Source organism: Balaenoptera borealis, assembly GCF_965194805.1.
Source record: "Balaenoptera borealis genome assembly, chromosome: 9".
NCBI classification, from domain to species: Eukaryota; Metazoa; Chordata; class Mammalia; order Artiodactyla; family Balaenopteridae; genus Balaenoptera; species Balaenoptera borealis.
The window spans coordinates 73,232,981-73,305,069 of record NC_138873.1 but is presented as its reverse complement, the minus strand read 5'-3'; positions in this window follow the sequence as shown (position 1 = coordinate 73,305,069).

Genomic DNA, 72,089 nt, shown 5'->3' with positions numbered 1-72,089 from the left:
CCTTTTAGATGAGCATAGTTTGTTTTCTAAGCCTGTGAGTGTCTTTCTCTTTGGAAATATGTTCATCTGTGTCAGTTATTAGGTAATGCCATAAGTGATAATATAGGCTATAGGTCTTTTGCTTTCCGACCTACTTCATGTTTTGTGATTATCTCCAGGCTCATCTACGGTGCCCCAAAGAGTAGTGCTTCAAAGTTTTCCAAGGCTAATATTCCATTGTGTACATGGACCACTTCTTCTTGGTGCATTCCTCTGTTGATGGACATTTTCGTTGCTTCCAAGTGTTGCCTATGGTAAATATTGCTGGAGTGCAGGATTGCCAGCCTGTGATTTTTGATTTTCATTTTCTCAGGTGATAGACCCAGCAGTGGTTATGATTGATTGACTGGTATGGTAGCTCAACGTTTACCTTTTCAAGGCACCTCAATTGTGCTTTCATTTGTGGCTCTTACCACGTCCCCCTTAGAATCGAGGGTACGCATTGCTCCACAATCACGTCAGCATTTATTTTTTGCAGCATTTTTGTTGATGGCCATTCTGACTGGTGTGAGCTGATAGGTTTTTGTAATTTGGGTTTACATGTCTGTAAAAATTCCTACAATTCATCATTTTTCCACGCCTTTTTGTTTTCTGTTAAAAGAAAAAAGAAAAAAAGTGTGAGTATAATATACCTCTTCAAATTTTCTTTTTGGAAGGTTGCACTCTAGAATTCTTTGGTTGATTTTCGACCTCAGTATTTTTTGGAGGGCAGGTGTCATTTACAGAACTGCAATTGGTGAATATTTAGTGACCTTTTGCAGTGGGTTTAAAACTGCTGTTGTGGGAAACGGCCACAAGGATGCAGCATTTCTCCATTCCCAAATCTGGGTACTAGGGCAGCACAGCCGTTCTGGAAGTCCTTTGCCGAGGTTGTAAATTTGAATGGAATGTGCCAGGAAAACCCCCCATAAGTTTATGTCTCATTACTCCTAGTTCGTTGTTTTAATTTTTTCAATTGGGGTAATGGTTAGAATGTTGCTTGTCCAAGGTGTACATCTACATATTCTATATACCTATTTATGTAGAGATCCTCTTCCCGTGTAAATTATTACAGAGTGTTCCCTAAACCTTCCTTGCTATATGGTCGGTCTTTTTGATATATGTATATAATATGTATTTGTATACATATGGTAACGCTAATCTTCATTTATCCATTCCCCCCACCTTTCCTTTTAGATAAGCATAGTTTTTTTTAATAAGTCTGTGATTGACTTTCTCTGTGGAATTATGTTCATTTGTGTCAGTTATTAGATAACGCCTATAAGTGATATCATAGGATATAGGACTTTTGCTTTCCGACTTACCTCATGTTCTGTGATTATCTCCAAGATCATCTATGGTGCCTCAAAGAGCAGTGTTTCATTGTTTTCCATGGCTACTATTCATTGTGTACATGGACCACTTCTTCTTTATCCTTTCATCTGTTGATGGACATTTTGGTTGCTTCACTGTCTTGCCTATTGTGAATAAGGCTGCAGTGCAACTTTTGCAGCCCGGGTCTTCATTCTGGTCTTCTCAGGTGAGAGGCCCATTGGTGCGCCTGCTGGATTGAATGGTACCTCAATTTTTCGTTTTCAACGCAGCTCCTTTCTGTTCTCATTATTAGCGTTTAACCCTTTTACATCTCACCAGCAGCTAGAGGGTACACAGTTCTCTAAAACCCCTTCAGCATTTATTGTTTGTAGACTTTTTGCCAATGGTCAGTCGACTGGTGTGAGTTGAAAACATTTTGTAGATTAGATTGCATGAGTCTAATACTTCCTGAGGTGGAGCGTTTATCCATTTTCCTTTCTTTAAAAAGAGAGTGAGTAAAACTTACCTCTTCATACTATCTTCTTGAAAATTTTGCCTGTTTTGAATTTTTTGTATCCATTCCCTACCTCAGCACAATTTTGAGGGCAGGTGTCTTTACAGCTCTGAGTCCTTGTGAATGGTAAGTGACCATTAGCTGTGGGTTAAAAGCTGCTCTTGTGGGAATCGGCCACAAGGCGGCAGCATTTCTCCTTTACCAAATCTGGTTACTAGGGCAACAGAGCCTTACTGGAAGTGGTGTTCTAGGTGGTAAATTAGAATGGAACGTGCGAGGAAAAAGCCCTTTAAGTTTATGTCTCATTACCTCTTGTTGGTATTTTGAACTTAATTTTTATTTTTTATCACAGCAAACTTGATTACAATGTTTTGTTTGTTCTAGTTGTGCAAGATGTGGTTCTTTCACACATATGCATATATCTATTCTTCTTCGGATCCTTTTCCCATGTAGGTTATGACACAATGTTGAGTAGTCTTCTCTTGGTATTGCGTAGGTCTTTGGTGATTATATATTTCACATGTGTTTGTATCTCTCTGTTAACCTCAATATGGTAATGTATCCAATCCTCACACCTTTCCATTTGGTGAACCATAAGTTTTTTTAATGAATCTATGATAGTGTTTCTCTGTGGAAATATCTTTGTATCATTTTTTAGGTAACACCTCTATGTGATATGATAGGATATGTGTCTTTCGCTTTCTCACTTACTCCAAGTTGACTGATTACTTCTCGACTCATCTATGGTGCTGCAAATGGCATTGTTTCATTTTTTCACTAGCTCCTATTCCATCTGTACAGGTAGGAGCTCTTGTTTTTCCACCCATCTTTCATTGGACTTTTTGGTTACTTCCATAGCTTGGCTATTGTAATACTATGCAATGCAGATTTACGTACCTGTCTCCTTCCAGTTCTGTCTTCTTAGTTTATAGGTCCAGGAATAGGTCTGCTGGATCATATGGTAGCTCAAAGTTTACCTTTTAAAGGCACCTCTATTCTCTTCTCCTTAGTGGCTGTTTCTAGGTTACGTGCCACTTAAAGTAGAGCGTATGCATTTCTTCCCAGCACCTTCAGCATTTATTCTTTGTAGTTTTTGCTGATGGTTATTCTTAGTGGTGTGAGCTGATACCTCTTTGTGGTTGAATTTGCATGCGTCTCATAATGCGTTGAAATTGAGCTTTAAGACATGTCCTTTTTATTTTCCCAGCTGTGATTAGAGCTTATTTCTTCAAAGTGTTTTCTTAAAGTATGTGTCACCATTTGAAGTATTTTGGCCATTATCTCCCTCAAGACATTTTGAGGGCAGGTTTCATTTACAGCCCTGCAGTACTTGTTCATATGAAGTGACCATTAGCTCAGGCTTTAAACCTGCTTTTGCAGGTAAAGGCCAGACGGTGGCAGCCTTTCTACGTTCCCCACTCTGGTAACTAGGGAAACAGTCCTTTTGGCCAGTGGTGGTCCTGGGTTATAAATTAGCATGGAATGTGCCCCGATAAACCCACAAAAGCTGATGTATCCTTACTTTTGTTTGTTTTTTAAATTTAATTTTTATTTTTATTGGAGTAATATTCCATTGTGTACATGGAGCTCATCTTTTTTGTGCATTCCTCTGGTGATGCACATATTCATTGCTTCCAAATATTGGCTATGGTAAATGTTGCTGGAGTGCAGGATTGCCAACTCCTGTCTTTTTGATCCTCATCTTCTCAGGTGATAGCCCCAGCAGTGGGCATGGAAAAATGCTCAACATCTTGAATTAAAAAAGACATGCTAATCCAATCTACAAAAACTTTTACCTCACAACAGTCAGACTGATCATCACCAAAAAATCTACAAACGATAAATGCTGAACGGGTATTAGAGAACTGTGTTCCCTCTAGCAGCTGATTGGATGTAAACTGGTAACAGTCAGTAGTGAGAACATAATAGAGGTGAGTTTAAAGCTAAACACTGAGCTACTATATGGTATGGAAAGCCCACTGCTGGCACTATCACCTTAAAAGACCAGAATCAAAAAGACACAGGCTGGCAATCCTGCACTTCAGCAATGTTTACCATAGCCAACATTTGGAAGCAATGAAAATGTCCATCAACCGAGGAATGCACAAAGTAGAAGTGGTCCGCGTACACAGTGGAAAATTACTCCAATAAAAAATAAAAATTAAATGTAAAAATCCAACAAAAGTAAGGAGACATCAGCTTGTGTGGGTTTGTCCGGGCACACTCCACTCTAATTTATAACCGAGAAACAGCACAGGCCGCAAGGGCTTTTCCCTAGTTACCAGGGTGGGGAACATAGAAAGGCTGCCGCCCTCTGGCAGTTACCTGCAAAAGCAGTTTTAAAGCCTGTGCTAATGGTCATTTCATAGGAACAAGTACTGCAGGACTGTAAATGAAACCTGCCCTCAAAATGTCTTCAGGGAGTTAACGGCCAAAACATTTCAAAAGGTGACACGTACGTTAAGAGAACACTTTGAAGAACTAAGGGGTAATCACTGCTTGAAAAATAAAAAGGACATGCCTTAAAGCTCAATTTCAACGGATTATGAGGCACATGCGAATTCAACCAGAAAGAGGTATCAGCTCACACTTGTCAGAATAACCATGAGCAAGAAAACTACAAACAATAAATGCTGAAGGTGTTGTGGAGAAATGCATACCCTCAACTTCAAGGGGGACGTAAGTTGGAAAGGGCCACGAATGAGAACAGAATGGAGGTGCCTTAAAAAGGTAAACATTGAGCTACCATATGATCCAGCAGGCCCACTCCTCCACCTATAATCTAAGAAGAGAGAATTGGAAAGACACAGGCTGGCAAATCTGCATTGCCCAGTATTACAATAGCCAAGATATGGACGTAACCAAAAAGACCACCAACAGATGGGTGGGCAAAGAAGAACTCCTCCATGTACAGATGGAATATTCGCTAGTGAAAAAAATGAAACAATGCCATTTGCAGCACCATAGATGAGTCTAGACGTAATCACGCCCCATGTAGTAAGTGAGAAAGCAAAAGGCACATATCCTATCATATCACTTTCAGGAGTTACTTAAAAATTGATACCAATGAAGATATTTCCACAGAGAAAGGCAATCACAGATTCATTAAAAACCTTATGGTTCACCAAATAGAAAGGGATGAGGATTGGATACATTACCATATTGGGGTTAACAGAGATATACAAACCATGTGAAATATATAACCACCAAAGACGTACGGAAGACCAGGAGAAGACTGTTCAACATTGTGTCATAACCTACATTGGCAAAGGATGCGAGGAAGAATAGATACACGTATATGTGTGAAAGATCCATATCTTGCACACCTAGAACAAACAAACCATTGTAATCAAATTTGCTGGGATAAAAAATAAAAAGTAAATTACAAATATGAACAAGAAGTAATGAGACATAAAGTTAAAGGGCTTTTTCCTGGCACATTCCATTCTAATATACAACCTAGAACACCACTTCCATTAAGGCTCTGTTTCCCTAGTAACCAAATTTGGTAAAGGAGAAATGCTGCCACCTTGTGGCCGTATCTTGCAAGAGCAGCTTCAAAGTCACAGCTAATGGTCACTTAACATTCACAAGGACTCAGGGCTGTAAAGGACACTTGCCCTAAATATTTGTGCTGAAGTAGGGAATGGACAAAAAATTCAAAACAGGCAAATGTTTCAAGAAGAGATTAGGAAGAGTTAAGTTTTACTCACACTCTTTTTAAAAAAAAGGAAAATGGATAAAAGCTCAACCTCAGGGAGTGTTAGACGCATGCAATCTAATCTACAAAAAGTTTCAACTTACACCAGTCGACTGACCATCAGCAAAATGTCTACAAACAATAAATGCTGAAGGGGTTTTAGAGAACTGTGTACCCTCTGCCTGCTGCTGAGACGTAAAGGGGTAACAGCCAATAATGAGAACAGAAAGGAGCTGTGTTTAAAAGTAAAAATGGAGGTACTATTCAATCCAGCAGGCGCACCATTGGACCTCACACCTGAGAAGACAAGAATCGAGAAGACACAGGCCGCAAAAGCTGCAGTGCAGCCTTATTCACAATAGCCAAGACAGTGAAGCAATCAAAATGTCCAACAACAGGTAAATGGATAAAGAAGAAGTGGTCCATGTACACAATGGAATATGAGCCATGGAAGACAATGAACCATTGCTCTTTGAGGCACCACAAATGAGTCTGGAGATAATCACGAAAGATGAGGTAAGTTGGAAAGCAAAAGACCTGTGTTCTATGATAGCACTTATAGGCGTTATCTAATAACTGACACATATGAACATATTTCCACAGAGAAAGACACTCACAGATTTAGAAAACAAACTATGCTCATCTAAAGCGACAGGTGGGGGGAATGGATAAATTAAGATTAGTGTTACTATATGTATACAAACACATATGATATACATATCTCAAAAAGACCAACCATATAGCAAGGGAAGTCTGCGGAACACTCTGTAACATTTTACATGGGAAGAGGATCTGTACTTGAATAGACATATATAATGTACAAATGAACCAGATTGTGTACACCTAGGACAAACAATATTCTAAGCTTTACCCCAATTAAAACACTTTTAAACACCAAGAAGAAATAATGACACATAAACTTATGGGGGTTTCTCCACGCACATTCCAATGGAATTTACAACCTAGGAACACGACTTCCAGAAAGGCTCTGCTGCCCTACTACCCAGATTTGGGAATGGAGAAATGCTGCCTCCTTGAGGCCACTTCCCACAACAGCAGCTTTAAACCCATTGCTAAAGGTCACTAAATATTCACCAAACTTGCAGTTCGGGAAATGACACCTGCTCTCTAAAAAAACGCTGGGGTGGAAAATCGACCAAATAATTCAAAAGAGGGCAACCTTCAAAGAAGACAATTTCAAGAGTTATATTGTACTGCCAATTGTTTCCTTTTTTTAACGGAAAAGAAAACGGTGGAGAAAAATGATGAGTTTTACGAATTTTCAAAGACATGCAAACCCAAATTACAAAAACCTATCAGCTCACAGCAGCCAGAAGGGCCATTAGCATAAATGCTGTAAACAATAAATGCTGAAGCGATTGTGGAGAAATGCGTACCCTCGATTCTAAGGGGCACGTGGTAAGAGCCACTAATGAAAACACAAAGAGGGTGCTTTGAAAAGGGAAACACGGTGCTACCAGTCAATCAATCACACCCACTGCTGGGCCTATCTCCTGAGAAAATGAGAATCAAAAAGTCACAGGCTGGCAATCCTGCACTCCAACAATATTTACCATAGCCAACACTTGGAAGCAATGAAAATGTCCATCAACCGAGGAATGCACAAAGAAGAAGTGGTCCACGTACACAGTGGAAAATTACTCCAATAAAAAATAAAAATTAAATTTAAAACTCCAACAACAGTAAGGAGACATCAGCTTGTGTGGGTTTGTCCGGGCACACTCCACTCTAATTTATAAGCGAGAAACACCACAGGCCGCAAGGGCTTTTCCCTAGTTACCAGGGTGGGGAACATAGAAAGGCTGCCGCCCTCTGGCAGTTACCTGCAAAAGCAGTTTTAAAGCCTGTGCTAATGGTCATTTCATAGGAACAAGTACTGCAGAACTGTAAATGAAACCTGCCCTCAAAATGTCTTCAGGGAGGTAATGGCCAAAACATTTCAAAAGGTGACACGTACATTAAGAGAACACTTTGAAGAACTAAGGGGTAATCACTGCTTGAAAAATAAAAAGGACATGCCTTAAAGCTCAATTTCAACGGATTATGAGGCACATGCGAATTCAACCACAAAGAGGTATCAGCTCACACTTGTCAGAATAACCATGAGCAAGAAAACTACAAACAATAAATGCTGAAGGTGTTGTGGAGAAATGCATACCCTCAACTTCAAGGGGGACGTAAGTTGGAAAGGGCCACGAATGAGAACAGAATGGAGGTGCCTTAAAAAGGTAAACATTGAGCTACCATATGATCCAGCAGGCCCACTCCTCCACCTGTAATCTAAGAAGAGAGAATTGGAAAGACACAGGCTGGCAAATCTGCATTGCCCAGTATTACAGTAGCCAAGATATGGAAGTAACCAAAAAGACCACCAACAAATGGGTGGGCAAAGAACAACTCCTCCATGTACAGATGGAATATTGGCTAGTGAAAAAAATGAAACAATGCCATTTGCAGCACCATAGATGAGTCTAGACGTAATCACGCCACGTGTAGCAAGTGAGAAAGCAAAAGGCACATATCCTATCATATCACTTTCAGGAGTTACTTAAAAATTGATACCAATGAAGATATTTCCACAGAGAAAGGCAATCACAGATTCATTAAAAACCTTATGGTTCACCAAATAGAAAGGGATGAGGATTGGATACATTGCCATATTGGGGTTAACAGAGATATACAAACCATGTGAAATATATAACCCCCAAAGACGTACGGAAGACCAGGAGAAGACTGCTCAACATTGTGTCATAACCTACATTGGCAAAGGATGCGAGGAAGAATAGATACACGTATATGTGTGAAAGATCCATATCTTGCACACCTAGAACAAACAAACCATTGTAATCAAATTTGCTGGGATAAAAAATAAAAAGTAAATTACAAATATGAACAAGAAGTAATGAGACATAAAGTTAAAGGGCTTTTTCCTGGCACATTCCATTCTAATATACAACCTAGAACACCACTTCCATTAAGGCTCTGTTTCCCTAGTAACCAAATTTGGTAAAGGAGAAATGCTGCCACCTTGTGGCCGTATCTTGCAAGAGCAGCTTCAAAGTCACAGCTAATGGTCACTTAACATTCACAAGGACTCAGGGCTGTAAAGGACACTTGCCCTAAATATTTGTGCTGAAGTAGGGAATGGACAAAAAATTCAAAACAGGCAAATGTTTCAAGAAGAGATTATGAAGAGTTAAGTTTTACTCACACTCTTTTTTAAAAAAAGGAAAATGGATAAAAGCTCAACCTCAGGGAGTGTTAGACGCATGCAATCTAATCTACAAAAAGTTTCAACTTACACCAGTCGAATGACCATCAGCAAAAAGTCTACAAACAATAAATGCTGAAGGGGTTTTAGAGAACTGTGTACCCTCTGCCTGCTGGTTAGACGTAAAGGGGTAACAGCCAATAATGAGAACAGGAAGGAGCTGTGTTTAAAAGTAAAAATGGAGGTACTATTCAATCCAGCAGGCGCACCATTGGACCTCTCACCTGAGAAGACAAGAATCGAGAAGACACAGGCTGCAAAAGCTGCAGTGCAGCCTTATTCACCATAGCCAAGACAGTGAAGCAATCAAAATGTCCAACAACAGGTAAATGGATAAAGAAGAAGTGGTCCATGTACACAATGGAATATTAGCCATGGAAGACAATGAACCATTGCTCTTTGAGGCACCACAAATGAGTCTGGAGATAATCACGAAAGATGAGGTAAGTTGGAAAGCAAAAGACCTGTGTTCTATGATAGCACTTATAGGCGTTATCTAATAACTGACACATATGAACATATTTCCACAGAGAAAGACACTCACAGATTTAGAAAACAAACTATGCTCATCTAAAACGACAGGTGGGGGGAATGGATAAATTAAGATTAGTGTTACTATATGTATACAAACACATATGATATACATATCTCAAAAAGACCAACCATATAGCAAGGGAAGTCTGCGGAACCCTCTGTAACATTTTACATGGGAAGAGGATCTGTACTTGAATAGACATATATAATGTACAAACGAACCAGATTGTGTACACCTAGGACAAACAATATTCTAAGCTTTACCCCAATTAAAACACTTTTAAAAACCAAGAAGAAATAATGACACATAAACTTATGAGGGTTTCTCCACGCACATTCCAATGGAATTTACAACCTAGGAACACGACTTCCAGAAAGGCTCTGCTGCCCTACTACCCAGATTTGGGAATGGAGAAATGCTGCCTCCTTGAGGCCACTTCCCACAACAGCAGCTTTAAACCCATTGCTAAAGGTCACTAAATATTCACCAAACTTGCAGTTCGGGAAATGACACCTGCTCTCTAAAAAAACGCTGGGGTGGAAAATCGACCAAATAATTCAAAAGAGGGCAACCTTCAAAGAAGACAATTTCAAGAGTTATATTGTACTGCCAATTGTTTCCTTTTTTTAACGGAAAAGAAAACGGTGGAGAAAAATGATGAGTTTTACGAATTTTCAAAGACATGCAAACCCAAATTACAAAAACCTATCAGCTCACAGCAGCCAGAAGGGCCATTAGCATAAATGCTGTAAACAATAAATGCTGAAGCGATTGTGGAGAAATGCGTACCCTCGATTCTAAGGGGCACGTGGTAAGAGCCACTAATGAAAACACAAAGAGGGTGCTTTGAAAAGGGAAACACGGTGCTACCAGTCAATCAATCACACCCACTGCTGGGCCTATCTCCTGAGAAAATGAGAATCAAAAAGTCACAGGCTGGCAATCCTGCACTCCAACAATATTTACCATAGCCAACACTTGGAAGCAATGAAAATGTCCATCAACCGAGGAATGCACAAAGAAGAAGTGGTCCACGTACACAGTGGAAAATTACTCCAATAAAAAATAAAAATTAAATTTAAAAATCCAACAACAGTAAGGAGACATCAGCTTGTGTGGGTTTGTCCGGGCACACTCCACTCTAATTTATAAACGAGAAACACCACAGGCCGCAAGGGCTTTTCCCTAGTTACCAGGGTGGGAAACATAGAAAGGCTGCCGCCCTCTGGCAGTTACCTGCAAAAGCATTTTTAAAGCCTGTGCTAATGGTCATTTCATAGGAACAAGTACTGCAGAACTGTAAATGAAACCTGCCCTCAAAATGTCTTCAGGGAGGTAATGGCCAAAACATTTCAAAAGGTGACACGTACGTTAAGAGAACACTTTGAAGAACTAAGGGGTAATCACTGCTTGAAAAATAAAAAGGACATGCCTTAAAGCTCAATTTCAACGGATTATGAGGCACATGCGGATTCAACCACAAAGAGGTATCAGCTCACACTTGTCAGAATAACCATGAGCAAGAAAACTACAAACAATAAATGCTGAAGGTGTTGTGGAGAAATGCATACCCTCAACTTCAAGGGGGACGTAAGTTGGAAAGGGCCACGAATGAGAACAGAATGGAGGTGCCTTAAAAAGGTCAACATTGAGCTACCATATGATCCAGCAGGCCCACTCCTCCACCTGTAATCTAAGAAGAGAGAATTGGAAAGACACAGGCTGGCAAATCTGCATTGCCCAGTATTACAGTAGCCAAGATATGGAAGTAACCAAAAAGACCACCAACAGATGGGTGGGCAAAGAAGAACTCCTCCATGTACAGATGGAATATTCGCTAGTGAAAAAAATGAAACAATGCCATTTGCAGCACCATAGATGAGTCTAGACGTAATCACGCCACGTGTAGCAAGTGAGAAAGCAAAAGGCACATATCCTATCATATCACTTTCAGGAGTTACTTAAAAATTGATACCAATGAAGATATTTCCACAGAGAAAGGCAATCACAGATTCATTAAAAACCTTATGGTTCACCAAATAGAAAGGGATGAGGATTGGATACATTGCCATATTGGGGTTAACAGAGATATACAAACCATGTGAAATATATAACCACCAAAGACGTACGGAAGACCAGGAGAAGACTGTTCAACATTGTGTCATAACCTACATTGGCAAAGGATGCGAGGAAGAATAGATACACGTATATGTGTGAAAGATCCATATCTTGCACACCTAGAACAAACAAACCATTGTAATCAAATTTGCTGGGATAAAAAATAAAAAGTAAATTACAAATATGAACAAGAAGTAATGAGACATAAAGTTAAAGGGCTTTTTCCTGGCACATTCCATTCTAATATACAACCTAGAACACCACTTCCATTAAGGCTCTGTTTCCCTAGTAACCAAATTTGGTAAAGGAGAAATGCTGCCACCTTGTGGCCGTATCTTGCAAGAGCAGCTTCAAAGTCACAGCTAATGGTCACTTAACATTCACAAGGACTCAGGGCTGTAAAGGACACTTGCCCTAAATATTTGTGCTGAAGTAGGGAATGGACAAAAAATTCAAAACAGGCAAATGTTTCAAGAAGAGATTAGGAAGAGTTAAGTTTAACTCACACTCTTTTTTAAAAAAAGGAAAATGGATAAAAGCTCAACCTCAGGGAGTGTTAGACGCATGCAATCTAATCTACAAAAAGTTTCAACTTACACCAGTAGACTGACCATCAGCAAAAAGTCTACAAACAATAAATGCTGAAGGGGTTTTAGAGAACTGTGTACCCTCTGCCTGCTGGTGAGACGTAAAGGGGTAACAGCCAATAATGAGAACAGGAAGGAGCTGTGTTTAAAAGTAAAAATGGAGGTACTATTCAATCCAGCAGGCGCACCATTGGACCTCTCACCTGAGAAGACAAGAATCGAGAAGACACAGGCTGCAAAAGCTGCAGTGCAGCCTTATTCACCATAGCCAAGACAGTGAAGCAATCAAAATGTCCAACAACAGGTAAATGGATAAAGAAGAAGTGGTCCATGTACACAATGGAATATTAGCCATGGAAGACAATGAACCATTGCTCTTTGAGGCACCACAAATGAGTCTGGAGATAATCACAAAAGATGAGGTAAGTTGGAAAGCAAAAGACCTGTGTTCTATGATAGCACTTATAGGCGTTATCTAATAACTGACACATATGAACATATTTCCACAGAGAAAGACACTCACAGATTTAGAAAACAAACTATGCTCATCTAAAACGACAGGTGGGGGGAATGGATAAATTAAGATTAGTGTTACTATATGTATACAAACACATATGATATACATATCTCAAAAAGACCAACCATATAGCAAGGGAAGTCTGCGGAACACTCTGTAACATTTTACATGGGAAGAGGATCTGTCCTTGAATAGACATATATAATGTACAAACGAACCAGATTGTGTACACCTAGGACAAACAATATTCTAAGCTTTACCCCAATTAAAACACTTTTAAAAACCAAGAAGAAATAATGACACATAAACTTATGGGGGTTTCTCCACGCACATTCCAATGGAATTTACAACCTAGGAACACGACTTCCAGAAAGGCTCTGCTGCCCTACTACCCAGATTTGGGAATGGAGAAATGCTGCCTCCTTGAGGCCACTTCCCACAACAGCAGCTTTAAACCCATTGCTAAAGGTCACTAAATATTCACCAAACTTGCAGTTCGGGAAATGACACCTGCTCTCTAAAAAAACGCTGGGGTGGAAAATCAACCAAATAATTCAAAAGAGGGCAACCTTCAAAGAAGACAATTTCAAGAGTTATATTGTACTGCCAATTGTTTCCTTTTTTTAACGGAAAAGAAAACGGCGGAGAAAAATGATGAGTTTTACGAATTTTCAAAGACATGCAAACCCAAATTACAAAAACCTATCAGCTCACAGCAGCCAGAAGGGCCATTAGCATAAATGCTGTAAACAATAAATGCTGAAGGACTGTGGAGAAATGCGTACCCTCGATTCTAAGGGGCACGTGGTAAGAGCCACTAATGAAAACACAAAGAGGGTGCTTTGAAAAGGGAAACACGGTGCTACCAGTCAATCAATCACACCCACTGCTGGGCCTATCTCCTGAGAAAATGAGAATCAAAAAGTCACAGGCTGGCAATCCTGCACTCCAACAATATTTACCATAGCCAACACTTGGAAGCAATGAAAATGTCCATCAACCGAGGAATGCACAAAGAAGAAGTGGTCCACGTACACAGTGGAAAATTACTCCAATAAAAAATAAAAATTAAATTTAAAACTCCAACAACAGTAAGGAGACATCAGCTTGTGTGGGTTTGTCCGGGCACACTCCACTCTAATTTATAACCGAGAAACACCACAGGCCGCAAGGGCTTTTCCCTAGGTACGAGGGTGGGGAACATAGAAAGGCTGCCGCCCTCTGGCAGTTACCTGCAAAAGCAGTTTTAAAGCCTGTGCTAATGGTCATTTCATAGGAATAAGTACTGCAGAACTGTAAATGAAACCTGCCCTCAAAATGTCTTCAGGGAGGTAATGGCCAAAACATTTCAAAAGGTGACACGTACGTTAAGAGAACACTTTGAAGAACTAAGGGGTAATCACTGCTTGAAAAATAAAAAGGACATGCCTTAAAGCTCAATTTCAACGGATTATGAGGCACATGCGAATTCAACCAGAAAGAGGTATCAGCTCACACTTGTCAGAATAACCATGAGCAAGAAAACTACAAACAATAAATGCTGAAGGTGTTGTGGAGAAATGCATACCCTCAACTTCAAGGGGGACGTAAGTTGGAAAGGGCCACGAATGAGAACAGAATGGAGGTGCCTTAAAAAAGTAAACATTGAGCTACCATATGATCCAGCAGGCCCACTCCTCCACCTGTAATCTAAGAAGAGAGAATTGGAAAGACACAGGCTGGCAAATCTGCATTGCCCACTATTACAATAGCCAAGATATGGACGTAACCAAAAAGACCACCAACAGATGGGTGGGCAAAGAAGAACTCCTCCATGTACAGATGGAATATTCGCTAGTGAAAAAAATGAAACAATGCCATTTGCAGCACCATAGATGAGTCTAGACGTAATCACGCCACGTGTAGCAAGTGAGAAAGCAAAAGGCACATATCCTATCATATCACTTTCAGGAGTTACTTAAAAATTGATACCAATGAAGATATTTCCACAGAGAAAGGCAATCACAGATTCATTAAAAACCTTATGGTTCACCAAATAGAAAGGGATGAGGATTGGATACATTACCATATTGGGGTTAACAGAGATATACAAACCATGTGAAATATATAACCACCAAAGACGTACGGAAGACCAGGAGAAGACTGCTCAACATTGTGTCATAACCTATATTGGCAAAGGATGCGAGGAAGAATAGATACACGTATATGTGTGAAAGAACCACATCTTGCACACCTAGAACAAACAAACCATTATAATCAAATTTGCTGGGATAAAAAATAAAAAGTAAATTACAAATATGAACAAGAAGTAATGAGACATAAAGTTAAAGGGCTTTTTCCTGGCACATTCCATTCTAATATACAACTTAGAACACCACTTCCATTAAGGCTCTGTTTCCCTAGTAACCAAATTTGGTAAAGGAGAAATGCTGCCACCTTGTGGCCGTATCCTGCAAGAGCAGCTTCAAAGTCACAGCTAATGGTCACTTAACATTCACAAGGACTCAGGGCTGTAAAGGACACTTGCCCTAAATATTTGTGCTGAAGTAGGGAATGGACAAAATATTCAAAACAGGCAAATGTTTCAAGAAGAGATTATGAAGACTTAAGTTTTACTCACACTCTTTTTAAAAAAAAGGAAAATGGATAAAAGCTCAACCTCAGGGAGTGTTAGACGCATGCAATCTAATCTACAAAAAGTTTCAACTTACACCAGTCGACTGATCATCAGCAAAATGTCTACAAACAATAAATGCTGAAGGGGTTTTAGAGAACTGTGTACCCTCTGATTGCTGCTGAGACGTAAAGGGGTAACAGCCAATAATGAGAACAGAAAGGAGCTGTGTTTAAAAGTAAAAATGGAGGTACTATTCAATCCAGCAGGCGCACCATTGGACCTCACACCTGAGAAGACAAGAATCGAGAAGACACAGGCCGCAAAAGCTGCAGTGCAGCCTTATTCAAAATAGCCAAGACAGTGAAGCAATCAAAATGTCCAACAACAGGTAAATGGATAAAGAAGTGGTCCATGTACACAATGGAATATTAGCCATGGAAGACAATGAACCATTGCTCTTTGAGGCACCACAAATGAGTCTGGAGATAATCACAAAAGATGAGGTAAGTTGGAAAGCAAAAGACCTGTGTTCTATGATAGCACTTATAGGCGTTATCTAATAACTGACACATATGAACATATTTCCACAGAGAAAGACACTCACAGATTTAGAAAACAAACTATGCTCATCTAAAGCGACAGGTGGGGGGAATGGATAAATTAAGATTAGTGTTACTATATGTATACAAACACATATGATATACATATCTCAAAAAGACCAACCATATAGCAAGGGAAGTCTGCAGAACCCTCTGTAACATTTTACATGGGAAGAGGATCTGTACTTGAATAGACATATATAATGTACAAACGAACCAGATTGTGTACACCTAGGACAAACAATATTCTAAGCTTTACCCCAATTAAAACACTTTTAAAAACCAAGAAGAAATAATGACACATAAACTTATGGGGGTTTCTCCACGCACATTCCAATGGAATTTACAACCTAGGAACACGACTTCCAGAAAGGCTCTGCTGCCCTACTACCCAGATTTGGGAATGGAGAAATGCTGCCTCCTTGAGGCCACTTCCCACAACAGCAGCTTTAAACCCATTGCTAAAGGTCACTAAATATTCACCAAACTTGCAGTTCGGGAAATGACACCTGCTCTCTAAAAAAACGCTGGGGTGGAAAATCGACCAAATAATTCAAAAGAGGGCAACCTTCAAAGAAGACAATTTCAAGAGTTATATTGTACTGCCAATTGTTTCCTTTTTTTAATGGAAAAGAAAACGGCGGAGAGAAATGATGAGTTTTACGAATTTTCAAAGACATGCAAACCCAAATTACAAAAACCTATCAGCTCACAGCAGCCAGAAGGGCCATTAGCATAAATGCTGTAAACAATAAATGCTGAAGCGATTGTGGAGAAATGCGTACCCTCGATTCTAAGGGGCACGTGGTAAGAGCCACTAATGAAAACACAAAGAGGGTGCTTTGACAAGGGAAACACGGTGCTACCAGTCAATCAATCACACCCACTGCTGGGCCTATCTCCTGAGAAAATGAGAATCAAAAAGTCACAGGCTGGCAATCCTGCACTCCAACAATATTTACCATAGCCAACACTTGGAAGCAATGAAAATGTCCATCAACCGAGGAATGCACAAAGAAGAAGTGGTCCACGTACACAGTGGAAAATTACTCCAATAAAAAATAAAAATTAAATTTAAAAATCCAACAACAGTAAGGAGACATCAGCTTGTGTGGGTTTGTCCGGGCACACTCCACTCTAATTTATAAACGAGAAACACCACAGGCCGCAAGGGCTTTTCCCTAGTTACCAGGGTGGGAAACATAGAAAGGCTGCCGCCCTCTGGCAGTTACCTGCAAAAGCATTTTTAAAGCCTGTGCTAATGGTCATTTCATAGGAACAAGTACTGCAGAACTGTAAATGAAACCTGCCCTCAAAATGTCTTCAGGGAGGTAATGGCCAAAACATTTCAAAAGGTGACACGTACGTTAAGAGAACACTTTGAAGAACTAAGGGGTAATCACTGCTTGAAAAATAAAAAGGACATGCCTTAAAGCTCAATTTCAACGGATTATGAGGCACATGCGGATTCAACCACAAAGAGGTATCAGCTCACACTTGTCAGAATAACCATGAGCAAGAAAACTACAAACAATAAATGCTGAAGGTGTTGTGGAGAAATGCATACCCTCAACTTCAAGGGGGACGTAAGTTGGAAAGGGCCACGAATGAGAACAGAATGGAGGTGCCTTAAAAAGGTCAACATTGAGCTACCATATGATCCAGCAGGCCCACTCCTCCACCTGTAATCTAAGAAGAGAGAATTGGAAAGACACAGGCTGGCAAATCTGCATTGCCCAGTATTACAGTAGCCAAGATATGGAAGTAACCAAAAAGACCACCAACAGATGGGTGGGCAAAGAAGAACTCCTCCATGTACAGATGGAATATTCGCTAGTGAAAAAAATGAAACAATGCCATTTGCAGCACCATAGATGAGTCTAGACGTAATCACGCCACGTGTAGCAAGTGAGAAAGCAAAAGGCACATATCCTATCATATCACTTTCAGGAGTTACTTAAAAATTGATACCAATGAAGATATTTCCACAGAGAAAGGCAATCACAGATTCATTAAAAACCTTATGGTTCACCAAATAGAAAGGGATGAGGATTGGATACATTGCCATATTGGGGTTAACAGAGATATACAAACCATGTGAAATATATAACCACCAAAGACGTACGGAAGACCAGGAGAAGACTGTTCAACATTGTGTCATAACCTACATTGGCAAAGGATGCGAGGAAGAATAGATACACGTATATGTGTGAAAGATCCATATCTTGCACACCTAGAACAAACAAACCATTGTAATCAAATTTGCTGGGATAAAAAATAAAAAGTAAATTACAAATATGAACAAGAAGTAATGAGACATAAAGTTAAAGGGCTTTTTCCTGGCACATTCCATTCTAATATACAACCTAGAACACCACTTCCATTAAGGCTCTGTTTCCCTAGTAACCAAATTTGGTAAAGGAGAAATGCTGCCACCTTGTGGCCGTATCTTGCAAGAGCAGCTTCAAAGTCACAGCTAATGGTCACTTAACATTCACAAGGACTCAGGGCTGTAAAGGACACTTGCCCTAAATATTTGTGCTGAAGTAGGGAATGGACAAAAAATTCAAAACAGGCAAATGTTTCAAGAAGAGATTAGGAAGAGTTAAGTTTAACTCACACTCTTTTTTAAAAAAAGGAAAATGGATAAAAGCTCAACCTCAGGGAGTGTTAGACGCATGCAATCTAATCTACAAAAAGTTTCAACTTACACCAGTAGACTGACCATCAGCAAAAAGTCTACAAACAATAAATGCTGAAGGGGTTTTAGAGAACTGTGTACCCTCTGCCTGCTGGTGAGACGTAAAGGGGTAACAGCCAATAATGAGAACAGGAAGGAGCTGTGTTTAAAAGTAAAAATGGAGGTACTATTCAATCCAGCAGGCGCACCATTGGACCTCTCACCTGAGAAGACAAGAATCGAGAAGACACAGGCTGCAAAAGCTGCAGTGCAGCCTTATTCACCATAGCCAAGACAGTGAAGCAATCAAAATGTCCAACAACAGGTAAATGGATAAAGAAGAAGTGGTCCATGTACACAATGGAATATTAGCCATGGAAGACAATGAACCATTGCTCTTTGAGGCACCACAAATGAGTCTGGAGATAATCACAAAAGATGAGGTAAGTTGGAAAGCAAAAGACCTGTGTTCTATGATAGCACTTATAGGCGTTATCTAATAACTGACACATATGAACATATTTCCACAGAGAAAGACACTCACAGATTTAGAAAACAAACTATGCTCATCTAAAACGACAGGTGGGGGGAATGGATAAATTAAGATTAGTGTTACTATATGTATACAAACACATATGATATACATATCTCAAAAAGACCAACCATATAGCAAGGGAAGTCTGCGGAACACTCTGTAACATTTTACATGGGAAGAGGATCTGTCCTTGAATAGACATATATAATGTACAAACGAACCAGATTGTGTACACCTAGGACAAACAATATTCTAAGCTTTACCCCAATTAAAACACTTTTAAAAACCAAGAAGAAATAATGACACATAAACTTATGGGGGTTTCTCCACGCACATTCCAATGGAATTTACAACCTAGGAACACGACTTCCAGAAAGGCTCTGCTGCCCTACTACCCAGATTTGGGAATGGAGAAATGCTGCCTCCTTGAGGCCACTTCCCACAACAGCAGCTTTAAACCCATTGCTAAAGGTCACTAAATATTCACCAAACTTGCAGTTCGGGAAATGACACCTGCTCTCTAAAAAAACGCTGGGGTGGAAAATCAACCAAATAATTCAAAAGAGGGCAACCTTCAAAGAAGACAATTTCAAGAGTTATATTGTACTGCCAATTGTTTCCTTTTTTTAACGGAAAAGAAAACGGCGGAGAAAAATGATGAGTTTTACGAATTTTCAAAGACATGCAAACCCAAATTACAAAAACCTATCAGCTCACAGCAGCCAGAAGGGCCATTAGCATAAATGCTGTAAACAATAAATGCTGAAGGATTGTGGAGAAATGCGTACCCTCGATTCTAAGGGGCACGTGGTAAGAGCCACTAATGAAAACACAAAGAGGGTGCTTTGAAAAGGGAAACACGGTGCTACCAGTCAATCAATCACACCCACTGCTGGGCCTATCTCCTGAGAAAATGAGAATCAAAAAGTCACAGGCTGGCAATCCTGCACTCCAACAATATTTACCATAGCCAACACTTGGAAGCAATGAAAATGTCCATCAACCGAGGAATGCACAAAGAAGAAGTGGTCCACGTACACAGTGGAAAATTACTCCAATAAAAAATAAAAATTAAATTTAAAACTCCAACAACAGTAAGGAGACATCAGCTTGTGTGGGTTTGTCCGGGCACACTCCACTCTAATTTATAACCGAGAAACACCACAGGCCGCAAGGGCTTTTCCCTAGGTACGAGGGTGGGGAACATAGAAAGGCTGCCGCCCTCTGGCAGTTACCTGCAAAAGCAGTTTTAAAGCCTGTGCTAATGGTCATTTCATAGGAATAAGTACTGCAGAACTGTAAATGAAACCTGCCCTCAAAATGTCTTCAGGGAGGTAATGGCCAAAACATTTCAAAAGGTGACACGTACGTTAAGAGAACACTTTGAAGAACTAAGGGGTAATCACTGCTTGAAAAATAAAAAGGACATGCCTTAAAGCTCAATTTCAACGGATTATGAGGCACATGCGAATTCAACCAGAAAGAGGTATCAGCTCACACTTGTCAGAATAACCATGAGCAAGAAAACTACAAACAATAAATGCTGAAGGTGTTGTGGAGAAATGCATACCCTCAACTTCAAGGGGGACGTAAGTTGGAAAGGGCCACGAATGAGAACAGAATGGAGGTGCCTTAAAAAAGTAAACATTGAGCTACCATATGATCCAGCAGGCCCACTCCTCCACCTGTAATCTAAGAAGAGAGAATTGGAAAGACACAGGCTGGCAAATCTGCATTGCCCACTATTACAATAGCCAAGATATGGACGTAACCAAAAAGACCACCAACAGATGGGTGGGCAAAGAACAACTCCTCCATGTACAGATGGAATATTCGCTAGTGAAAAAAATGAAACAATGCCATTTGCAGCACCATAGATGAGTCTAGACGTAATCACGCCACGTGTAGCAAGTGAGAAAGCAAAAGGCACATATCCTATCATATCACTTTCAGGAGTTACTTAAAAATTGATACCAATGAAGATATTTCCACAGAGAAAGGCAATCACAGATTCATTAAAAACCTTATGGTTCACCAAATAGAAAGGGATGAGGATTGGATACATTACCATATTGGGGTTAACAGAGATATACAAACCATGTGAAATATATAACCACCAAAGACGTACGGAAGACCAGGAGAAGACTGCTCAACATTGTGTCATAACCTACATTGGCAAAGGATGCGAGGAAGAATAGATACACGTATATGTGTGAAAGAACCACATCTTGCACACCTAGAACAAACAAACCATTATAATCAAATTTGCTGGGATAAAAAATAAAAAGTAAATTACAAATATGAACAAGAAGTAATGAGACATAAAGTTAAAGGGCTTTTTCCTGGCACATTCCATTCTAATATACAACTTAGAACACCACTTCCATTAAGGCTCTGTTTCCCTAGTAACCAAATTTGGTAAAGGAGAAATGCTGCCACCTTGTGGCCGTATCCTGCAAGAGCAGCTTCAAAGTCACAGCTAATGGTCACTTAACATTCACAAGGACTCAGGGCTGTAAAGGACACTTGCCCTAAATATTTGTGCTGAAGTAGGGAATGGACAAAATATTCAAAACAGGCAAATGTTTCAAGAAGAGATTATGAAGAGTTAAGGTTTACTCACACTCTTTGTAAAAAAAAGGAAAATGGATAAAAGCTCAACCTCAGGGAGTGTTAGACGCATGCAATCTAATCTACAAAAAGTTTCAACTTACACCAGTCGACTGATCATCAGCAAAATGTCTACAAACAATAAATGCTGAAGGGGTTTTAGAGAACTGTGTACCCTCTGCCTGCTGCTGAGACGTAAAGGGGTAACAGCCAATAATGAGAACAGAAAGGAGCTGTGTTTAAAAGTAAAAATGGAGGTACTATTCAATCCAGCAGGCGCACCATTGGACCTCACACCTGAGAAGACAAGAATCGAGAAGACACAGGCCGCAAAAGCTGCAGTGCAGCCTTATTCAAAATAGCCAAGACAGTGAAGCAATCAAAATGTCCAACAACAGGTAAATGGATAGAGAAGTGGTCCATGTACACAATGGAATATTAGCCATGGAAGACAATGAACCATTGCTCTTTGAGGCACCACAAATGAGTCTGGAGATAATCACAAAAGATGAGGTAAGTTGGAAAGCAAAAGACCTGTGTTCTATGATAGCACTTATAGGCGTTATCTAATAACTGACACATATGAACATATTTCCACAGAGAAAGACACTCACAGATTTAGAAAACAAACTATGCTCATCTAAAGCGACAGGTGGGGGGAATGGATAAATTAAGATTAGTGTTACTATATGTATACAAACACATATGATATACATATCTCAAAAAGACCAACCATATAGCAAGGGAAGTCTGCAGAACCCTCTGTAACATTTTACATGGGAAGAGGATCTGTACTTGAATAGACATATATAATGTACAAATGAACCAGATTGTGTACACCTAGGACAAACAATATTCTAAGCTTTACCCCAATTAAAACACTTTTAAAAACCAAGAAGAAATAATGACACATAAACTTATGGGGGTTTCTCCACGCACATTCCAATGGAATTTACAACCTAGGAACACGACTTCCAGAAAGGCTCTGCTGCCCTACTACCCAGATTTGGGAATGGAGAAATGCTGCCTCCTTGAGGCCACTTCCCACAACAGCAGCTTTAAACCCATTGCTAAAGGTCACTAAATATTCACCAAACTTGCAGTTCGGGAAATGACACCTGCTCTCTAAAAAAACGCTGGGGTGGAAAATCGACCAAATAATTCAAAAGAGGGCAACCTTCAAAGAAGACAATTTCAAGAGTTATATTGTACTGCCAATTGTTTCCTTTTTTTAATGGAAAAGAAAACGGCGGAGAGAAATGATGAGTTTTACGAATTTTCAAAGACATGCAAACCCAAATTACAAAAACCTATCAGCTCACAGCAGCCAGAAGGGCCATTAGCATAAATGCTGTAAACAATAAATGCTGAAGCGATTGTGGAGAAATGCGTACCCTCGATTCTAAGGGGCACGTGGTAAGAGCCACTAATGAAAACACAAAGAGGGTGCTTTGAAAAGGGAAACACGGTGCTACCAGTCAATCAATCACACCCACTGCTGGGCCTATCTCCTGAGAAAATGAGAATCAAAAAGTCACAGGCTGGCAATCCTGCACTCCAACAATATTTACCATAGCCAACACTTGGAAGCAATGAAAATGTCCATCAACCGAGGAATGCACAAAGAAGAAGTGGTCCACGTACACAGTGGAAAATTACTCCAATAAAAAATAAAAATTAAATTTAAAAATCCAACAAAAGTAAGGAGACATCAGCTTGTGTGGGTTTGTCCGGGCACACTCCACTCTAATTTATAACCGAGAAACACCACAGGCCGCAAGGGCTTTTCCCTAGTTACCAGGGTGGGGAACATAGAAAGGCTGCCGCCCTCTGGCAGTTACCTGCAAAAGCAGTTTTAAAGCCTGTGCTAATGGTCATTTCATAGGAACAAGTACTGCAGAACTGTAAATGAAACCTGCCCTCAAAATGTCTTCAGGGAGGTAATGGCCAAAACATTTCAAAAGGTGACACGTACGTTAAGAGAACACTTTGAAGAACTAAGGGGTAATCACTGCTTGAAAAATAAAAAGGACATGCCTTAAAGCTCAATTTCAACGGATTATGAGGCACATGCGAATTCAACCACAAAGAGGTATCAGCTCACACTTGTCAGAATAACCATGAGCAAGAAAACTACAAACAATAAATGCTGAAGGTGTTGTGGAGAAATGCATACCCTCAACTTCAAGGGGGACGTAAGTTGGAAAGGGCCACGAATGAGAACAGAATGGAGGTGCCTTAAAAAGGTCAACATTGAGCTACCATATGATCCAGCAGGCCCACTCCTCCACCTGTAATCTAAGAAGAGAGAATTGGAAAGACACAGGCTGGCAAATCTGCATTGCCCAGTATTACAGTAGCCAAGATATGGAAGTAACCAAAAAGACCACCAACAGATGGGTGGGCAAAGAAGAACTCCTCCATGTACAGATGGAATATTCGCTAGTGAAAAAAATGAAACAATGCCATTTGCAGCACCATGGATGAGTCTAGACGTAATCACGCCACGTGTAGCAAGTGAGAAAGCAAAAGGCACATATCCTATCATATCACTTTCAGGAGTTACTTAAAAATTGATACCAATGAAGATATTTCCACAGAGAAAGGCAATCACAGATTCATTAAAAACCTTATGGTTCACCAAATAGAAAGGGACGAGGATTGGATACATTGCCATATTGGGGTTAACAGAGATATACAAACCATGTGAAATATATAACCACCAAAGACGTACGGAAGACCAGGAGAAGACTGCTCAACATTGTGTCATAACCTACATTGGCAAAGGATGCGAGGAAGAATAGATACACGTATATGTGTGAAAGATCCATATCTTGCACACCTAGAACAAACAAACCATTGTAATCAAATTTGCTGGGATAAAAAATAAAAAGTAAATTACAAATATGAACAAGAAGTAATGAGACATAAAGTTAAAGGGCTTTTTCCTGGCACATTCCATTCTAATATACAACCTAGAACACCACTTCCATTAAGGCTCTGTTTCCCTAGTAACCAAATTTGGTAAAGGAGAAATGCTGCCACCTTGTGGCCGTATCTTGCAAGAGCAGCTTCAAAGTCACAGCTAATGGTCACTTAACATTCACAAGGACTCAGGGCTGTAAAGGACACTTGCCCTAAATATTTGTGCTGAAGTAGGGAATGGACAAAAAATTCAAAACAGGCAAATGTTTCAAGAAGAGATTAGGAAGAGTTAAGTTTTACTCACACTCTTTTTAAAAAAAAGGAAAATGGATAAAAGCTCAACCTCAGGGAGTGTTAGACGCATGCAATCTAATCTACAAAAAGTTTCAACTTACACCAGTCGACTGACCATCAGCAAAAAGTCTACAAACAATAAATGCTGAAGGGGTTTTAGAGAACTGTGTACCCTCTGCCTGCTGGTGAGACGTAAAGGGGTAACAGCCAATAATGAGAACAGGAAGGAGCTGTGTTTAAAAGTAAAAATGGAGGTACTATTCAATCCAGCAGGCGCACCATTGGACCTCTCACCTGAGAAGACAAGAATCGAGAAGACACAGGCCGCAAAAGCTGCAGTGCAGCCTTATTCACCATAGCCAAGACAGTGAAGCAATCAAAATGTCCAACAACAGGTAAATGGATAAAGAAGAAGTGGTCCATGTACACAATGGAATATTAGCCATGGAAGACAATGAACCATTGCTCTTTGAGGCACCACAAATGAGTCTGGAGATAATCACAAAAGATGAGGTAAGTTGGAAAGCAAAAGACCTGTGTTCTATGATAGCACTTATAGGCGTTATCTAATAACTGACACATATGAACATATTTCCACAGAGAAAGACACTCACAGATTTAGAAAACAAACTATGCTCATCTAAAGCGACAGGTGGGGGGAATGGATAAATTAAGATTAGTGTTACTATATGTATACAAACACATATGATATACATATCTCAAAAAGACCAACCATATAGCAAGGGAAGTCTGCGGAACCCTCTGTAACATTTTACATGGGAAGAGGATCTGTCCTTGAATAGACATATATAATGTACAAATGAACCAGATTGTGTACACCTAGGACAAACAATATTCTAAGCTTTACCCCAATTAAAACACTTTTAAAAACCAAGAAGAAATAATGACACATAAACTTATGGGGGTTTCTCCACGCACATTCCAATGGAATTTACAACCTAGGAACACGACTTCCAGAAAGGCTCTGCTGCCCCACTACCCAGATTTGGGAATGGAGAAATGCTGCCTCCTTGAGGCCACTTCCCACAACAGCAGCTTTAAACCCATTGCTAAAGGTCACTAAATATTCACCAAACTTGCAGTTCGGGAAATGACACCTGCTCTCTAAAAAAACGCTGGGGTGGAAAATCGACCAAATAATTCAAAAGAGGGCAACCTTCAAAGAAGACAATTTCAAGAGTTATATTGTACTGCCAATTGTTTCCTTTTTTTAACGGAAAAGAAAACGGCGGAGAAAAATGATGAGTTTTACGAATTTTCAAAGACATGCAAACCCAAATTACAAAAACCTATCAGCTCACAGCAGCCAGAAGGGCCATTAGCATCAATGCTGTAAACAATAAATGCTGAAGCGATTGTGGAGAAATGCGTACCCTCGATTCTAAGGGGGACGTGGTAAGAGCCACTAATGAAAACACAAAGAAGGTGCTTTGAAAAGGGAAACACGGTGCTACCAGTCAATCAATCACACCCACTGCTGGGCCTATCACCTGAGAAAATGAGAATCAAGAATTCACAGGCCGGCAATCCTGCACTCCAACAATATTTACCATAGCCAACACTTGGAAGCAATGAAAATGTCCATCAACCGAGGAATGCACAAAGAAGAAGGGGTCCACGTACACAGTGGAAAATTACTCCAATAAAAAATAAAAATTAAATTTAAATATCCAAAAAAAGTAGGGAGACATCAGCTTGTGTGGGTTTGTCCGGGCACACTTCACTCTAATTTATAACCGAGAAACACCACAGGCCGCAAGGGCTTTTCCCTAGTTACCAGGGTGGGGAACATAGAAAGGCTGCCGCCCTCTGGCAGTTACCTGCAAAAGCAGTTTTAAAGCCTGTGCTAATGGTCATTTCATAGGAACAAGTACTGCAGAACTGTAAATGAAACCTGCCCTCAAAATGTCTTCAGGGAGGTAACGGCCAAAACATTTCAAAAGGTGACATGTACTTTAAGAGAACACTTTGAAGAACTAAGGGGTAATCACTGCTTGAAAAATAAAAAGGATATGCCTTAAAGCTCAATTTCAACGGATTATGAGGCACATGCGAATTCAACCACAAAGAGGTATCAGCTCACACTTGTCAGAATAACCATGAGCAAGAAAACTACAAACAATAAATGCTGAAGGTGTTGTGGAGAAATGCATACCCTCAACTTCAAGGGGGATGTAAGCTGGAAAAGGCCACGAATGAGAACAGAATGGAGGTGCCTTAAAAAGGTAAACATTGAGCTACCATATGATCCAGCAGGCCCACTCCTCCACCTGTAATCTAAGAAGAGAGAATTGGAAAGACACAGGCAGGCAAATCTGCATTGCCCAGTATTACAATAGCCAAGATATGGAAGTAACCAAAAAGTCCACCAACAGATGGGTGGGTAAAGAAGAACTCCTCATTGTACAGATGGAATATTCGCTAGTGAAAAAAATGAAACAATGCCATTTGCAGCACCATAGATGAGTCTAGACGTAATCACGCCCCGTGTAGTAAGTGAGAAAGCAAAAGGCACATATCCTATCATATCACTTTCAGGAGTTACCTAAAAATTGATACCAATGAAGATATTTCCACAGAGAAAGGCAATCACAGATTCATTAAAAACCTTATGGTTCACCAAATAGAAAGGGATGAGGATTGGATACATTACCATATTGGGGTTAACAGAGATATACAAACCATGTGAAATATATAACCACCAAAGACGTACGGAAGACCAGGAGAAGACTGCTCAACATTGTGTCATAACCTATATTGGCAAAGGATGCGAGGAAGAATAGATACACGTATATGTGTGAAAGAACCACATCTTGCACACCTAGACCAAACAAACCATTGTAATCAAATTTGTTGGGATAAAAGATAAAAAGTAAATTACAAATATGAACAAGAAGTAATGAGACATAAAGTTAAAGGGCTTTTTCCTGGCACATTCCATTCTAATATACAACCTAGAACACCACTTCCATTAAGGCTCTGTTTCCCTAGTAACCAAATTTGGTAAAGGAGAAATGCTGCCACCTTGTGGCCGTATCCTGCAAGAGCAGCTTTAAAGTCACAGCTAATGGTCACTTAACATTCACAAGGACTCAGGGCTGTAAAGGACACTTGCCCTAAATATTTGTGCTGAAGTAGGGAATGGACAAAAAATTCAAAACAGGCAAATGTTTCAAGAAGAGATTAGGAAGAGTTAAGTTTTACTCACACTCTTTTTAAAAAAAAGGAAAATGGATAAAAGCTCAACCTCAGGGAGTGTTAGACGCATGCAATCTAATCTACGAAAAGTTTCAACTTACACCAGTCGACTGACCATCAACAAAATGTCTACAAACAATAAATGCTGAAGGGGTTTTAGAGAACTGTGTACCCTCTGCCTGCTGGTGAGACGTAAAGGGGTAACAGCCAATAATGAGAACAGAAAGGAGCTGTGTATAAAAGTAAAAATGGGGGTACTATTCAATCCAGCAGGCGCACCAATGGACCTCTCACCTGAGAAGACAAGAATCGAGAAGACACAGGCCGCAAAAGCTGCAGTGCAGCCTTATTCACAATAGCCAAGACAGTGAAGCAATCAAAATGTCCAACAACAGGTAAATGGATAAAGAAGAAGTGGTCCATGTACACAATGGAATATGAGCCATGGAAGACAATGAACCATTGCTCTTTGAGGCACCACAAATGAGTCTGGAGATAATCACGAAAGATGAGGTAAGTTGGAAAGCAAAAGACCTGTGTTCTATGATAGCACTTATAGGCGTTATCTAATAACTGACACAAATGAACATATTTCCACAGAGAAAGACACTCACAGATTTAAAAAACAAACTATGCTCATCTAAAGCGACAGGTGGGGGGAATGGATAAATTAAGATTAGTGTTACTATATGTATACAAACACATATTATATACATATCTCAAAAAGACCAACCATATAGCAAGGGAAGTCTGCGGAACCCTCTGTAACATTTTACATGGGAAGAGGATCTGTACTTGAATAGACATACATAATGTACAAACGAACCAGATTGTGTACACCTAGGACAAACAATATTCTAAGCTTTACCCCAATTAAAACACTTTTAAAAACCAAGAAGAAATAATGACACATAAACTTATGGGGGTTTCTCCATGCACATTCCAATGGAATTTACAACCTAGGAACACGACTTCCAGAAAGGCTCTGCTGCCCTACTCCCCAGATTTGGGAATGGAGAAATGCTGCCTCCTTGAGGCCACTTCCCACAACAGCAGCTTTAAACCCATTGCTAAAGGTCACTAAATATTCACCAAACTTGCAGTTCGGGAAATGACACCTGCTCTCTAAAAAAACGCTGGGGTGGAAAATCGACCAAATAATTCAAAAGAGGGCAACCTTCAAAGAAGACAATTTCAAGAGTTATATTGTACTGCCAATTGTTTCCTTTTTTTAACGGAAAAGAAAACGGCGGAGAGAAATGATGAGTTTTACGAATTTTCAAAGACATGCAAACCCAAATTACAAAAACCTATCAGCTCACAGCAGCCAGAAGGGCCATTAGCATAAATGCTGTAAACAATAAATGCTGAAGCGATTGTGGAGAAATGCGTACCCTCGATTCTAAGGGGCACGTGGTAAGAGCCACTAATGAAAACACAAAGAGGGTGCTTTGAAAAGGGAAACACGGTGCTACCAGTCAATCAATCACACCCACTGCTGGGCCTATCTCCTGAGAAAATGAGAATCAAAAAGTCACAGGCTGGCAATCCTGCACTCCAACAATATTTACCATAGCCAACACTTGGAAGCAATGAAAATGTCCATCAACCGAGGAATGCACAAAGAAGAAGTGGTCCACGTACACAGTGGAAAATTACTCCAATAAAAAATAAAAATTAAATTTAAAAATCCAACAACAGTAAGGAGACATCAGCTTGTGTGGGTTTGTCCGGGCACACTCCACTCTAATTTATAACCGAGAAACACCACAGGCCGCAAGGGCTTTTCCCTAGTTACCAGGGTGGGGAACATAGAAAGGCTGCCGCCCTCTGGCAGTTACCTGCAAAAGCAGTTTTAAAGCCTGTGCTAATGGTCATTTCATAGGAACAAGTACTGCAGAACTGTAAATGAAACCTGCCCTCAAAATGTCTTCAGGGAGGTAACGGCCAAAACATTTCAAAAGGTGACACGTACTTTAAGAGAACACTTTGAAGAACTAAGGGGTAATCACTGCTTGAAAAATAAAAAGGACATGCCTTAAAGCTCAATTTCAACGGATTATGAGGCACATGCGAATTCAACCACAAAGAGGTATCAGCTCACACTTGTCAGAATAACCATGAGCAAGAAAACTACAAACAATAAATGCTGAAGGTGTTGTGGAGAAATGCATACCCTCAACTTCAAGGGGGACGTAAGTTGGAAAGGGCCACGAATGAGAACAGAATGGAGGTGCCTTAAAAAGGTCAACATTGAGCTACCATATGATCCAGCAGGCCCACTCCTCCACCTGTAATCTAAGAAGAGAGAATTGGAAAGACACAGGCTGGCAAATCTGCATTGCCCAGTATTACAGTAGCCAAGATATGGAAGTAACCAAAAAGACCACCAACAGATGGGTGGGCAAAGAAGAACTCCTCCATGTACAGATGGAATATTCGCTAGTGAAAAAAATGAAACAATGCCATTTGCAGCACCATAGATGAGTCTAGACGTAATCACGCCACGTGTACTAAGTGAGAAAGCAAAAGGCACATATCCAATCATATCACTTTCAGGAGTTACTTAAAAATTGATACCAATGAAGATATTTCCACAGAGAAAGGCAATCACAGATTCATTAAACAACTTATGGTTCACCAAATAGAAAGGGATGAGGATTGGATACATTGCCATATTGGGGTTAACAGAGATATACAAACCATGTGAAATATATAACCACCAAAGACGTACGGAAGACCAGGAGAAGACTGCTCAACATTGTGTCATAACCTACATTGGCAAAGGATGCGAGGAAGAATAGATACACGTATATGTGTGAAAGATCCATATCTTGCACACCTAGAACAAACAAACCATTGTAATCAAATTTGCTGGGAAAAAAATAAAAAGTAAATTACAAATATGAACAAGAAGTAATGAGACATAAAGTTAAAGGGCTTTTTCCTGGCACATTCCATTCTAATATACAACCTAGAACACCACTTCCATTAAGGCTCTGTTTCCCTAGTAACCAAATTTGGTAAAGGAGAAATGCTGCCACCTTGTGGCCGTATCCTGCAAGAGCAGCTTTAAAGTCACAGCCAACGGTCACTTAACATTCACAAGGACTCAGGGCTGTAAAGGACACTTGCCCTAAATATTTGTGCTGAAGTAGGGAATGGACAAAAAATTCAAAACAGGCAAATGTTTCAAGAAGAGATTAGGAAGAGTTAAGTTTTACTCACACTCTTTTTAAAAAAAAGGAAAATGGATAAAAGCTCAACCTCAGGGAGTGTTAGACGCATGCAATCTAATCTACAAAAAGTTTCAACTTACACCAGTCGACTGACCATCAGCAAAATGTCTACAAACAATAAATGCTGAAGGGGTTTTAGAGAACTGTGTACCCTCTGCCTGCTGGTGAGACGTAAAGGGGTAACAGCCAATAATGAGAACAGAAAGGAGCTGTGTTTAAAAGTAAAAATGGAGGTACTATTCAATCCAGCAGGCGCACCATTGGACCTCTCACCTGAGAAGACAAGAATCGAGAAGACACAGGCCGCAAAAGCTGCAGTGCAGCCTTATTCACAATAGCCAAGACAGTGAAGCAATCAAAATGTCCAACAACAGGTAAATGGATAAAGAAGAAGTGGTCCATGTACACAATGGAATATGAGCCATGGAAGACAATGAACCATTGCTCTTTGAGGCACCACAAATGAGTCTGGAGATAATCACGAAAGATGAGGTAAGTTGGAAAGCAAAAGACCTGTGTTCTATGATAGCACTTATAGGCGTTATCTAATAACTGACACAAATGAACATATTTCCACAGAGAAAGACACTCACAGACTTAGAAAACAAACTATGCTCATCTAAAACGACAGGTGGGGGGAATGGATAAATTAAGATTAGTGTTACTATATGTATACAAACACATATGATATACATATCTCAAAAAGACCAACCATATAGCAAGGGAAGTCTGCGGAACCCTCTGTAACATTTTACATGGGAAGAGGATCTGTACTTGAATAGACATATATAATGTACAAACGAACCAGATTGTGTACACCTAGGACAAACAATATTCTAAGCTTTACCCCAATTAAAACACTTTTAAAAACCAAGAAGAAATAATGACACATAAACTTGTGGGGGTATCGCCACGCACATTCCAATGGAATTTACAACCTAGGAACACGACTTCCAGAAAGGCTCTGCTGCCCTACTACCCAGATTTGGGAATGGAGAAATGCTGTCTCCTAGAGGCCACTTCCCACAACAGCAGCTTTAAACCCATTGCTAAAGGTCACTAAATATTCACCAAACTTGCAGTTCGGGAAATGACACCTGCTCTCTAAAAAAACGCTGGGGTGGAAAATCGACCAAATAATTCAAAAGAGGGCAACCTTCAAAGAAGACAATTTCAAGAGTTATATTGTACTGCCAATTGTTTCCTTTTTTTAACGGAAAAGAAAACGGCGGAGAAAAATGATGAGTTTTACGAATGTTCAAAGACATGCAAACCCAAATTACAAAAACCTATCAGCTCACAGCAGCCAGAAGGGCCATTAGCATAAATGCTGTAAACAATAAATGCTGAAGCGATTGTGGAGAAATGCGTACCCTGGACTCTAAGGGGGACGTGGTAAGAGCCACTAATGAAAACACAAAGAGGGTGCTTTGAAAAGGGAAACACGGTGCTACCAGTCAATCAATCACACCCACTGCTGGGCCTATCACCTGAGAAAATGAGAATCAAAAAGTCACAGGCTGGCAATCCTGCACTCCAACAATATTTACCATAGCCAACACTTGGAAGCAATGAAAATGTCCATCAACCGAGGAATGCACAAAGAAGAAGTGGTCCACGTACACAGTGGAAAATTACTCCAATAAAAAATAAAAATTAAATTTAAAAATCCAACGAAAGTAAGGAGACATCAGCTTGTGTGGGTTTGTCCGGGCACACTCCACTCTAATTTATAACCGAGAAACACCACAGGCCGCAAGGGCTTTTCCCTAGTTACCAGGGTGGGGAACATAGAAAGGCTGCCGCCCTCTGGCAGTTACCTGCAAAAGCAGTTTTAAAGCCTGTGCTAATGGTCATTTCATAGGAACAAGTACTGCAGAACTGTAAATGAAACCTGCCCTCAAAATGTCTTCAGGGAGGTAACGGCCAAAACATTTCAAAAGGTGACACGTACTTTAAGAGAACACTTTGAAGAACTAAGGGGTAATCACTGCTTGAAAAATAAAAAGGACATGCCTTAAAGCTCAATTTCAACGGATTATGAGGCACATGCGAATTCAACCACAAAGAGGTATCAGCTCACACTTGTCAGAATAACCATGAGCAAGAAAACTACAAACAATAAATGCTGAAGGTGTTGTGGAGAAATGCATACCCTCAACTTCAAGGGGGACATAAGTTGGAAAGGGCCACGAATGAGAACAGAATGGAGGTGCCTTAAAAAGGTCAACATTGAGCTACCATATGATCCAGCAGGCCCACTCCTCCACCTGTAATCTAAGAAGAGAGCATTGGAAAGACACAGGCAGGCAAATCTGCATTGCCCAGTATTACAATAGCCAAGATATGGAAGTAACCAAAAAGACCACCAACAGATGGGTGGGCAAAGAAGAACTCCTCCATGTACAGATGGAATATTCGCTAGTGAAAAAAATGAAACAATGCCATTTGCAGCACCATAGATGAGTCTAGACGTAATCACGCCACGTGTACTAAGTGAGAAAGCAAAAGGCACATATCCTATCATATCACTTTCAGGAGTTACTTAAAAATTGATACCAATGAAGATATTTCCACAGAGAAAGGCAATCACAGATTCATTAAAAAACTTATGGTTCACCAAATAGAAAGGGATGAGGATTGGATACATTGCCATATTGGGGTTAAGAGAGATATACAAACCATGTGAAATATATAACCACCAAAGACGTACGGAAGACCAGGAGAAGACTACTCAACATTGTGTCATAACCTACATTGGCAAAGGATGCGAGGAAGAATAGATACACGTATATGTGTGAAAGAACCACATCTTGCACACCTAGAACAAACAAACCATTGTAATCAAATTTGCTGGGATAAAAAATAAAAAGTAAATTACAAATATGAACACGAAGTAATGAGACATAAAGTTAAAGGGCTTTTTCCTGGCACATTCCATTCTAATATACAACCTAGAACACCACTTCCATTAAGGCTCTGTTTCCCTAGTAACCAAATTTGGTAAAGGAGAAATGCTGCCACCTTGTGGCCGTATCCTGCAAGAGCAGCTTTAAAGTCACAGCCAACGGTCACTTAACATTCACAAGGACTCAGGGCTGTAAAGGACACTTGCCCTAAATATTTGTGCTGAAGTAGGGAATGGGCAAAAAATTCAAAATAGGCAAATGTTTCAAGAAGAGATTAGGAAGAGTTAAGTTTTACTCACACTCTTTTTAAAAAAAGGAAAATGGATAAAAGCTCAACCTCAGGGAGTGTTAGACGCATGCAATCTAATCTACAAAAAGTTTCAACTTACACCAGTCGACTGACCATCAGCAAAAAGTCTACAAACAATAAATGCTGAAGGGGTTTTAGAGAACTGTGTACCCTCTGCCTGCTGGTGAGACGTAAAGGGGTAACAGCCAATAATGAGAACAGAAAGGAGCTGTGTTTAAAAGTAAAAATGGAGGTACTATTCAATCCAGCAGGCGCACCATTGGACCTCTCACCTGAGAAGACAAGAATCGAGAAGACACAGGCCGCAAAAGCTGCAGTGCAGCCTTATTCACAATAGCCAAGACAGTGAAGCAATCAAAATGTCCAACAACAGGTAAATGGATAAAGAAGAAGTGGTCCATGTACACAATGGAATATGAGCCATGGAAGACAATGAACCATTGCTCTTTGAGGCACCACAAATGAGTCTGGAGATAATCACGAAAGATGAGGTAAGTTGGAAAGCAAAAGACCTGTGTTCTATGATAGCACTTATAGGCGTTATCTAATAACTGACACAAATGAACATATTTCCACAGAGAAAGACACTCACAGACTTAGAAAACAAACTATGCTCATCTAAAACGACAGGTGGGGGGAATGGATAAATTAAGATTAGTGTTACTATATGTATACAAACACATATGATATACATATCTCAAAAAGACCAACCATATAGCAAGGGAAGTCTGCGGAACCCTCTGTAACATTTTACATGGGAAGAGGATCTGTACTTGAATAGACATATATAATGTACAAACGAACCAGATTGTGTACACCTAGGACAAACAATATTCTAAGCTTTACCCCAATTAAAACACTTTTAAAAACCAAGAAGAAATAATGACACATAAACTTGTGGGGGTTTCTCCACGCACATTCCAATGGAATTTACAACCTAGGAACACGACTTCCAGAAAGGCTCTGCTGCCCTACTACCCAGATTTGGGAATGGAGAAATGCTGCCTCCTAGAGGCCACTTCCCACAACAGCAGCTTTAAACCCATTGCTAAAGGTCACTAAATATTCACCAAACTTGCAGTTCGGGAAATGACACCTGCTCTCTAAAAAAACGCTGGGGTGGAAAATCGACCAAATAATTCAAAAGAGGGCAACATTCCAAGAAGACAATTTCAAGAGTTATATTGTACTGCCAATTGTTTCCTTTTTTTAACGGAAAAGAAAACGGCGGAGAAAAATGATGAGTTTTACGAATGTTCAAAGACATGCAAACCCAAATTACAAAAACCTATCAGCTCACAGCAGCCAGAAGGGCCATTAGCATCAATGCTGTAAACAATAAATGCTGAAGCGATTGTGGAGAAATGCGTACCCTCGATTCTAAGGGGGACGTGGTAAGAGCCACTAATGAAAACACAAAGAAGGTGCTTTGAAAAGGGAAACACGGTGCTACCAGTCAATCAATCACACCCACTGCTGGGCCTATCACCTGAGAAAATGAGAATCAAAAAGTCACAGGCTGGCAATCCTGCACTCCAACAATATTTACCATAGCCAACACTTGGAAGCAATGAAAATGTCCATCAACCGAGGAATGCACAAAGAAGAAGTGGTCCACGTACACAGTGGAAAATTACTCCAATAAAAAATAAAAATTAAATTTAAAAATCCAACGAAAGTAAGGAGACATCAGCTTGTGTGGGTTTGTCCGGGCACACTCCACTCTAATTTATAACCGAGAAACACCACAGGCCGCAAGGGCTTTTCCCTAGTTACCAGGGTGGGGAACATAGAAAGGCTGCCGCCCTCTGGCAGTTACCTGCAAAAGCAGTTTTAAAGCCTGTGCTAATGGTCATTTCATAGGAACAAGTACTGCAGAACTGTAAATGAAACCTGCCCTCAAAATGTCTTCAGGGAGGTAACGGCCAAAACATTTCAAAAGGTGACACGTACGTTAAGAGAACACTTTGAAGAACTAAGGGTTAATCACTGCTTGAAAAATAAAAAGGACATGCCTTAAAGCTCAATTTCAACGGATTATGAGGCACATGCGGATTCAACCACAAAGAGGTATCAGCTCACACTTGTCAGAATAACCATGAGCAAGAAAACTACAAACAATAAATGCTGAAGGTGTTGTGGAGAAATGCATACCCTCAACTTCAAGGGGGACATAAGTTGGAAAGGGCCACGAATGAGAACAGAATGGAGGTGCCTTAAAAAGGTCAACATTGAGCTACCATATGATCCAGCAGGCCCACTCCTCCACCTGTAATCTAAGAAGAGAGCATTGGAAAGACACAGGCAGGCAAATCTGCATTGCCCAGTATTACAATAGCCAAGATATGGAAGTAACCAAAAAGACCACCAACAGATGGGTGGGCAAAGAAGAACTCCTCCATGTACAGATGGAATATTCGCTAGTGAAAAAAATGAAACAATGCCATTTGCAGCACCATAGATGAGTCTAGACGTAATCACGCCACATGTAGTAAGTGAGAAAGCAAAAGGCACATATCCTATCATATCACTTTTAGGAGTTACTTAAAAATTGATACCAATGAAGATATTTCCACAGAGAAAGGCAATCACAGATTCATTAAAAAACTTATGGTTCACCAAATAGAAAGGGATGAGGATTGGATACATTGCCATATTGGGGTTAAGAGAGATATACAAACCATGTGAAATATATAACCACCAAAGACGTACGGAAGACCAGGAGAAGACTACTCAACATTGTGTCATAACCTACATTGGCAAAGGATGCGAGGAAGAATAGATACATGTATATGTGTGAAAGAACCACATCTTGCACACCTAGAACAAACAAACCATTGTAATCAAATTTGCTGGGATAAAAAATAAAAAGTAAATTACAAATATGAACAAGAAGTAATGAGACATAAAGTTAAAGGGCTTTTTCCTGGCACATTCCATTCTAATATACAACCTAGAACACCACTTCCATTAAGGCTCTGTTTCCCTAGTAACCAAATTTGGTAAAGGAGAAATGCTGCCACCTTGTGGCCGTATCCTGCAAGAGCAGCTTTAAAGTCACAGCCAACGGTCACTTAACATTCACAAGGACTCAGGGCTGTAAAGGACACTTGCCCTAAATATTTGTGCTGAAGTAGGGAATGGGCAAAAAATTCAAAACAGGCAAATGTTTCAAGAAGAGATTAGGAAGAGTTAAGTTTTACTCACACTCTTTTTAAAAAAAAAGAAAATGGATAAAAGCTCAACCTCAGGGAGTGTTAGACGCATGCAATCTAATCTACAAAAAGTTTCAACTTACACCAGTCGACTGACCATCAGCAAAAAGTCTACAAACAATAAATGCTGAAGGGGTTTTAGAGAACTGTGTACCCTCTGCCTGCTGGTGAGACGTAAAGGGGTAACAGCCAATAATGAGAACAGAAAGGAGCTGTGTTTAAAAGTAAAAATGGAGGTACTATTCAATCCAGCAGGCGCACCATTGGACCTCTCACCTGAGAAGACAAGAATCGAGAAGACACAGGCCGCAAAAGCTGCAGTGCAGCCTTATTCACAATAGCCAAGACAGTGAAGCAATCAAAATGTCCAACAACAGGTAAATGGATAAAGAAGAAGTGGTCCATGTACACAATGGAATATGAGCCATGGAAGACAATGAACCATTGCTCTTTGAGGCACCACAAATGAGTCTGGAGATAATCACGAAAGATGAGGTAAGTTGGAAAGCAAAAGACCTGTGTTCTATGATAGCACTTATAGGCGTTATCTAATAACTGACACAAATGAACATATTTCCACAGAGAAAGACACTCACAGACTTAGAAAACAAACTATGCTCATCTAAAACGACAGGTGGGGGGAATGGATAAATTAAGATTAGTGTTACTATATGTATACAAACACATATGATATACATATCTCAAAAAGACCAACCATATAGCAAGGGAAGTCTGCGGAACCCTCTGTAACATTTTACATGGGAAGAGGATCTGTACTTGAATAGACATATATAATGTACAAACGAACCAGATTGTGTACACCTAGGACAAACAATATTCTAAGCTTTACCCCAATTAAAACACTTTTAAAAACCAAGAAGAAATAATGACACATAAACTTGTGGGGGTATCGCCACGCACATTCCAATGGAATTTACAACCTAGGAACACGACTTCCAGAAAGGCTCTGCTGCCCTACTACCCAGATTTGGGAATGGAGAAATGCTGTCTCCTAGAGGCCACTTCCCACAACAGCAGCTTTAAACCCATTGCTAAAGGTCACTAAATATTCACCAAACTTGCAGTTCGGGAAATGACACCTGCTCTCTAAAAAAACGCTGGGGTGGAAAATCGACCAAATAATTCAAAAGAGGGCAACCTTCAAAGAAGACAATTTCAAGAGTTATATTGTACTGCCAATTGTTTCCTTTTTTTAACGGAAAAGAAAACGGCGGAGAAAAATGATGAGTTTTACGAATGTTCAAAGACATGCAAACCCAAATTACAAAAACCTATCAGCTCACAGCAGCCAGAAGGGCCATTAGCATAAATGCTGTAAACAATAAATGCTGAAGCGATTGTGGAGAAATGCGTACCCTGGACTCTAAGGGGGACGTGGTAAGAGCCACTAATGAAAACACAAAGAGGGTGCTTTGAAAAGGGAAACACGGTGCTACCAGTCAATCAATCACACCCACTGCTGGGCCTATCACCTGAGAAAATGAGAATCAAAAAGTCACAGGCTGGCAATCCTGCACTCCAACAATATTTACCATAGCCAACACTTGGAAGCAATGAAAATGTCCATCAACCGAGGAATGCACAAAGAAGAAGTGGTCCACGTACACAGTGGAAAATTACTCCAATAAAAAATAAAAATTAAATTTAAAAATCCAACGAAAGTAAGGAGACATCAGCTTGTGTGGGTTTGTCCGGGCACACTCCACTCTAATTTATAACCGAGAAACACCACAGGCCGCAAGGGCTTTTCCCTAGTTACCAGGGTGGGGAACATAGAAAGGCTGCCGCCCTCTGGCAGTTACCTGCAAAAGCAGTTTTAAAGCCTGTGCTAATGGTCATTTCATAGGAACAAGTACTGCAGAACTGTAAATGAAACCTGCCCTCAAAATGTCTTCAGGGAGGTAACGGCCAAAACATTTCAAAAGGTGACACGTACTTTAAGAGAACACTTTGAAGAACTAAGGGGTAATCACTGCTTGAAAAATAAAAAGGACATGCCTTAAAGCTCAATTTCAACGGATTATGAGGCACATGCGAATTCAACCACAAAGAGGTATCAGCTCACACTTGTCAGAATAACCATGAGCAAGAAAACTACAAACAATAAATGCTGAAGGTGTTGTGGAGAAATGCATACCCTCAACTTCAAGGGGGACATAAGTTGGAAAGGGCCACGAATGAGAACAGAATGGAGGTGCCTTAAAAAGGTCAACATTGAGCTACCATATGATCCAGCAGGCCCACTCCTCCACCTGTAATCTAAGAAGAGAGCATTGGAAAGACACAGGCAGGCAAATCTGCATTGCCCAGTATTACAATAGCCAAGATATGGAAGTAACCAAAAAGACCACCAACAGATGGGTGGGCAAAGAAGAACTCCTCCATGTACAGATGGAATATTCGCTAGTGAAAAAAATGAAACAATGCCATTTGCAGCACCATAGATGAGTCTAGACGTAATCACGCCACATGTAGTAAGTGAGAAAGCAAAAGGCACATATCCTATCATATCACTTTTAGGAGTTACTTAAAAATTGATACCAATGAAGATATTTCCACAGAGAAAGGCAATCACAGATTCATTAAAAAACTTATGGTTCACCAAATAGAAAGGGATGAGGATTGGATACATTGCCATATTGGGGTTAAGAGAGATATACAAACCATGTGAAATATATAACCACCAAAGACGTACGGAAGACCAGGAGAAGACTACTCAACATTGTGTCATAACCTACATTGGCAAAGGATGCGAGGAAGAATAGATACACGTATATGTGTGAAAGAACCACATCTTGCACACCTAGAACAAACAAACCATTGTAATCAAATTTGCTGGGATAAAAAATAAAAAGTAAATTACAAATATGAACACGAAGTAATGAGACATAAAGTTAAAGGGCTTTTTCCTGGCACATTCCATTCTAATATACAACCTAGAACACCACTTCCATTAAGGCTCTGTTTCCCTAGTAACCAAATTTGGTAAAGGAGAAATGCTGCCACCTTGTGGCCGTATCCTGCAAGAGCAGCTTTAAAGTCACAGCCAACGGTCACTTAACATTCACAAGGACTCAGGGCTGTAAAGGACACTTGCCCTAAATATTTGTGCTGAAGTAGGGAATGGGCAAAAAATTCAAAATAGGCAAATGTTTCAAGAAGAGATTAGGAAGAGTTAAGTTTTACTCACACTCTTTTTAAAAAAAAAGAAAATGGATAAAAGCTCAACCTCAGGGAGTGTTAGACGCATGCAATCTAATCTACAAAAAGTTTCAACTTACACCAGTCGACTGACCATCAGCAAAAAGTCTACAAACAATAAATGCTGAAGGGGTTTTAGAGAACTGTGTACCCTCTGCCTGCTGGTGAGACGTAAAGGGGTAACAGCCAATAATGAGAACAGAAAGGAGCTTTGTTTAAAAGTAAAAATGGAGGTACTATTCAATCCAGCAGGCACACCATTGGACCTCTCACCTGAGAAGACAAGAATCGAGAAGACACAGGCCGCAAAAGCTGCAGTGCAGCCTTATTCACAATAGCCAAGACAGTGAAGCAATCAAAATGTCCAACAACAGGTAAATGGATAAAGAAGAAGTGGTCCATGTACACAATGGAATATGAGCCATGGAAGACAATGAACCATTGCTCTTTGAGGCACCACAAATGAGTCTGGAGATAATCACGAAAGATGAGGTAAGTTGGAAAGCAAAAGACCTGTGTTCTATGATAGCACTTATAGGCGTTATCTAATAACTGACACAAATGAACATATTTCCACAGAGAAAGACACTCACAGACTTAGAAAACAAACTATGCTCATCTAAAACGACAGGTGGGGGGAATGGATAAATTAAGATTAGTGTTACTATATGTATACAAACACATATGATATACATATCTCAAAAAGACCAACCATATAGCAAGGGAAGTCTGCGGAACCCTCTGTAACATTTTACATGGGAAGAGGATCTGTACTTGAATAGACATATATAATGTACAAACGAACCAGATTGTGTACACCTAGGACAAACAATATTCTAAGCTTTACCCCAATTAAAACACTTTTAAAAACCAAGAAGAAATAATGACACATAAACTTGTGGGGGTATCGCCACGCACATTCCAATGGAATTTACAACCTAGGAACACGACTTCCAGAAAGGCTCTGCTGCCCTACTACCCAGATTTGGGAATGGAGAAATGCTGTCTCCTAGAGGCCACTTCCCACAACAGCAGCTTTAAACCCATTGCTAAAGGTCACTAAATATTCACCAAACTTGCAGTTCGGGAAATGACACCTGCTCTCTAAAAAAACGCTGGGGTGGAAAATCGACCAAATAATTCAAAAGAGGGCAACCTTCAAAGAAGACAATTTCAAGAGTTATATTGTACTGCCAATTGTTTCCTTTTTTTAACGGAAAAGAAAACGGCGGAGAAAAATGATGAGTTTTACGAATGTTCAAAGACATGCAAACCCAAATTACAAAAACCTATCAGCTCACAGCAGCCAGAAGGGCCATTAGCATAAATGCTGTAAACAATAAATGCTGAAGCGATTGTGGAGAAATGCGTACCCTGGACTCTAAGGGGGACGTGGTAAGAGCCACTAATGAAAACACAAAGAGGGTGCTTTGAAAAGGGAAACACGGTGCTACCAGTCAATCAATCACACCCACTGCTGGGCCTATCACCTGAGAAAATGAGAATCAAAAAGTCACAGGCTGGCAATCCTGCACTCCAACAATATTTACCATAGCCAACACTTGGAAGCAATGAAAATGTCCATCAACCGAGGAATGCACAAAGAAGAAGTGGTCCACGTACACAGTGGAAAATTACTCCAATAAAAAATAAAAATTAAATTTAAAAATCCAACGAAAGTAAGGAGACATCAGCTTGTGTGGGTTTGTCCGGGCACACTCCACTCTAATTTATAACCGAGAAACACCACAGGCCGCAAGGGCTTTTCCCTAGTTACCAGGGTGGGGAACATAGAAAGGCTGCCGCCCTCTGGCAGTTACCTGCAAAAGCAGTTTTAAAGCCTGTGCTAATGGTCATTTCATAGGAACAAGTACTGCAGAACTGTAAATGAAACCTGCCCTCAAAATGTCTTCAGGGAGGTAACGGCCAAAACATTTCAAAAGGTGACACGTACTTTAAGAGAACACTTTGAAGAACTAAGGGGTAATCACTGCTTGAAAAATAAAAAGGACATGCCTTAAAGCTCAATTTCAACGGATTATGAGGCACATGCGAATTCAACCACAAAGAGGTATCAGCTCACACTTGTCAGAATAACCATGAGCAAGAAAACTACAAACAATAAATGCTGAAGGTGTTGTGGAGAAATGCATACCCTCAACTTCAAGGGGGACATAAGTTGGAAAGGGCCACGAATGAGAACAGAATGGAGGTGCCTTAAAAAGGTCAACATTGAGCTACCATATGATCCAGCAGGCCCACTCCTCCACCTGTAATCTAAGAAGAGAGCATTGGAAAGACACAGGCAGGCAAATCTGCATTGCCCAGTATTACAATAGCCAAGATATGGAAGTAACCAAAAAGACCACCAACAGATGGGTGGGCAAAGAAGAACTCCTCCATGTACAGATGGAATATTCGCTAGTGAAAAAAATGAAACAATGCCATTTGCAGCACCATAGATGAGTCTAGACGTAATCACGCCACATGTAGTAAGTGAGAAAGCAAAAGGCACATATCCTATCATATCACTTTTAGGAGTTACTTAAAAATTGATACCAATGAAGATATTTCCACAGAGAAAGGCAATCACAGATTCATTAAAAAACTTATGGTTCACCAAATAGAAAGGGATGAGGATTGGATACATTGCCATATTGGGGTTAAGAGAGATATACAAACCATGTGAAATATATAACCACCAAAGACGTACGGAAGACCAGGAGAAGACTACTCAACATTGTGTCATAACCTACATTGGCAAAGGATGCGAGGAAGAATAGATACACGTATATGTGTGAAAGAACCACATCTTGCACACCTAGAACAAACAAACCATTGTAATCAAATTTGCTGGGATAAAAAATAAAAAGTAAATTACAAATATGAACACGAAGTAATGAGACATAAAGTTAAAGGGCTTTTTCCTGGCACATTCCATTCTAATATACAACCTAGAACACCACTTCCATTAAGGCTCTGTTTCCCTAGTAACCAAATTTGGTAAAGGAGAAATGCTGCCACCTTGTGGCCGTATCCTGCAAGAGCAGCTTTAAAGTCACAGCCAACGGTCACTTAACATTCACAAGGACTCAGGGCTGTAAAGGACACTTGCCCTAAATATTTGTGCTGAAGTAGGGAATGGGCAAAAAATTCAAAACAGGCAAATGTTTCAAGAAGAGATTAGGAAGAGTTAAGTTTTACTCACACTCTTTTTAAAAAAAAAGAAAATGGATAAAAGCTCAACCTCAGGGAGTGTTAGACGCATGCAATCTAATCTACAAAAAGTTTCAACTTACACCAGTCGACTGACCATCAGCAAAATGTCTACAAACAATAAATGCTGAAGGGGTTTTAGAGAACTGTGTACCCTCTGCCTGCTGGTGAGACGTAAAGGGGTAACAGCCAATAATGAGAACAGAAAGGAGCTGTGTTTAAAAGTAAAAATGGAGGTACTATTCAATCCAGCAGGCGCACCATTGGACCTCTCACCTGAGAAGACAAGAATCGAGAAGACACAGGCCGCAAAAGCTGCAGTGCAGCCTTATTCACCATAGCCAAGACAGTGAAGCAATCAAAATGTCCAACAACAGGTAAATGGATAAAGAAGAAGTGGTCCATGTACACAATGGAATATGAGCCATGGAAGACAATGAACCATTGCTCTTTGAGGCACCACAAATGAGTCTGGAGATAATCACGAAAGATGAGGTAAGTTGGAAAGCAAAAGACCTGTGTTCTATGATAGCACTTATAGGCGTTATCTAATAACTGACACAAATGAACATATTTCCACAGAGAAAGACACTCACAGACTTAGAAAACAAACTATGCTCATCTAAAACGACAGGTGGGGGGAATGGATAAATTAAGATTAGTGTTACTATATGTATACAAACACATATGATATACATATCTCAAAAAGACCAACCATATAGCAAGGGAAGTCTGCGGAACCCTCTGTAACATTTTACATGGGAAGAGGATCTGTACTTGAATAGACATATATAATGTACAAACGAACCAGATTGTGTACACCTAGGACAAACAATATTCTAAGCTTTACCCCAATTAAAACACTTTTAAAAACCAAGAAGAAATAATGACACATAAACTTGTGGGGGTTTCTCCACGCACATTCCAATGTAATTTACAACCTAGGAACACGACTTCCAGAAAGGCTCTGCTGCCCTACTACCCAGATTTGGGAATGGAGAAATGCTGCCTCCTAGAGGCCACTTCCCACAACAGCAGCTTTAAACCCATTGCTAAAGGTCACTAAATATTCACCAAACTTGCAGTTCGGGAAATGACACCTGCTCTCTAAAAAAACGCTGGGGTGGAAAATCGACCAAATAATTCAAAAGAGGGCAACATTCCAAGAAGACAATTTCAAGAGTTATATTGTACTGCCAATTGTTTCCTTTTTTTAACGGAAAAGAAAACGGCGGAGAAAAATGATGAGTTTTACGAATGTTCAAAGACATGCAAACCCAAATTACAAAAACCTATCAGCTCACAGCAGCCAGAAGGGCCATTAGCATCAATGCTGTAAACAATAAATGCTGAAGCGATTGTGGAGAAATGCGTACCCTCGATTCTAAGGGGGACGTGGTAAGAGCCACTAATGAAAACACAAAGAAGGTGCTTTGAAAAGGGAAACACGGTGCTACCAGTCAATCAATCACACCCACTGCTGGGCCTATCACCTGAGAAAATGAGAATCAAAAAGTCACAGGCTGGCAATCCTGCACTCCAACAATATTTACCATAGCCAACACTTGGAAGCAATGAAAATGTCCATCAACCGAGGAATGCACAAAGAAGAAGTGGTCCACGTACACAGTGGAAAATTACTCCAATAAAAAATAAAAATTAAATTTAAAAATCCAACGAAAGTAAGGAGACATCAGCTTGTGTGGGTTTGTCCGGGCACACTCCACTCTAATTTATAACCGAGAAACACCACAGGCCGCAAGGGCTTTTCCCTAGTTACCAGGGTGGGGAACATAGAAAGGCTGCCGCCCTCTGGCAGTTACCTGCAAAAGCAGTTTTAAAGCCTGTGCTAATGGTCATTTCATAGGAACAAGTACTGCAGAACTGTAAATGAAACCTGCCCTCAAAATGTCTTCAGGGAGGTAACGGCCAAAACATTTCAAAAGGTGACACGTACGTTAAGAGAACACTTTGAAGAACTAAGGGGTAATCACTGCTTGAAAAATAAAAAGGACATGCCTTAAAGCTCAATTTCAACGGATTATGAGGCACATGCGGATTCAACCACAAAGAGGTATCAGCTCACACTTGTCAGAATAACCATGAGCAAGAAAACTACAAACAATAAATGCTGAAGGTGTTGTGGAGAAATGCATACCCTCAACTTCAAGGGGGACGTAAGTTGGAAAGGGCCACGAATGAGAACAGAATGGAGGTGCCTTAAAAAGGTCAACATGGAGCTACCATATGATCCAGCAGGCCCACTCCTCCACCTGTAATCTAAGAAGAGAGAATTGGAAAGACACAGGCTGGCACATCTGCATTGCCCAGTATTACAATAGCCAAGATATGGACGTAACCACAAAGACCACCAACAGATGGGTGGGCAAAGAAGAACTCCTCCATGTACAGATGGAATATTCGCTAGTGAAAAAAATGAAACAATGCCATTTGCAGCACCATAGATGAGTCTAGACGTAATCACGCCCCGTGTAGTAAGTGAGAAAGCAAAAGGCACATATCCTATCATATCACTTTCAGGAGTTACTTAAAAATTGATACCAATGAAGATATTTCCACAGAGAAAGGCAATCACAGATTCATTAAAAAACTTATGGTTCACCAAATAGAAAGGGATGAGGATTGGATACATTGCCATATTGGGGTTAACAGAGATATACAAACCATGTGAAATATATAACCACCAAAGACGTACGGAAGACCAGGAGAAGACTGCTCAACATTGTGTCATAACCTACATTGGCAAAGGATGCGAGGAAGAATAGATACACGTATATGTGTGAAAGATCCATATCTTGCACACCTAGAACAAACAAACCATTGTAATCAAATTTGCTGGGATAAAAAATAAAAAGTAAATTACAAATATGAACAAGAAGTAATGAGACATAAAGTTAAAGGGCTTTTTCCTGGCACATTCCATTCTAATATACAACCTAGAACACCACTTCCATTAAGGCTCTGTTTCCCTAGTAACCAAATTTGGTAAAGGAGAAATGCTGCCACCTTGTGGCCGTATCTTGCAAGAGCAGCTTCAAAGTCACAGCTAATGGTCACTTAACATTCACAAGGACTCAGGGCTGTAAAGGACACTTGCCCTAAATATTTGTGCTGAAGTAGGGAATGGACAAAATATTCAAAACAGGCAAATGTTTCAAGAAGAGATTATGAAGACTTAAGTTTTACTCACACTCTTTTTAAAAAAAAGGAAAATGGATAAAAGCTCAACCTCAGGGAGTGTTAGACGCATGCAATCTAATCTACAAAAAGTTTCAACTTACACCAGTCGACTGACCATCAGCAAAATGTCTACAAACAATAAATGCTGAAGGGGTTTTAGAGAACTGTGTACCCTCTGCCTGCTGGTGAGACGTAAAGGGGTAACAGCCAATAATGAGAACAGAAAGGAGCTGTGTTTAAAAGTAAAAATGGAGGTACTATTCAATCCAGCAGGCGCACCATTGGACCTCTCACCTGAGAAGACAAGAATCGAGAAGACACAGGCCGCAAAAGCTGCAGTGCAGCCTTATTCACCATAGCCAAGACAGTGAAGCAATCAAAATGTCCAACAACAGGTAAATGGATAAAGAAGAAGTGGTCCATGTACACAATGGAATATTAGCCATGGAAGACAATGAACCATTGCTCTTTGAGGCACCACAAATGAGTCTGGAGATAATCACGAAAGATGAGGTAAGTTGGAAAGCAAAAGACCTGTGTTCTATGATAGCACTTATAGGCGTTATCTAATAACTGACACATATGAACATATTTTCACAGAGAAAGACACTCACAGATTTAGAAAACAAACTATGCTCATCTAAAGCGACAGGTGGGGGGAATGGATAAATTAAGATTAGTGTTACTATATGTATACAAACACATATGATATACATATCTCAAAAAGACCAACCATATAGCAAGGGAAGTCTGCAGAACCCTCTGTAACATTTTACATGGGAAGAGGATCTGTACTTCAATAGACATATATAATGTACAAATGAACCAGATTGTGTACACCTAGGACAAACAATATTCTAAGCTTTACCCCAATTAAAACACTTTTAAAAACCAAGAAGAAATAATGACACATAAACTTATGGGGGTTTCTCCACGCACATTCCAATGGAATTTACAACCTAGGAACACGACTTCCAGAAAGGCTCTGCTGCCCTACTACCCAGATTTGGGAATGGAGAAATGCTGCCTCCTTGAGGCCACTTCCCACAACAGCAGCTTTAAACCCATTGCTAAAGGTCACTAAATATTCACCAAACTTGCAGTTCGGGAAATGACACCTGCTCTCTAAAAAAACGCTGGGGTGGAAAATCGACCAAATAATTCAAAAGAGGGCAACCTTCAAAGAAGACAATTTCAAGAGTTATATTGTACTGCCAATTGTTTCCTTTTTTTAATGGAAAAGAAAACGGCGGAGAAAAATGATGACTTTTACGAATTTTCAAAGACATGCAAACCCAAATTACAAAAACCTATCAGCTCACAGCAGCCAGAAGGGCCATTAGCATAAATGCTGTAAACAATAAATGCTGAAGCGATTGTGGAGAAATGCGTACCCTCGATTCTAAGGGGCACGTGGTAAGAGCCACTAATGAAAACACAAAGAGGGTGCTTTGAAAAGGGAAACACGGTGCTACCAGTCAATCAATCACACCCACTGCTGGGCCTATCACCTGAGAAAATGAGAATCAAGAATTCACAGGCTGGCAATCCTGCACTCCAACAATATTTACCATAGCCAACACTTGGAAGCAATGAAAATGTCCATCAACCGAGGAATGCACAAAGAAGAAGTGGTCCACGTACACAGTGGAAAATTACTCCAATAAAAAATAAAAATTAAATTTAAAAATCCAACAAAAGTAAGGAGACATCAGCTTGTGTGGGTTTGTCCGGGCACACTCCACTCTAATTTATAACCGAGAAACACCACAGGCTGCAAGGGCTTTTCCCTAGGTACGAGGGTGGGGAACATAGAAAGGCTGCCGCCCTCTGGCAGTTACCTGCAAAAGCAGTTTTAAAGCCTGTGCTAATGGTCATTTCATAGGAACAAGTACTGCAGAACTGTAAATGAAACCTGCCCTCAAAATGTCTTCAGGGAGGTAATGGCCAAAACATTTCAAAAGGTGACACGTACGTTAAGAGAACACTTTGAAGAACTAAGGGGTAATCACTGCTTGAAAAATAAAAAGGACATGCCTTAAAGCTCAATTTCAACGGATTATGAGGCACATGCGAATTCAACCACAAAGAGGTATCAGCTCACACTTGTCAGAATAACCATGAGCAAGAAAACTACAAACAATAAATGCTGAAGGTGTTGTGGAGAAATGCATACCCTCAACTTCAAGGGGGACGTAAGTTGGAAAGGGCCACGAATGAGAACAGAATGGAGGTGCCTTAAAAAGGTCAACATGGAGCTACCATATGATCCAGCAGGCCCACTCCTCCACCTGTAATCTAAGAAGAGAGAATTGGAAAGACACAGGCTGGCAAATCTGCATTGCCCAGTATTACAGTAGCCAAGATATGGAAGTAACCAAAAAGACCACCAACAGATGGGTGGGCAAAGAAGAACTCCTCCATGTACAGATGGAATATTCGCTAGTGAAAAAAATGAAACAATGCCATTTGCAGCACCATAGATGAGTCTAGACGTAATCACGCCACGTGTAGCAAGTGAGAAAGCAAAAGGCACATATCCTATCATATCACTTTCAGGAGTTACTTAAAAATTGATACCAATGAAGATATTTCCACAGAGAAAGGCAATCACAGATTCATTAAAAAACTTATGGTTCACCAAATAGAAAGGGATGAGGATTGGATACATTGCCATATTGGGGTTAACAGAGATATACAAACCATGTGAAATATATAACCACCAAAGACGTACGGAAGACCAGGAGAAGACTGCTCAACATTGTGTCATAACCTACATTGGCAAAGGATGCGAGGAAGAATAGATACACGTATATGTGTGAAAGATCCATATCTTGCACACCTAGAACAAACAAACCATTGTAATCAAATTTGCTGGGATAAAAAATAAAAAGTAAATTACAAATATGAACAAGAAGTAATGAGACATAAAGTTAAAGGGCTTTTTCCTGGCACATTCCATTCTAATATACAACCTAGAACACCACTTCCATTAAGGCTCTGTTTCCCTAGTAACCAAATTTGGTAAAGCAGAAATGCTGCCACCTTGTGGCCGTATCTTGCAAGAGCAGCTTCAAAGTCACAGCTAATGGTCACTTAACATTCACAAGGACTCAGGGCTGTAAAGGACACTTGCCCTAAATATTTGTGCTGAAGTAGGGAATGGACAAAAAATTCAAAACAGGCAAATGTTTCAAGAAGAGATTAGGAAGAGTTAAGTTTAACTCACACTCTTTTTTAAAAAAAGGAAAATGGATAAAAGCTCAACCTCAGGGAGTGTTAGACGCATGCAATCTAATCTACAAAAAGTTTCAACTTACACCAGTCGAATGACCATCAGCAAAAAGTCTACAAACAATAAATGCTGAAGGGGTTTTAGAGAACTGTGTACCCTCTGCCTGCTGGTGAGACGTAAAGGGGTAACAGCCAATAATGAGAACAGGAAGGAGCTGTGTTTAAAAGTAAAAATGGAGGTACTATTCAATCCAGCAGGCGCACCATTGGACCTCTCACCTGAGAAGACAAGAATCGAGAAGACACAGGCTGCAAAAGCTGCAGTGCAGCCTTATTCACCATAGCCAAGACAGTGAAGCAATCAAAATGTCCAACAACAGGTAAATGGATAAAGAAGAAGTGGTCCATGTACACAATGGAATATTAGCCATGGAAGACAATGAACCATTGCTCTTTGAGGCACCACAAATGAGTCTGGAGATAATCACAAAAGATGAGGTAAGTTGGAAAGCAAAAGACCTGTGTTCTATGATAGCACTTATAGGCGTTATCTAATAACTGACACATATGAACATATTTCCACAGAGAAAGACACTCACAGATTTAGAAAACAAACTATGCTCATCTAAAACGACAGGTGGGGGGAATGGATAAATTAAGATTAGTGTTACTATATGTATACAAACACATATGATATACATATCTCAAAAAGACCAACCATATAGCAAGGGAAGTCTGCGGAACACTCTGTAACATTTTACATGGGAAGAGGATCTGTCCTTGAATAGACATATATAATGTACAAACGAACCAGATTGTGTACACCTAGGACAAACAATATTCTAAGCTTTACCCCAATTAAAACACTTTTAAAAACCAAGAAGAAATAATGACACATAAACTTATGGGGGTTTCTCCACGCACATTCCAATGGAATTTACAACCTAGGAACACGACTTCCAGAAAGGCTCTGCTGCCCTACTACCCAGATTTGGGAATGGAGAAATGCTGCCTCCTTGAGGCCACTTCCCACAACAGCAGCTTTAAACCCATTGCTAAAGGTCACTAAATATTCACCAAACTTGCAGTTTGGGAAATGACACCTGCTCTCTAAAAAAACGCTGGGGTGGAAAATCGACCAAATAATTCAAAAGAGGGCAACCTTCAAAGAAGACAATTTCAAGAGTTATATTGTACTGCCAATTGTTTCCTTTTTTTAACGGAAAAGAAAACGGTGGAGAAAAATGATGAGTTTTACGAATTTTCAAAGACATGCAAACCCAAATTACAAAAACCTATCAGCTCACAGCAGCCAGAAGGGCCATTAGCATAAATGCTGTAAACAATAAATGCTGAAGCGATTGTGGAGAAATGCGTACCCTCGATTCTAAGGGGCACGTGGTAAGAGCCACTAATGAAAACACAAAGAGGGTGCTTTGAAAAGGGAAACACGGTGCTACCAGTCAATCAATCACACCCACTGCTGGGCCTATCTCCTGAGAAAATGAGAATCAAAAAGTCACAGGCTGGCAATCCTGCACTCCAACAATATTTACCATAGCCAACACTTGGAAGCAATGAAAATGTCCATCAACCGAGGAATGCACAAAGAAGAAGTGGTCCACGTACACAGTGGAAAATTACTCCAATAAAAAATAAAAATTAAATTTAAAACTCCAACAAAAGTAAGGAGACATCAGCTTGTGTGGGTTTGTCCGGGCACACTCCACTCTAATTTATAACCGAGAAACACCACAGGCCGCAAGGGCTTTTCCCTAGTTACCAGGGTGGGGAACATAGAAAGGCTGCCGCCCTCTGGCAGTTACCTGCAAAAGCAGTTTTAAAGCCTGTGCTAATGGTCATTTCATAGGAACAAGTACTGCAGAACTGTAAATGAAACCTGCCCTCAAAATGTCTTCAGGGAGGTAATGGCCAAAACATTTCAAAAGGTGACACGTACGTTAAGAGAACACTTTGAAGAACTAAGGGGTAATCACTGCTTGAAAAATAAAAAGGACATGCCTTAAAGCTCAATTTCAACGGATTATGAGGCACATGCGAATTCAACCACAAAGAGGTATCAGCTCACACTTGTCAGAATAACCATGAGCAAGAAAACTACAAACAATAAATGCTGAAGGTGTTGTGGAGAAATGCATACCCTCAACTTCAAGGGGGACGTAAGTTGGAAAGGGCCACGAATGAGAACAGAATGGAGGTGCCTTAAAAAGGTCAACATTGAGCTACCATATGATCCAGCAGGCCCACTCCTCCACCTGTAATCTAAGAAGAGAGAATTGGAAAGACACAGGCTGGCAAATCTGCATTGCCCAGTATTACAGTAGCCAAGATATGGAAGTATCCAAAAAGACCACCAACAGATGGGTGGGCAAAGAAGAACTCCTCCATGTACAGATGGAATATTCGCTAGTGAAAAAAATGAAACAATGCCATTTGCAGCACCATAGATGAGTCTAGACGTAATCACGCCACGTGTAGCAAGTGAGAAAGCAAAAGGCACATATCCTATCATATCACTTTCAGGAGTTACTTAAAAATTGATACCAATGAAGATATTTCCACAGAGAAAGGCAATCACAGATTCATTAAAAACCTTATGGTTCACCAAATAGAAAGGGATGAGGATTGGATACATTGCCATATTGGGGTTAACAGAGATATACAAACCATGTGAAATATATAACCACCAAAGACGTACGGAAGACCAGGAGAAGACTGCTCAACATTGTGTCATAACCTACATTGGCAAAGGATGCGAGGAAGAATAGATACACGTATATGTGTGAAAGATCCATATCTTGCACACCTAGAACAAACAAACCATTGTAATCAAATTTGCTGGGATAAAAAATAAAAAGTAAATTACAAATATGAACAAGAAGTAATGAGACATAAAGTTAAAGGGCTTTTTCCTGGCACATTCCATTCTAATATACAACCTAGAACACCACTTCCATTAAGGCTCTGTTTCCCTAGTAACCAAATTTGGTAAAGGAGAAATGCTGCCACCTTGTGGCCGTATCTTGCAAGAGCAGCTTCAAAGTCACAGCTAATGGTCACTTAACATTCACAAGGACTCAGGGCTGTAAAGGACACTTGCCCTAAATATTTGTGCTGAAGTAGGGAATGGACAAAAAATTCAAAACAGGCAAATGTTTCAAGAAGATATTATGAAGAGTTAAGTTTTACTCACACTCTTTTTTAAAAAAAGGAAAATGGATAAAAGCTCAACCTCAGGGAGTGTTAGACGCATGCAATCTAATCTACAAAAAGTTTCAACTTACACCAGTCGACTGACCATCAGCAAAAAGTCTACAAACAATAAATGCTGAAGGGGTTTTAGAGAACTGTGTACTCTCTGCCTGCTGGTGAGACGTAAAGGGGTAACAGCCAATAATGAGAACAGGAAGGAGCTGTGTTTAAAAGTAAAAATGGAGGTACTATTCAATCCAGCAGGCGCACCATTGGACCTCACACCTGAGAAGACAAGAATCGAGAAGACACAGGCCGCAAAAGCTGCAGTGCAGCCTTATTCACCAAAGCCAAGACAGTGAAGCAATCAAAATGTCCAACAACAGGTAAATGGATAAAGAAGTGGTCCATGTACACAATGGAATATTAGCCATGGAAGACAATGAACCATTGCTCTTTGAGGCACCACAAATGAGTCTGGAGATAATCACAAAAGATGAGGTAAGTTGGAAAGCAAAAGACCTGTGTTCTATGATAGCACTTATAGGCGTTATCTAATAACTGACACATATGAACATATTTCCACAGAGAAAGACACTCACAGATTTAGAAAACAAACTATGCTCATCTAAAGCGACAGGTGGGGGGAATGGATAAATTAAGATTAGTGTTACTATATGTATACAAACACATATGATATACATATCTCAAAAAGACCAGCCATATAGCAAGGGAAGTCTGTGAAACCCTCTGTAACATTTTACATGGGAAGAGGATCTGTACTTGAATAGACATATATAATGTACAAATGAACCAGATTGTGTACACCTAGGACAAACAATATTCTAAGCTTTACCCCAATTAAAACACTTTTAAACACCAAGAAGAAATAATGACACATAAACTTATGGGGGTTTCTCCACGCACATTCCAATGGAATTTACAACCTAGGAACACGACTTCCAGAAAGGCTCTGCTGCCCTACTACCCAGATTTGGGAATGGAGAAATGCTGCCTCCTTGAGGCCACTTCCCACAACAGCAGCTTTAAACCCATTGCTAAAGGTCACTAAATATTCACCAAACTTGCAGTTCGGGAAATGACACCTGCTCTCTAAAAAAACGCTGGGGTGGAAAATCGACCAAATAATTCAAAAGAGGGCAACCTTCAAAGAAGACAATTTCAAGAGTTATATTGTACTGCCAATTGTTTCCTTTTTTTAACGGAAAAGAAAACGGCGGAGAAAAATGATGAGTTTTACGAATGTTCAAAGACATGCAAACCAAATTACAAAAACCTATCAGCTCACAGCAGCCAGAAGGGCCATTAGCATAAATGCTGTAAACAATAAATGCTGAAGCGATTGTGGAGAAATGCGTACCCTCGATTCTAAGGGGCACGTGGTAAGAGCCACTAATGAAAACACAAAGAGGGTGCTTTGAAAAGGGAAACACGGTGCTACCAGTCAATCAATCACACCCACTGCTGGGCCTATCTCCTGAGAAAATGAGAATCAAAAAGTCACAGGCTGGCAATCCTGCACTCCAACAATATTTACCATAGCCAACACTTGGAAGCAATGAAAATGTCCATCAACCGAGGAATGCACAAAGAAGAAGTGGTCCACGTACACAGTGGAAAATTACTCCAATAAAAAATAAAAATTAAATTTAAAAATCCAACAACAGTAAGGAGACATCAGCTTGTGTGGGTTTGTCCGGGCACACTCCACTCTAATTTATAACCGAGAAACACCACAGGCCGCAAGGGCTTTTCCCTAGTTACCAGGGTGGGGAACATAGAAAGGCTGCCGCCCTCTGGCAGTTACCTGCAAAAGCAGTTTTAAAGCCTGTGCTAATGGTCATTTCATAGGAACAAGTACTGCAGAACTGTAAATGAAACCTGCCCTCAAAATGTCTTCAGGGAGGTAATGGCCAAAACATTTCAAAAGGTGACACGTACGTTAAGAGAACACTTTGAAGAACTAAGGGGTAATCACTGCTTGAAAAATAAAAAGGACATGCCTTAAAGCTCAATTTCAACGGATTATGAGGCACATGCGAATTCAACCACAAAGAGGTATCAGCTCACACTTGTCAGAATAACCATGAGCAAGAAAACTACAAACAATAAATGCTGAAGGTGTTGTGGAGAAATGCATACCCTCAACTTCAAGGGGGACGTAAGTTGGAAAGGGCCACGAATGAGAACAGAATGGAGGTGCCTTAAAAAGGTAAACATTGAGCTACCATATGATCCAGCAGGCCCACTCCTCCACCTGTAATCTAAGAAGAGAGAATTGGAAAGACACAGGCTGGCAAATCTGCATTGCCCAGTATTACAGTAGCCAAGATATGGAAGTAACCAAAAAGACCACCAACAGATGGGTGGGCAAAGAAGAACTCCTCCATGTACAGATGGAATATTCGCTAGTGAAAAAAATGAAACAATGCCATTTGCAGCACCATAGATGAGTCTAGACGTAATCACGCCACGTGTAGCAAGTGAGAAAGCAAAAGGCACATATCCTATCATATCACTTTCAGGAGTTACTTAAAAATTGATACCAATGAAGATATTTCCACAGAGAAAGGCAATCACAGATTCATTAAAAACCTTATGGTTCACCAAATAGAAAGGGATGAGGATTGGATACATTGCCATATTGGGGTTAACAGAGATATACAAACCATGTGAAATATATAACCACCAAAGACGTACGGAAGACCAGGAGAAGACTGTTCAACATTGTGTCATAACCTACATTGGCAAAGGATGCGAGGAAGAATAGATACACGTATATGTGTGAAAGATCCATATCTTGCACACCTAGAACAAACAAACCATTGTAATCAAATTTGCTGGGATAAAAAATAAAAAGTAAATTACAAATATGAACAAGAAGTAATGAGACATAAAGTTAAAGGGCTTTTTCCTGGCACATTCCATTCTAATATACAACCTAGAACACCACTTCCATTAAGGCTCTGTTTCCCTAGTAACCAAATTTGGTAAAGGAGAAATGCTGCCACCTTGTGGCCGTATCTTGCAAGAGCAGCTTCAAAGTCACAGCTAATGGTCACTTAACATTCACAAGGACTCAGGGCTGTAAAGGACACTTGCCCTAAATATTTGTGCTGAAGTAGGGAATGGACAAAAAATTCAAAACAGGCAAATGTTTCAAGAAGAGATTAGGAAGAGTTAAGTTTAACTCACACTCTTTTTTAAAAAAAGGAAAATGGATAAAAGCTCAACCTCAGGGAGTGTTAGACGCATGCAATCTAATCTACAAAAAGTTTCAACTTACACCAGTAGACTGACCATCAGCAAAAAGTCTACAAACAATAAATGCTGAAGGGGTTTTAGAGAACTGTGTACCCTCTGCCTGCTGGTGAGACGTAAAGGGGTAACAGCCAATAATGAGAACAGGAAGGAGCTGTGTTTAAAAGTAAAAATGGAGGTACTATTCAATCCAGCAGGCGCACCATTGGACCTCTCACCTGAGAAGACAAGAATCGAGAAGACACAGGCTGCAAAAGCTGCAGTGCAGCCTTATTCACCATAGCCAAGACAGTGAAGCAATCAAAATGTCCAACAACAGGTAAATGGATAAAGAAGAAGTGGTCCATGTACACAATGGAATATGAGCCATGGAAGACAATGAACCATTGCTCTTTGAGGCACCACAAATGAGTCTGGAGATAATCACAAAAGATGAGGTAAGTTGGAAAGCAAAAGACCTGTGTTCTATGATAGCACTTATAGGCGTTATCTAATAACTGACACATATGAACATATTTCCACAGAGAAAGACACTCACAGATTTAGAAAACAAACTATGCTCATCTAAAACGACAGGTGGGGGGAATGGATAAATTAAGATTAGTGTTACTATATGTATACAAACACATATGATATACATATCTCAAAAAGACCAACCATATAGCAAGGGAAGTCTGCGGAACACTCTGTAACATTTTACATGGGAAGAGGATCTGTCCTTGAATAGACATATATAATGTACAAACGAACCAGATTGTGTACACCTAGGACAAACAATATTCTAAGCTTTACCCCAATTAAAACACTTTTAAAAACCAAGAAGAAATAATGACACATAAACTTATGGGGGTTTCTCCACGCACATTCCAATGGAATTTACAACCTAGGAACACGACTTCCAGAAAGGCTCTGCTGCCCTACTACCCAGATTTGGGAATGGAGAAATGCTGCCTCCTTGAGGCCACTTCCCACAACAGCAGCTTTAAACCCATTGCTAAAGGTCACTAAATATTCACCAAACTTGCAGTTCGGGAAATGACACCTGCTCTCTAAAAAAACGCTGGGGTGGAAAATCAACCAAATAATTCAAAAGAGGGCAACCTTCAAAGAAGACAATTTCAAGAGTTATATTGTACTGCCAATTGTTTCCTTTTTTTAACGGAAAAGAAAACGGCGGAGAGAAATGATGAGTTTTACGAATTTTCAAAGACATGCAAACCCAAATTACAAAAACCTATCAGCTCACAGCAGCCAGAAGGGCCATTAGCATAAATGCTGTAAACAATAAATGCTGAAGCGATTGTGGAGAAATGCGTACCCTCGATTCTAAGGGGCACGTGGTAAGAGCCACTAATGAAAACACAAAGAGGGTGCTTTGAAAAGGGAAACACGGTGCTACCAGTCAATCAATCACACCCACTGCTGGGCCTATCTCCTGAGAAAATGAGAATCAAAAAGTCACAGGCTGGCAATCCTGCACTCCAACAATATTTACCATAGCCAACACTTGGAAGCAATGAAAATGTCCATCAACCGAGGAATGCACAAAGAAGAAGTGGTCCACGTACACAGTGGAAAATTACTCCAATAAAAAATAAAAATTAAATTTAAAACTCCAACAACAGTAAGGAGACATCAGCTTGTGTGGGTTTGTCCGGGCACACTCCACTCTAATTTATAACCGAGAAACACCACAGGCCGCAAGGGCTTTTCCCTAGGTACGAGGGTGGGGAACATAGAAAGGCTGCCGCCCTCTGGCAGTTACCTGCAAAAGCAGTTTTAAAGCCTGTGCTAATGGTCATTTCATAGGAATAAGTACTGCAGAACTGTAAATGAAACCTGCCCTCAAAATGTCTTCAGGGAGGTAATGGCCAAAACATTTCAAAAGGTGACACGTACGTTAAGAGAACACTTTGAAGAACTAAGGGGTAATCACTGCTTGAAAAATAAAAAGGACATGCCTTAAAGCTCAATTTCAACGGATTATGAGGCACATGCGAATTCAACCACAAAGAGGTATCAGCTCACACTTGTCAGAATAACCATGAGCAAGAAAACTACAAACAATAAATGCTGAAGGTGTTGTGGAGAAATGCATACCCTCAACTTCAAGGGGGACGTAAGTTGGAAAGGGCCACGAATGAGAACAGAATGGAGGTGCCTTAAAAAAGTAAACATTGAGCTACCATATGATCCAGCAGGCCCACTCCTCCACCTGTAATCTAAGAAGAGAGAATTGGAAAGACACAGGCTGGCAAATCTGCATTGCCCACTATTACAATAGCCAAGATATGGACGTAACCAAAAAGACCACCAACAGATGGGTGGGCAAAGAACAACTCCTCCATGTACAGATGGAATATTCGCTAGTGAAAAAAATGAAACAATGCCATTTGCAGCACCATAGATGAGTCTAGACGTAATCACGCCACGTGTAGCAAGTGAGAAAGCAAAAGGCACATATCCTATCATATCACTTTCAGGAGTTACTTAAAAATTGATACCAATGAAGATATTTCCACAGAGAAAGGCAATCACAGATTCATTAAAAACCTTATGGTTCACCAAATAGAAAGGGATGAGGATTGGATACATTACCATATTGGGGTTAACAGAGATATACAAACCATGTGAAATATATAACCACCAAAGACGTACGGAAGACCAGGAGAAGACTGCTCAACATTGTGTCATAACCTATATTGGCAAAGGATGCGAGGAAAAATAGATACACGTATATGTGTGAAAGAACCACATCTTGCACACCTAGAACAAACAAACCATTGTAATCAAATTTGCTGGGATAAAAAATAAAAAGTAAATTACAAATATGAACAAGAAGTAATGAGACATAAAGTTAAAGGGCTTTTTCCTGGCACATTCCATTCTAATATACAACCTAGAACACCACTTCCATTAAGGCTCTGTTTCCCTAGTAACCAAATTTGGTAAAGGAGAAATGCTGCCACCTTGTGGCCGTATCCTGCAAGAGCAGCTTCAAAGTCACAGCTAATGGTCACTTAACATTCACAAGGACTCAGGGCTGTAAAGGACACTTGCCCTAAATATTTGTGCTGAAGTAGGGAATGGACAAAATATTCAAAACAGGCAAATGTTTCAAGAAGAGATTATGAAGACTTAAGTTTTACTCACACTCTTTTTAAAAAAAAGGAAAATGGATAAAAGCTCAACCTCAGGGAGTGTTAGACGCATGCAATCTAATCTACAAAAAGTTTCAGCTTACACCAGTCGACTGATCATCAGCAAAATGTCTACAAACAATAAATGCTGAAGGGGTTTTAGAGAACTGTGTACCCTCTGCCTGCTGCTGAGACGTAAAGGGGTAACAGCCAATAATGAGAACAGAAAGGAGCTGTGTTTAAAAGTAAAAATGGAGGTACTATTCAATCCAGCAGGCGCACCATTGGACCTCACACCTGAGAAGACAAGAATCCAGAAGACACAGGCCGCAAAAGCTGCAGTGCAGCCTTATTCAAAATAGCCAAGACAGTGAAGCAATCAAAATGTCCAACAACAGGTAAATGGATAAAGAAGTGGTCCATGTACACAATGGAATATTAGCCATGGAAGACAATGAACCATTGCTCTTTGAGGCACCACAAATGAGTCTGGAGATAATCACAAAAGATGAGGTAAGTTGGAAAGCAAAAGACCTGTGTTCTATGATAGCACTTATAGGCGTTATCTAATAACTGACACATATGAACATATTTCCACAGAGAAAGACACTCACAGATTTAGAAAACAAACTATGCTCATCTAAAGCGACAGGTGGGGGGAATGGATAAATTAAGATTAGTGTTACTATATGTATACAAACACATATGATATACATATCTCAAAAAGACCAACCATATAGCAAGGGAAGTCTGCGGAACACTCTGTAACATTTTACATGGGAAGAGGATCTGTACTTGAATAGACATATATAATGTACAAATGAACCAGATTGTGTACACCTAGGACAAACAATATTCTAAGCTTTACCCCAATTAAAACACTTTTAAAAACCAAGAAGAAATAATGACACATAAACTTATGGGGGTTTCTCCACGCACATTCCAATGGAATTTACAACCTAGGAACACGACTTCCAGAAAGGCTCTGCTGCCCTACTACCCAGATTTGGGAATGGAGAAATGCTGCCTCCTTGAGGCCACTTCCCACAACAGCAGCTTTAAACCCATTGCTAAAGGTCACTAAATATTCACCAAACTTGCAGTTCGGGAAATGACACCTGCTCTCTAAAAAAACGCTGGGGTGGAAAATCGACCAAATAATTCAAAAGAGGGCAACCTTCAAAGAAGACAATTTCAAGAGTTATATTGTACTGCCAATTGTTTCCTTTTTTTAACGGAAAAGAAAACGGCGGAGAAAAATGATGAGTTTTACGAATTTTCAAAGACATGCAAACCCAAATTACAAAAACCTATCAGCTCACAGCAGCCAGAAGGGCCATTAGCATAAATGCTGTAAACAATAAATGCTGAAGCGATTGTGGAGAAATGCGTACCCTCGATTCTAAGGGGCACGTGGTAAGAGCCACTAATGAAAACACAAAGAGGGTGCTTTGAAAAGGGAAACACGGTGCTACCAGTCAATCAATCACACCCACTGCTGGGCCTATCTCCTGAGAAAATGAGAATCAAAAAGTCACAGGCTGGCAATCCTGCACTCCAACAATATTTACCATAGCCAACACTTGGAAGCAATGAAAATGTCCATCAACCGAGGAATGCACAAAGAAGAAGTGGTCCACGTACACAGTGGAAAATTACTCCAATAAAAAATAAAAATTAAATTTAAAAATCCAACAAAAGTAAGGAGACATCAGCTTGTGTGGGTTTGTCCGGGCACACTCCACTCTAATTTATAACCGAGAAACACCACAGGCCGCAAGGGCTTTTCCCTAGTTACCAGGGTGGGGAACATAGAAAGGCTGCCGCCCTCTGGCAGTTACCTGCAAAAGCAGTTTTAAAGCCTGTGCTAATGGTCATTTCATAGGAACAAGTACTGCAGAACTGTAAATGAAACCTGCCCTCAAAATGTCTTCAGGGAGGTAATGGCCAAAACATTTCAAAAGGTGACACGTACGTTAAGAGAACACTTTGAAGAACTAAGGGGTAATCACTGCTTGAAAAATAAAAAGGACATGCCTTAAAGCTCAATTTCAACGGATTATGAGGCACATGCGAATTCAACCACAAAGAGGTATCAGCTCACACTTGTCAGAATAACCATGAGCAAGAAAACTACAAACAATAAATGCTGAAGGTGTTGTGGAGAAATGCATACCCTCAACTTCAAGGGGGACGTAAGTTGGAAAGGGCCACGAATGAGAACAGAATGGAGGTGCTTTAAAAAGGTCAACATTGAGCTACCATATGATCCAGCAGGCCCACTCCTCCACCTGTAATCTAAGAAGAGAGAATTGGAAAGACACAGGCTGGCAAATCTGCATTGCCCAGTATTACAGTAGCCAAGATATGGAAGTAACCAAAAAGACCACCAACAGATGGGTGGGCAAAGAAGAACTCCTCCATGTACAGATGGAATATTCGCTAGTGAAAAAAATGAAACAATGCCATTTGCAGCACCATGGATGAGTCTAGACGTAATCACGCCACGTGTAGCAAGTGAGAAAGCAAAAGGCACATATCCTATCATATCACTTTCAGGAGTTACTTAAAAATTGATACCAATGAAGATATTTCCACAGAGAAAGGCAATCACAGATTCATTAAAAAACTTATGGTTCACCAAATAGAAAGGGACGAGGATTGGATACATTGCCATATTGGGGTTAACAGAGATATACAAACCATGTGAAATATATAACCACCAAAGACGTACGGAAGACCAGGAGAAGACTGCTCAACATTGTGTCATAACCTACATTGGCAAAGGATGCGAGGAAGAATAGATACACGTATATGTGTGAAAGATCCATATCTTGCACACCTAGAACAAACAAACCATTGTAATCAAATTTGCTGGGATAAAAAATAAAAAGTAAATTACAAATATGAACAAGAAGTAATGAGACATAAAGTTAAAGGGCTTTTTCCTGGCACATTCCATTCTAATATACAACCTAGAACACCACTTCCATTAAGGCTCTGTTTCCCTAGTAACCAAATTTGGTAAAGGAGAAATGCTGCCACCTTGTGGCCGTATCTTGCAAGAGCAGCTTCAAAGTCACAGCTAATGGTCACTTAACATTCACAAGGACTCAGGGCTGTAAAGGACACTTGCCCTAAATATTTGTGCTGAAGTAGGGAATGGACAAAAAATTCAAAACAGGCAAATGTTTCAAGAAGAGATTAGGAAGAGTTAAGTTTTACTCACACTCTTTTTAAAAAAAAGGAAAATGGATAAAAGCTCAACCTCAGGGAGTGTTAGACGCATGCAATCTAATCTACAAAAAGTTTCAACTTACACCAGTCGACTGACCATCAGCAAAAAGTCTACAAACAATAAATGCTGAAGGGGTTTTAGAGAACTGTGTACCCTCTGCCTGCTGGTGAGACGTAAAGGGGTAACAGCCAATAATGAGAACAGGAAGGAGCTGTGTTTAAAAGTAAAAATGGAGGTACTATTCAATCCAGCAGGCGCACCATTGGACCTCTCACCTGAGAAGACAAGAATCGAGAAGACACAGGCTGCAAAAGCTGCAGTGCAGCCTTATTCACCATAGCCAAGACAGTGAAGCAATCAAAATGTCCAACAACAGGTAAATGGATAAAGAAGAAGTGGTCCATGTACACAATGGAATATTAGCCATGGAAGACAATGAACCATTGCTCTTTGAGGCACCACAAATGAGTCTGGAGATAATCACAAAAGATGAGGTAAGTTGGAAAGCAAAAGACCTGTGTTCTATGATAGCACTTATAGGCGTTATCTAATAACTGACACATATGAACATATTTCCACAGAGAAAGACACTCACAGATTTAGAAAACAAACTATGCTCATCTAAAGCGACAGGTGGGGGGAATGGATAAATTAAGATTAGTGTTACTATATGTATACAAACACATATGATATACATATCTCAAAAAGACCAACCATATAGCAAGGGAAGTCTGCAGAACCCTCTGTAACATTTTACATGGGAAGAGGATCTGTACTTGAATAGACATATATAATGTACAAATGAACCAGATTGTGTACACCTAGGACAAACAATATTCTAAGCTTTACCCCAATTAAAACACTTTTAAAAACCAAGAAGAAATAATGACACATAAACTTATGGGGGTTTCTCCACGCACATTCCAATGGAATTTACAACCTAGGAACACGACTTCCAGAAAGGCTCTGCTGCCCTACTACCCAGATTTGGGAATGGAGAAATGCTGCCTCCTTGAGGCCACTTCCCACAACAGCAGCTTTAAACCCATTGCTAAAGGTCACTAAATATTCACCAAACTTGCAGTTCGGGAAATGACACCTGCTCTCTAAAAAAACGCTGGGGTGGAAAATCGACCAAATAATTCAAAAGAGGGCAACCTTCAAAGAAGACAATTTCAAGAGTTATATTGTACTGCCAATTGTTTCCTTTTTTTAACGGAAAAGAAAACGGCGGAGAAAAATGATGAGTTTTACGAATTTTCAAAGACATGCAAACCCAAATTACAAAAACCTATCAGCTCACAGCAGCCAGAAGGGCCATTAGCATAAATGCTGTAAACAATAAATGCTGAAGCGATTGTGGAGAAATGCGTACCCTCGATTCTAAGGGGCACGTGGTAAGAGCCACTAATGAAAACACAAAGAGGGTGCTTTGAAAAGGGAAACACGGTGCTACCAGTCAATCAATCACACCCACTGCTGGGCCTATCTCCTGAGAAAATGAGAATCAAAAAGTCGCAGGCTGGCAATCCTGCACTCCAACAATATTTACCATAGCCAACACTTGGAAGCAATGAAAATGTCCATCAACCGAGGAATGCACAAAGAAGAAGTGGTCCACGTACACAGTGGAAAATTACTCCAATAAAAAATAAAAATTAAATTTAAAAATCCAACAAAAGTAAGGAGACATCAGCTTGTGTGGGTTTGTCCGGGCACACTCCACTCTAATTTATAACCGAGAAACACCACAGGCCGCAAGGGCTTTTCCCTAGTTACCAGGGTGGGGAACATAGAAAGGCTGCCGCCCTCTGGCAGTTACCTGCAAAAGCAGTTTTAAAGCCTGTGCTAATGGTCATTTCATAGGAACAAGTACTGCAGAACTGTAAATGAAACCTGCCCTCAAAATGTCTTCAGGGAGGTAATGGCCAAAACATTTCAAAAGGTGACACGTACGTTAAGAGAACACTTTGAAGAACTAAGGGGTAATCACTGCTTGAAAAATAAAAAGGACATGCCTTAAAGCTCAATTTCAACGGATTATGAGGCACATGCGAATTCAACCACAAAGAGGTATCAGCTCACACTTGTCAGAATAACCATGAGCAAGAAAACTACAAACAATAAATGCTGAAGGTGTTGTGGAGAAATGCATACCCTCAACTTCAAGGGGGACGTAAGTTGGAAAGGGCCACGAATGAGAACAGAATGGAGGTGCCTTAAAAAGGTCAACATTGAGCTACCATATGATCCAGCAGGCCCACTCCTCCACCTGTAATCTAAGAAGAGAGAATTGGAAAGACACAGGCTGGCAAATCTGCATTGCCCAGTATTACAGTAGCCAAGATATGGAAGTAACCAAAAAGACCACCAACAGATGGGTGGGCAAAGAAGAACTCCTCCATGTACAGATGGAATATTCGCTAGTGAAAAAAATGAAACAATGCCATTTGCAGCACCATGGATGAGTCTAGACGTAATCACGCCACGTGTAGCAAGTGAGAAAGCAAAAGGCACATATCCTATCATATCACTTTCAGGAGTTACTTAAAAATTGATACCAATGAAGATATTTCCACAGAGAAAGGCAATCACAGATTCATTAAAAAACTTATGGTTCACCAAATAGAAAGGGACGAGGATTGGATACATTGCCATATTGGGGTTAACAGAGATATACAAACCATGTGAAATATATAACCACCAAAGACGTACGGAAGACCAGGAGAAGACTGCTCAACATTGTGTCATAACCTACATTGGCAAAGGATGCGAGGAAGAATAGATACACGTATATGTGTGAAAGATCCATATCTTGCACACCTAGAACAAACAAACCATTGTAATCAAATTTGCTGGGATAAAAAATAAAAAGTAAATTACAAATATGAACAAGAAGTAATGAGACATAAAGTTAAAGGGCTTTTTCCTGGCACATTCCATTCTAATATACAACCTAGAACACCACTTCCATTAAGGCTCTGTTTCCCTAGTAACCAAATTTGGTAAAGGAGAAATGCTGCCACCTTGTGGCCGTATCTTGCAAGAGCAGCTTCAAAGTCACAGCTAATGGTCACTTAACATTCACAAGGACTCAGGGCTGTAAAGGACACTTGCCCTAAATATTTGTGCTGAAGTAGGGAATGGACAAAAAATTCAAAACAGGCAAATGTTTCAAGAAGAGATTAGGAAGAGTTAAGTTTTACTCACACTCTTTTTAAAAAAAAGGAAAATGGATAAAAGCTCAACCTCAGGGAGTGTTAGACGCATGCAATCTAATCTACAAAAAGTTTCAACTTACACCAGTCGACTGACCATCAGCAAAAAGTCTACAAACAATAAATGCTGAAGGGGTTTTAGAGAACTGTGTACCCTCTGCCTGCTGGTGAGACGTAAAGGGGTAACAGCCAATAATGAGAACAGGAAGGAGCTGTGTTTAAAAGTAAAAATGGAGGTACTATTCAATCCAGCAGGCGCACCATTGGACCTCTCACCTGAGAAGACAAGAATCGAGAAGACACAGGCTGCAAAAGCTGCAGTGCAGCCTTATTCACCATAGCCAAGACAGTGAAGCAATCAAAATGTCCAACAACAGGTAAATGGATAAAGAAGAAGTGGTCCATGTACACAATGGAATATTAGCCATGGAAGACAATGAACCATTGCTCTTTGAGGCACCACAAATGAGTCTGGAGATAATCACAAAAGATGAGGTAAGTTGGAAAGCAAAAGACCTGTGTTCTATGATAGCACTTATAGGCGTTATCTAATAACTGACACATATGAACATATTTCCACAGAGAAAGACACTCACAGATTTAGAAAACAAACTATGCTCATCTAAAGCGACAGGTGGGGGGAATGGATAAATTAAGATTAGTGTTACTATATGTATACAAACACATATGATATACATATCTCAAAAAGACCAACCATATAGCAAGGGAAGTCTGCGGAACCCTCTGTAACATTTTACATGGGAAGAGGATCTGTCCTTGAATAGACATATATAATGTACAAACGAACCAGATTGTGTACACCTAGGACAAACAATATTCTAAGCTTTACCCCAATTAAAACACTTTTAAAAACCAAGAAGAAATAATGACACATAAACTTATGGGGGTTTCTCCACGCACATTCCAATGGAATTTACAACCTAGGAACACGACTTCCAGAAAGGCTCTGCTGCCCTACTACCCAGATTTGGGAATGGAGAAATGCTGCCTCCTTGAGGCCACTTCCCACAACAGCAGCTTTAAACCCATTGCTAAAGGTCACTAAATATTCACCAAACTTGCAGTTCGGGAAATGACACCTGCTCTCTAAAAAAACGCTGGGGTGGAAAATCGACCAAATAATTCAAAAGAGGGCAACCTTCAAAGAAGACAATTTCAAGAGTTATATTGTACTGCCAATTGTTTCCTTTTTTTAACGGAAAAGAAAACGGCGGAGAAAAATGATGAGTTTTACGAATTTTCAAAGACATGCAAACCCAAATTACAAAAACCTATCAGCTCACAGCAGCCAGAAGGGCCATTAGCATAAATGCTGTAAACAATAAATGCTGAAGCGATTGTGGAGAAATGCGTACCCTCGATTCTAAGGGGCACGTGGTAAGAGCCACTAATGAAAACACAAAGAGGGTGCTTTGAAAAGGGAAACACGGTGCTACCAGTCAATCAATCACACCCACTGCTGGGCCTATCTCCTGAGAAAATGAGAATCAAAAAGTCACAGGCTGGCAATCCTGCACTCCAACAATATTTACCATAGCCAACACTTGGAAGCAATGAAAATGTCCATCAACCGAGGAATGCACAAAGAAGAAGTGGTCCACGTACACAGTGGAAAATTACTCCAATAAAAAATAAAAATTAAATTTAAAAATCCAACAACAGTAAGGAGACATCAGCTTGTGTGGGTTTGTCCGGGCACACTCCACTCTAATTTATAACCGAGAAACACCACAGGCCGCAAGGGCTTTTCCCTAGTTACCAGGGTGGGGAACATAGAAAGGCTGCCGCCCTCTGGCAGTTACCTGCAAAAGCAGTTTTAAAGCCTGTGCTAATGGTCATTTCATAGGAACAAGTACTGCAGAACTGTAAATGAAACCTGCCCTCAAAATGTCTTCAGGGAGGTAACGGCCAAAACATTTCAAAAGGTGACACGTACGTTAAGAGAACACTTTGAAGAACTAAGGGGTAATCACTGCTTGAAAAATAAAAAGGACATGCCTTAAAGCTCAATTTCAACGGATTATGAGGCACATGCGAATTCAACCACAAAGAGGTATCAGCTCACACTTGTCAGAATAACCATGAGCAAGAAAACTACAAACAATAAATGCTGAAGGTGTTGTGGAGAAATGCATACCCTCAACTTCAAGGGGGACGTAAGTTGGAAAGGGCCACGAATGAGAACAGAATGGAGGTGCCTTAAAAAGGTCAACATTGAGTTACCATATGATCCAGCAGGCCCACTCCTCCACCTGTAATCTAAGAAGAGAGAATTGGAAAGACACAGGCTGGCAAATCTGCATTGCCCAGTATTACAGTAGCCAAGATATGGAAGTAACCAAAAAGACCACCAACAGATGGGTGGGCGAAGAAGAACTCCTCCATGTACAGATGGAATATTCGCTAGTGAAAAAAATGAAACAATGCCATTTGCAGCACCATGGATGAGTCTAGACGTAATCACGCCACGTGTAGCAAGTGAGAAAGCAAAAGGCACATATCCTATCATATCACTTTCAGGAGTTACTTAAAAATTGATACCAATGAAGATATTTCCACAGAGAAAGGCAATCACAGATTCATTAAAAAACTTATGGTTCACCAAATAGAAAGGGATGAGGATTGGATACATTGCCATATTGGGTTTAACAGAGATATACAAACCATGTGAAATATATAACCACCAAAGACGTACGGAAGACCAGGAGAAGACTGCTCAACATTGTGTCATAACCTACATTGGCAAAGGATGCGAGGAAGAATAGATACACGTATATGTGTGAAAGATCCATATCTTGCACACCTAGAACAAACAAACCATTGTAATCAAATTTGCTGGGATAAAAAATAAAAAGTAAATTACAAATATGAACAAGAAGTAATGAGACATAAAGTTAAAGGGCTTTTTCCTGGCACATTCCATTCTAATATACAACCTAGAACACCACTTCCATTAAGGCTCTGTTTCCCTAGTAACCAAATTTGGTAAAGGAGAAATGCTGCCACCTTGTGGCCGTATCTTGCAAGAGCAGCTTCAAAGTCACAGCTAATGGTCACTTAACATTCACAAGGACTCAGGGCTGTAAAGGACACTTGCCCTAAATATTTGTGCTGAAGTAGGGAATGGACAAAAAATTCAAAACAGGCAAATGTTTCAAGAAGAGATTAGGAAGAGTTAAGTTTTACTCACACTCTTTTTTAAAAAAAGGAAAATGGATAAAAGCTCAACCTCAGGGAGTGTTAGACGCATGCAATCTAATCTACAAAAAGTTTCAACTTACACCAGTTGACTGACCATCAGCAAAAAGTCTACAAACAATAAATGCTGAAGGGGTTTTAGAGAACTGTGTACCCTCTGCCTGCTGGTGAGACGTAAAGGGGTAACAGCCAATAATGAGAACAGGAAGGAGCTGTGTTTAAAAGTAAAAATGGAGGTACTATTCAATCCAGCAGGCGCACCATTGGACCTCACACCTGAGAAGACAAGAATCGAGAAGACACAGGCTGCAAAAGCTGCAGTGCAGCCTTATTCACCATAGCCAAGACAGTGAAGCAATCAAAATGTCCAACAACAGGTAAATGGATAAAGAAGAAGTGGTCCATGTACACAATGGAATATTAGCCATGGAAGACAATGAACCATTGTTCTTTGAGGCACCACAAATGAGTCTGGAGATAATCACGAAAGATGAGGTAAGTTGGAAAGCAAAAGACCTGTGTTCTATGATAGCACTTATAGGCGTTATCTAATAACTGACACAAATGAACATATTTCCACAGAGAAAGACACTCACAGATTTAGAAAACAAACTATGCTCATCTAAAACGACAGGTGGGGGGAATGGATAAATTAAGATTAGTGTTACTATATGTATACAAACACATATGATATACATATCTCAAAAAGACCAACCATATAGCAAGGGAAGTCTGCGGAACCCTCTGTAACATTTTACATGGGAAGAGGATCTGTCCTTGAATAGACATATATAATGTACAAATGAACCAGATTGTGTACACCTAGGACAAACAATATTCTAAGCTTTACCCCAATTAAAACACTTTTAAAAACCAAGAAGAAATAATGACACATAAACTTGTGGGGGTTTCGCCACGCACATTCCAATGGAATTTACAACCTAGGAACACGACTTCCAGAAAGGCTCTGCTGCCCTACTACCCAGATTTGGGAATGGAGAAATGCTGCCTCCTAGAGGCCACTTCCCACAACAGCAGCTTTAAACCCATTGCTAAAGGTCACTAAATATTCACCAAACTTGCAGTTCGGGAAATGACACCTGCTCTCTAAAAAAACGCTGGGGTGGAAAATCGACCAAATAATTCAAAAGAGGGCAACCTTCAAAGAAGACAATTTCAAGAGTTATATTGTACTGCCAATTGTTTCCTTTTTTAAACAGAAAAGAAAACGGCGGAGAAAAATGATGAGTTTTACGAATGTTCAAAGACATGCAAACCCAAATTACAAAAACCTATCAGCTCACAGCAGCCAGAAGGGCCATTAGCATCAATGCTGTAAACAATAAATGCTGAAGCGATTGTGGAGAAATGCGTACCCTCGATTCTAAGGGGGACGTGGTAAGAGCCACTAATGAAAACACAAAGAAGGTGCTTTGAAAAGGGAAACACGGTGCTACCAGTCAATCAATCACACCCACTGCTGGGCCTATCACCTGAGAAAATGAGAATCAAGAATTCACAGGCCGGCAATCCTGCACTCCAACAATATTTACCATAGCCAACACTTGGAAGCAATGAAAATGTCCATCAACCGAGGAATGCACAAAGAAGAAGGGGTCCACGTACACAGTGGAAAATTACTCCAATAAAAAATAAAAATTAAATTTAAATATCCAAAAAAAGTAGGGAGACATCAGCTTGTGTGGGTTTGTCCGGGCACACTTCACTCTAATTTATAACCGAGAAACACCACAGGCCGCAAGGGCTTTTCCCTAGTTACCAGGGTGGGGAACATAGAAAGGCTGCCGCCCTCTGGCAGTTACCTGCAAAAGCAGTTTTAAAGCCTGTGCTAATGGTCATTTCATAGGAACAAGTACTGCAGAACTGTAAATGAAACCTGCCCTCAAAATGTCTTCAGGGAGGTAACGGCCAAAACATTTCAAAAGGTGACATGTACTTTAAGAGAACACTTTGAAGAACTAAGGGGTAATCACTGCTTGAAAAATAAAAAGGATATGCCTTAAAGCTCAATTTCAACGGATTATGAGGCACATGCGAATTCAACCACAAAGAGGTATCAGCTCACACTTGTCAGAATAACCATGAGCAAGAAAACTACAAACAATAAATGCTGAAGGTGTTGTGGAGAAATGCATACC